This window comes from Pteronotus mesoamericanus, unplaced genomic scaffold, assembly GCF_021234165.1.
Source record: "Pteronotus mesoamericanus isolate MK-2021 breed Mesoamerican mustached bat unplaced genomic scaffold, CSHL_Meso_final contig_100, whole genome shotgun sequence".
Lineage (NCBI taxonomy): Eukaryota > Metazoa > Chordata > Mammalia > Chiroptera > Mormoopidae > Pteronotus > Pteronotus mesoamericanus.
In genome coordinates this window covers 1,959,877-2,020,824 of record NW_026554999.1, presented here as the reverse complement: position 1 = coordinate 2,020,824, position 60,948 = coordinate 1,959,877, and the positions used below count along the sequence as shown (strand labels likewise).

Sequence of the window (60,948 nt, the reverse complement as noted above, 5' to 3'; positions counted from 1 at the left end):
TTTTCCGTTTTCTTTAAATTACAACATAATTTTGGGCTGAGATTGCTGAACACACAGGTAAGCCAACAATAACAGTACAATTTAGTTTCACAGTGGTTTTAACACAAAGTTCATTTTAAGTGTCTTTGCAAAGCGTTTCACATTAAACGTAAGTTTCTAAGTGACTTCCTTTAGAGCCTTCTTGTTCAGATATTTTCCACCCTCTTGTCTTTGTATGTTTGGCATGTGTGTTGTTTTATTAGGATGCAAAATGGGAGACTGGCTTGTTTTAGCTGTTTTTTGAATCCTCTGCTGTAGAAAGAAAATGTCCTTCATGAGACGTGGAAGCCTTCACTGCACACACAGAACTTATGGCAAGTACAGGTCCAGGAGCCTGAGCAGCCCACCACCAAACAGAGACAAAGATGTTGCCAGAAAGTCACCTTTGCAAAGAGAAAGAAAAAATAGAGAGGGCTAGGGGAGGGGGTATCCCATGGAATGAAAACACAAATGCACCATCCAGAGTCCATATTTACAAACTAATAAGAAATATAAACATTATCATATTTGGAACCAAGTCAAAACACCAGGAGAAGCTAAATTCAGATATTGCTTGTGTTATACATATATTCTCCAACAAAATAGGTCACCTCTTAAAAATAAACAAAGGATCACTCAAACAAATCAGTTATTGATTGGTTTCCTAATGATGAATTAAGAGTTATTGGGTCACCTTATTTGATTAGAGGGTGTAGCATAACTTTTTTCTATATGTATTTTCCTTTATTGATTTTGCAAAATCTCAACAATTGCACGTTTCAAAAGTTTAGGTTGATTTAGAATAAATATACACATGTGGTTTTACCAAAGACTAGTTTAAAAAGTTCCTTAAGCCCTTTGAGGGGTGCAGGTTTCTTCACTACATTAAAACAGTGTGTGGGCAGCACAAATGTCTCATTCAGTCCTTAATATTGCTTTTGTTTTTAAATCCTAACGTCCTGTCAGGTTTTCTGTGAGAGAAGTTTGGCAAGAAATAATTAAGTGTCATCAGCACAAAGGATGTGAGTCCATAAAGCCAGCTCTCCAGGCGAAAGGGTTGGAGGGCGGGAGGGGGAGGGGTGCGGGGGGGGGCTGGGTGAGGCTGTTGCAGACGGAATGTCCCATCAGAGTGCGGAAGCTGTGACAGAGTGACTACCTTCTCTGGCTGCCTGCATTCCCTTGAACGCCAGCGATGCGGGAATGTCACAGTTGTGGGGGGAAAGTGGGGTGCCACTGGCATGTTGCCATCCGTGTCCAGCAACATAACCAGAAGGAGCAGCGCTGTAGGTCATGTAAGGTGACACTTGGGCTGGGGTAGGATAAGGAGCCATGGTGGACGCTGACACAAAACTGCTCACAGCTGGGAGACCATTTGGTGCCTAAGAGGAGTAGGAAAAGAGAAGAGGTGAAAATAATCACATTACAGCAGTTGACATTTCACAGGTTCCTAGAAGCAGACTGTGATTTTTGAGTAGTAGTAGCTAACAATATTCTGACTCTACTTTCTGATTTTTTTTTTCTTTTTAGATTTGGCCTTACGTATATTCTAAATGCATTCACAGCCTTGCCACTTAAACAAACACGAAGACAAAAGATGAGATTTTATTCTTTCCACAAAGGTTTTGAGGAGGCTATGACCAGAAAATTCACAGTATTTGCTTTGCTATTCAGAATTATAGGAAGGCAATGCAGGGTGAGGAAAGAATTAGTAGTGATTAAACAGTCTCAGAATCTGTTCTGCTATCCATATGCCTTTCTCAACCTTCCCCATACTTCGGTTTTGTTTGGCTCTTTTGCTGAGACATTTGTGTAGGGCCTGGTTGGTATAGCTTTCATTTCCAGTAAAAAAGGGCACAGAGCATGGGCTGTCAGTTTAGAAGCTCAAAATGAGCACAACCTTTGTTATATAAAACAAGTTTAGCATTTTAAAATGTCATTTGGTAAATGCTTGTTGGACAAAGGACATGCAACATCAGGCTGTTTGTCTTTTAAGGGTTTTTAAATGAAGATTGGGGGTGGGGTTTTTTTTTTTCCAAACTATTCTATCAAAAAGGAAACTGGCTGTTCAACTATAAAAGAACTACATATGTGTGGTTTTGAAATTGGAAAATTTGTTTGCAAAGTTTTGGGGCCCTGTGATGTGAATTTTTAAAAGCCACATGGATAAATCTCTTGAAATTAATTTAAATGTAAAATCTCAGCTTGCAAACAAAATGCAGCAGCTTTTGCAGACATGGCTGCCTAGAAACCAGTACTCTCTTGGCATCCAATTATTGTTGGTATCGTTACTATTAACAACACTAAAAACACCCTTATGTCTAATCTGATTCTGGCATGAACACTCAGCATCCTTCTTCAAGTAACTTAATTTTTTTCCCCTCAATTTCTGCATTATTTAAAAATAAAGAGTAAATTCTTTTTCCTGGTAGTGATTTGAGTGAATTAACATAGCAACATATTTCCTAGTGAAAGTTAAAAATGCAAATAATAGATTTATCATTAGCAAAACTGATTTAATCCTTAGAGGTAAGTAAAGCAGGCATATGTTAATTAAATGCTTTTTCCAATTCATTGCAACATAAACATGTTTTCCAATTTAATTCATTTGGATTTTATTTTCATTCCCACATCTCTAATAATGCAGTGATAGGGCCTCAAAATTATTTTCTCAATTTAGAGTAATACTTGGAGTAGAATATATATATATGGGTATGACTTAACACTGCTCCTGAATTTATGACAAAATAAGAATTAACGTAGAAGGGTTAACCCTTGTGTCCTTGGTCTGTAAGAGCATGTTCCTCATGCTCTATTTGCCAAAGTGCCTGTTCTTTGAAAAATGGGGAAGGGGAAAGCATGTCCTGGCACCAAGAAATATCATATTTCGTCGAATAATGAGGACTGTGTTGTACTATTGAGTTTATAATAATTATAAGATAATGAGTACAACACAATGTTGAAGTAAAATTAAAATGTATTACAAGGGTCCCAAAGGGCTATACTGTATTTTTAAAGAAACAAACCATTATGCATCATTATTTAACAAATGAAATCTTATTCTCTTTTTATATGTAATACTATAGATTGAGGAATTTAGCCATTTGCCCTAGTGCAATTGGCAAGCCAGTGCCCATGTGTTAAAAGAAGTTATCACCCTGGTCTGATGCAGGATCTTCTGTGGCAAATATTCCTCTGCTTTTGCTAGACAATTAAAAGATAGATGCCATTTAATCTCAAACTGGAGCATCTTTTGAGATAACATCTGATAAAAGATTCTTTCTTCTTCTAGATTGTCATTGCTATATCCTCACTTTGTTTCTTAAATTCTAAAAAAAAATCTTTTTCCCTTCTTTCTGAAAATGGCTCTGTAAAGAATGGCTCAAAGGATGCACTTTAAGGCCCTCGGCAGATGAGTATGAAGATAGTGAGCTATCACATTGCAGGAGAAATCTAGCATTGCATGAAGATTATAGGTCTGATCATGTTTATTTAGGATTTTCCTAATAACCTATGAGAAACTAGTTTGGAAAGGAATCATTCCGGTTCAGTTATGGAAAGTTGTTTGCCTCTGCATTTGGCCTCTTCCATTCCAGCATTAATTAATATTTTATATTACTGATACTAATGTACACAAAGAATCATAAAATAAGAATGTTAAGATTAAAGTTACTTTTAAAATAATGAAAACCTTTGCTCAACATTTTATAAATACATAAGGTTAGACTATTTAATATTATACATGAAAGAAACAAAATTCTAGTTAGCAGGAAAAAAAATGTCGGTGAGTTCTCTTTGTCATTATAGCTAACTTTTTCTACCCATTCTTTCAATCTTTGCATTTTTCCATTATCCAAATGACAGTTCTCTCTGAAATACTTGCTTTGTTATCTTCCCTTTGCTCCCCTTACACCCTTCTTTTGGAACAACTGCTCCTGGATATGCTGCCCTTTATTTGGCGCTCCTCAACTGTTTCGCTGCAATGTTTACAATCCGCTTTCATGCATCCACTTTTTTTATGCCCAGAATCGTTCCCTCTGAGAAAGCAGGCTAAATTACAGTCTCATCTTAGATAGCTTCCTTGGGATTCGGGCGGAGGTAGAACACTGGATTTAGGCCTGTGTTATTTACCTTCAGGTGCCTTACTTATTCTATGACCACATTTGTTTGTCAAGACTAAAAACACTACTCATTTTTCCATATTTGCCCAATTTCTCACACTGAACACACCCAAATTGCTTTTATATTATTATTCTTATTAAAATGTATATTTCAAAGTTCTCTAAAATCTGCAATATAATTTTAGTGATCTAGGCTCCTCTGTATTGCAGAAATAAAGGGTAAGAAGAGAAGCTAGGAGAAGTTTGACATCCACAAAAAGGCAAGGGGAGGCTAAAATGTTGGCTAAAAAAAAATCTTTAAACTTAAACAGTATAAAAATAGCTCTGAACTTTCCCTCAGGTTACATTATGACCTAGATTTGGAATGAAAAGTTTTTATCTTAATTTTTCTTTATACTTTTAAAGTTCAGACTTAGAAATTTAGGGGGAAAATGGCATTAAGCAAGAAGAGATAATAAACATGCTTTAAAATGTACCTGCCACCTTCACTATTCATTCTAGTAACTCAGTAAATACAACAATTTTCTCACTATTAATTTTGAAACATGACATTAGTAAAAGATATAAATCTCTACTGGATAAAGTAATTGTTACTTATGAAGCAATCACTGAAAGAGTAAAATGTTCCACCTCAAATGAAAACAACTACAGGTAGCATCGATGTTTGTTTGTTCTTTCGAGTAAAAGAGTACATGACTTAAACTCCCCAAATCTGTTTAATGTTTTCAGTGAGGGGCATGTGATTAATCTGAAAAGCTAGTTAGGCTGAGTAGAGACTACCAAATGTACACCATAAATATAGAGGGAGCAAACATGCTAAATTACTCTATTTAATTGGATTGTAAATATGATTTATAAATCAACCAACATATGGAATCCCTGGGGAAGAGTAAACAAATTTTCCAAATGAAACCCCAGCAATGAGCATGTAATGGAAATCTCATATTTGAAAATGACTTTACCTAAAGATTCCATAAATAAGACTTCAATCCATCAACTCCTTTTCATATGCAGATCTTCCTTGAAAGCAATGAGAGAATCCTTTCCTTCAAAGAATTGTACAAGGGTCCTCCCTGAAGCAAACTATTTACTATCTAATTTTGAGAATGAGGTTTACTAATACAAAGTAAAAAAGGCCAAACTATGTGTCCTGGAAAAAGTAAGTCACTTACTTTGTTGAATATTTTCAGGAAAAGACAGATTTTATCCAACTGACATTAAAGGAAATTGTCCAGAAAAAAATATGTAAGATGCAATGTAGTTTAGTTAAGGTTATCACAAGAATGAATGAAAAGTATGAGTTTTCACTTTATTTTTTCTGAAAGGTCAGAAATATAGATTCTCCAGTTTTGAGAATATGTTTTTAAATGAATATGTTGAGAAGCTGTATTGGCAGAGAGATAGATTATATACAGTTTGAGGACAGGGACTTGCCTTAATCATCTCATATCCTCACAAAACAGGACACATTATAGGTGTTTCATAATCATTTGTATACTTAAGTTAGAGCAGTCTTTTGAAAGCAAAATATGTGATACTCTTGCTTTAAAAAAAAAAAAGTAGGCATCCTTTATCGCAGAATGAGTATTACACTTTAAGTAAGCAAAATGAATAAAGCTGTTGAAAAAAAGTAAATAAAACTTCTAACCTAGCCATTTCATTATTTGATTGATGGTTGGTCCATTTATTCCCACCCCTGAGAAAATGGAAATGCATTAGTACCCTAACAATAATGACCACCAAAACAAAACAAAACAAAAAAAAACTGGTATGACAACTGTCTGGCAATTAGAGGTTATATACTATTATTCTTCAAATTCTGGGAATTGTCTACTCAACATTTTCTCTCTTGAAGAAAATACAAATAGCAGTGCCAAATTCTCTACCCACAATCTTTCATCCACTCATCAGTTAGTTATACCTGGTCCTCCCCTTATGGTAAAATGAGTTTACCTTGGCTTTATAATGAAGTAGATTTAGCCACAAATAGAGATGTGCTTCACCTAGAATTTCAACCTCAATATATATCATAAGCAAGAAAGTGGTTCAGTTCTGAACATAAACAAGATTTTCTCTCATTTTATGGTGAAATCATTTTTATGGCTGTCATTCTAAACTTCTTAATTCATTATGCAATGACTTAGCAAAGCGAACCAGATAAAATGAAATGACAGTTGTAAATATGGTTTCAACATTCATTCAAAAGAATCTTAATTATGCTTAGTTATCCCATTGCAGATCTAAATGTCTCTATGCAGTGCAAAGCTGCTATTTAAGGGTTTTTCCGAAGTTTTATGTTTCCAAATGTTATTAAAACTGATGTAGCCTAAAATTTTTTAAAAAGTTTTTATATTCTATATGACATTTTACTGATACATAATCATTATTTTGTTTTAAAACACTAATAGTTAAAAACTAAGATCAAACAATGTTTTACATAATAGATACCATTATGAATTTCAAAGACTCTCTATTGGCATTTGCCTAAAATTGGAGTCTCACTACAAAGTACTAAATTATTTAACACAAAATTAACTAAATTATTTAACTTTATTTGATACTAAGAAAAACCCAGTGCAAATTAACTTGTATTTCCACAAGAACAGTATGTCTACAAGGATCACCAGTTTTTAAAATAATGCACTAAAAAATTATGTTCAATAATCTAAACTACTATCATTATTTCAGAATAATTTATGTCTCTGAATTCAACTATTTTCACACCTCTGAACTTTTTCTTAAGTTCAAGTATTTATAGGCTCTTCCTCATTTCTGATATCCCAACTTGTAACTAATATTATAGTTAACTTGCTGTCTGAGTTAAATATATATTGCCCCAAAATGAAGACACTCAAAGCTTATAAATCTACCATTCAGATACTTTAATTAAAGTACCAGATATGCAATGTATTTTTCTGAGAAAGTATGCCCAGTTGTAGAATATTTCTTTAAAAGCTATGAAACTGTTTATAAACTGTTTAAATAAAATGAGGCATTGATTCACTGAATATCATATAATAACTATATTCCAACGCCTTAGTCTCCGTTTTGTTTTTGTTTGTTTGCCATTCAATAGAGGTTTTATGATTTCAACAGAAGAAAACCAGCCACTAAGAATCAGAGAACATTGTTACCATTCAGAATAACATGAGATTAAAGAGTTCTAACCTAATATATAATGCGGGTGAAAAAAACAAACATAGATAAATGCTATTTTTCTCCTGACCACAGAGGTAGACAATATAAATTGCAGTGTAATATTAATGTAAGGCAAATTTCAATATTCTAAGCTAATATTTTAAAAACAAAAGATAGGTGTGTGTGTAACAAATGTGCATAAGGTTCTAATTACTAGCAATCGGGCATCTTTCTTTGCAGTTTAAACTGAAAATGGAAACTGGATTACCTACAATCAGTTGTCGATTCAGCCTCTTTGGTAATTTTTCAGGTGTCTTCTGGGAATAGATTATGTTCTAAATCCTATAATTCTGAATTCTCAATTTCCTCCTTTTTAAACTAAAATAAAACTGGGATCACATAATAATATTGCACTATTTAATAACAACTGTAAATGCCCTGAAAGTATTATGGCAAAAATTTTGAGAATATTTTTTACTATAGACTTTCAAATTTTGTTCAAAAGGATATATATACATAAGTATAACATATATATGTGTATATATATATAAAACACCCCTTCCCTCTTTGCATGTTTATGAGCATATATTAAGGTATAGTTTTACCCTCAAGAATATCAATGTCTAAATTCCAAAATTGCTAGGTATGCCTGTATTGAGGATATTTGAATTCCAGTGAATTACTTAATTGTAGTTAGGTGTGCTTCTTTAACTTGTGCTTTAAACTGTGCTATTTTTCAAAATGTATAATATATTAGTATTAAAATAAAATAATAAATTCCAAAATTGCTCACAAAAATGACCATCTAAATTTATGTGCCTACTTAGCCCACCTTCAGCATCAAGCACTATTTTGATAATTATAAGAAAGTAACCACTGACTTAATTGTCCATTGAAACTTCTCAGGTTTTGAAATTTCACATCGTTTGAATTATCTTACTACAAGGCAATGCAGAAGATTAGTATATTACTATATTTCAATTAAGATTTTTCCAAATGTAAGTTTGATATAAATATCTCTTTCTTCTGGAAAAAAATTTAATTTGTTCTCTTATAACAATATTTAGAACAATGTTATTTGACCACTTATTTCTTTCAGTTACTTGCTTTTATAAATATAATAATTTAGTAATTTAATATTCAATGTATTAAGTGTAATCACTTTTCAATGTTCAGAATTACAGAGCAGATCATTTGAAAGTGTTCTGTTTTTCTTTTTTTAATGTAAGTTTAGTTTAAACTGTATGTATAAATTAACCATTTCTAAACAAGTTTAAATACTATCTCTGTAATTCATAGTAGAAATAACCATAAGGATTTTTGGATTATGGAAATAACCATAAAGGTTTTTGGATAATCAAATATGTGTGGGACTTAGAGACTATTTTTTTAAGCTCTATTCTTCACAATGTTATTCTAAGAAATTATGACCTAATAAAAATTACTGAGCACCTGTTAAATGATTTCTACTATGCTGGGTGCTTTATATGCGCTCCTATTGTTTGTAACAAAATACCTTGTCACTTTTTGACTATGAATCCTCTGAACAAAGTATATTCTGATTTTTTTTTAAAAAACTGCTTGTTTTTAAGAGTCAATCTCTAACCACAGGTAATAGTTAATGAATGCTTTCTATGTGCCATCTGTTTGCATTGTCTCACTGAATCTTCACAGCATCTCTTGAGGTTGTAAATATTATTTCCCCATTTTAATGATGAAGAAATGAAGGCTCTAAAAGGTTAAGTAACTTGCATAAGTGGCGGTGGTACCAGAAGATCAGGGTTCCTAACCATTATACATACTGCCTCTTCTTTACAAATGAAGGGCCCTTTTGTACAAGAAAATGATAAACTTTCTTATAATTTCTCACTGGCATTCTTTACAGTAGGAACAGACTTAGGAATAGGACTCTCCTTGCTGCTATTTTCTGTGGTATTTATCATGAGAGAGCTATTAATAGGTGTCTGACTCTTTTAACAAAATAAGGGAGAGAAGAGGAAGTGAAATGGGTTTGTTAGAGAAAATAACAACTAAGATATTTTTTGTCCAGTAAATAAAAGTGACAGGTTCCATTTTACCTAAAAAGCTGGGTTTTACAGATAAGAAAGCATGGGAAGTTTTAAGGCTTCAAAAGAGTGGAATGAAAACTGGATGTTTTGAGGCTTTGGAATTGGTGTTTGATATAAAGGAATTGCAAACCTGCCCAGCTCTGTTCATCTGCTCAAAGATACCTTATGTTGCTTTCAAGTTGTGTTTGTGTGGTGGGGTTTGTTTGTTTGTTTGTTTGTTTGAGAGGGGGAGAGAGAGAGAGAGTGAGTTTGGGCTTTGAACTCCTGATTCTAGCGTGGTGATGAATTTAGACTAGGAACTCTGGGGCTTTTATTGTTGTGGTTGCTTGATCTTTCTCAGAAAAAAAAAGAAGAAAAGAAACACGGGTGGCTTAATTTTTCTTTAGTAGAGTCGGGGGAGGGACAGAGGGAAAAAAATTAAACGGTCCACAGCCAGTCCGTATAATTTGAGGTTTTCTCACTAAGCTCCCTTGGGAGATTCCGACGTGACCTTTAATCGGGAACTGGTAACTTTATTAAGTTTATCTGGTTGCCCTCTTCTCACTACCACAGGCCGAGCCACGCTCGTCTGTCCTCCGGGAGGCGCGGCGTGTGCGGCGCCGGAGCGTGAGGCCCCTCGGGCTCCGAGCAGGGCCGGCCGCGTGCGCTCCACGGGCGGGCGTGGGGACGCTCGCGGCAGCCCCTAGGAAGCGGCCCCCTCGCCCTCCTTGGGTAACCCTGGCCCCGAGGGGACCGGCGGAAAGGGCTCCCAAACAGGCCTGGAGGCGCTTCCAGGCCCCCGGGACCCTGGCGGGGGTGGAGGCCTCAACCGCGCCCTCGCAGGTCGGGGAGCCGGTCCCGCCCCCGGAGACCCGGGGCCGGGCTCGTGCGGCGGCCTGCGGACGGCCCGGGCTTCCCCTGCGCCGAGGTCAGGCAGGGACCGGGGTCCTCCGTCCCCAAACCCAGCCGCCCCTCGCCTCCTCACCTGACCGTACTTGGCTTCTTGCTCCAAGGCTCCCTTCTCCAGCCCGTTTACCGCGTGCGGGGCGGCCGCCGGGAAGTTGTTGCGGCCCAGACTGCTCCACTCCTCCACCTTGGGGCTGTGGTAGGGGGAGCTGTCGCTCACTCCTGGGGAGGAGAAGACCTCAGGCTGGTGGCCCGAAACACGTGCCCCCTCCTGGAACGCGACCCGAACCCGCGACCCGCGACCAGCGAGCACGAGGGCTCCGACCTCCATCGGGCCCCTGCCCTCGGCCTCCCAGGGGTGCCCGGCCCAGGCGCGGCCTCGCCGGCTTGCAGCCCAGGGCCGGGCGAAGTTGGCTGCCTCTGCGTAGGCCTCTCCCAGATCTCTCACCCACGCCTTCGGGAAGGGTTTTTTTCCTGTCTTTTCAACCGGTCTTTGATTTCCTCCTGGCTCCCCCAGAGAGACCAGTGGAAGGAACCTGACAGTTTTGCCAAAATTATCCCAACTCGGAGGAAGAACTCGTGAAGGGAGCGGTACCGTCCTCCCCAATCCTAACCCGGAGTGGACCGGGGGCTGACAAAAATCTGGGCATGGAGGGGACCGAAAAGAGAGAGAGGAGCATCCTGGCCTAACCGCCTCTGCGCTGGGGCTCAGAGACATCCAGGTAAGTGCTCTCTAGGCTGTATGCAGTACGGGCCTGGTAGTTCTGTCAACAGATGGAACAAAAGGCCTGCAAAGTTCTTTGCAAACACAACCAAATGCTGCCTACAATACACATGCAAAATATATGCGCATAGGTTTTTGCCTTGTGTATGACCAACCTTGATGCCCTTTCTCTATACATGAAATACGAGGGTTATGTTCCTATGACTTAAAAAATAAACACTGCAATTACCATTGTAAATGCCATGGGTGTCATTTTTATGGTGACTTTTTATGATATAAAAGGTTAAGAAAAATGAAAGTAGAATTAAATGTTTTTTAAAGGAATAAAGTCATCTGTTAACCTTGATGTTCTTAATAGAAATGCAAAGTGAATGATGTGGTGTAAACTGATTACCACAATACCGAAGGGTGTGCATATTGAATCGCTGGCATCTTTAAGTGACCCAGTGCGATTTTAAACAGAAGATGTTTGAAGACTATGAGTAGTGTGTTTTGTCTTTGGGACCGACGGATGGAGGACCAAAGTTTGACAAAGCCACTGCAACTTCGTTTTAAATACTTCCATCTGACACAGTGCTTGGAAATTTTGTAGAAATGGTCATTTTTAGAAGCAATCTTTTTACATTCACAGGTTTGTCAGAAAAGGGTTGTTTATAGCTGGCATCCAGAATCAACAACATCTAGACTGAAGAGTTACTACTCTCAACAATCCAATACTTTTCCAGCTGACATTCGGTCCGATTGTAGAATCCCCTGGAGAAGAAAAATTTTCTTTTCAACTCTGTCCGTCTTCTTTCACTGTCCCTCCCCCTCTCCAAAGAATTAGATTGTGTTCCAATTTGCTCCAGGAAACTGTATTTTGGCCCAGAACTGCCAGTCTCTCTTTGCCTTCCCAGACAAAAGGCAATCGGTGGGCACAAGCCCGAAGTTATCTTAAGAAATTGAGATCCCCCAGTGAGCCCCCATTTCTGCTGATCTCACACTTTCCCATGAACAGGGGCTTCCTTTAAATGTCAGTGAGGTCAGTTTATCCTATAAATCAAGGGCAAACTCTCTCCAACTAAAGCTCCAAACCAGCTCTGAATAGGACTAAACCGAACTCCTTAGAAGGATCTTGTAAACTCACAGTCAGAGAACAAGAAGATGAGAAATTGGGGCTCTGCTTCAATTATTTAAAAGATAATTGTGCCAATGTGGTGGTAAATAAGAAAGGCAGGAAATAATTAGAGGAACTACTTCCACCACCACCCTTTCCGATTTAATTTTTCCTCTGCACATTTTAAACTTTTGGCTGAAAAATTAAGACCGTAGGTTCTTCAATCTCTGCAATATTTAAATTCTGCGTCCAGGGTATTTTGACTTTCTTTTCTCCCTACCGAGAAAGAAATTTATGCCGTTTGTTTTGTTTTGTTTTGTTTTAACAGCGCAGTAAAAGAAAACAAACCCGGGGCTCTGGAGGAAGCCCGGGGGAACAGGAGGGCTCCGGGAGTCGTTCTTATCAAGCAGAAAAGACACTGAGAGCACTGCAAGGTCAAGGGTGAGAAAGGAAAGAAACTGTGGGGTGGCACCGCTGAAAACGTTCAGGGACTAGATGTCCACTCGCATTTCCGGGGACCGAGGGACCCTAAAAGGAGGCGGCAGGAGGGGAGAAAACAGAAAAGGAGAGAGGACAGCAGGGTACGGCCGTGCATCTCGCCTCCATCACGGCGGTGGTTGGTGGCACTTTCTAAGATACATACAGTGTGACGTCTGTTAAGCTAAGAGAGAAAGTGAGAGAGAGAAAGAAATATAGCAGAATATTAGTCCCAGAATGAGCAATGCAGTAACATGCGAGTTGCTAGTAGTAACTTTCGGACCTCCGTTTCCGAGGAAAATGAAGTGAAGCATAAGAATGAAACCAATTAGGTGACATTTGAACTTCCTGCCTGAGCAAATTTGGCCTGATTGCTAGAATCCTCAAGAAGAATACTGCAATTTCCACAGGGTGCCCCACTCCTCGCGGCCGCATCTGATCCCCACACAGGCTGCCTGCAGCGGTGGCTGCCGCCGGCAGCCCACCGCCGGCTGTGATCTCCGGGGCTGCGCCCCAAGTCCGGCCCCGGCCGTGCTCCCCAAGTGAGTGAGCAGGTCTGAGGCTGCGGCGGCGGGAGAGGCGGGGGAGGGTGGAAAATGCGAACCATGTGTTGGGGATGGGGGGAAGTTATGGGTCTGGTAGTTTGAGATGAGGCAGGAGACTGTGTGTGGCAAGGAAACCAAGGGCATGAATTTCAAGTTAATGAGATCAGGACACCCCCTGGGAAGACTCCTTACGTTTCCAAAGGAAAAAGCCCCAGGTGGTGGGATAGACGCTGGCGGAGGCCGCTAATGCTGAGACCTCAGGGAGGGTGCCGAGGAAGGCTCTGCACGTCCTCACAGCGGCACTTGAGCCCTTACCTTGGTCTGTGATGGAGCGAATGCCCAGGATATCGGTGACGGAGTGGGAGGAGGGCCAGGTGCGCGGCATGGCCACCGAACCGGGGATGGCGGGCACCCCGGGCGGCGTGGGCACCTTTGCGGCGGCTGCCGTGATGGGGCTGGGGTAGGAGTAGATGTGGTTATAGGGCAGCGCCGGCTGCGGTGCAGGCTGGTGCTGCTTGTATGAATCGTAATGGCCCTGTTGGGCCAAGTTGCCGATCTTGTTACGCAGGATGCGGCTGATGGAGCTCACCGAGGGCACGTTGTACTTGTCACACACGCCGTCCGCCAGGAGGCGGTCCCGGATCTCCCAGGCGAAGATGCCGGGGTCCCTCTGCTTGTAGGTCCGGATGTGCTTCACCACAGTGGGGGTAGTGACCCGAGGCTTGCTGCCCCCGATGGCTCCAGGCAAGATCGAGCCTGTCTCGTTGTAGCGCGCCAGGATTTTGCTGACGCAGCCATGAGAGACCCGTAGCTGGCGGCTGATGTCACACGGTCTGATGCCCAGTTGGGCCAGTTCCACGATGCGAAGCCGGATGGCGTTGGGCAGCGGCCTCCCGTTCACGAATACTCCTCCCAGCTGGTTCACCTCCCCAAAGGCTGGCTCTGCAAAACAAACACAGGGCGCGCAGGGACGCGCACCCGCAGTTTGGGACAGTCGCCTGCCACTCGGCCTCCGCTCGCGTCAGGGGGCAAGGCGGATCCACCCGCCCCGGACTAAGGACCCAGGTTTTCTTCAAACCCTACGGTCCCCAAGCTCTGCGGAACGGCCCCAAACCGCCGCGGTCGAGTCAGACCCCCTCCCTCACTCCCGTGGTGCCTGCGGCCGCTAGAAACAAATGAAGTGGTGAGACGCAGGGCCTCTCCGAGTGTTCAAAAGTCGCGGAATCAGGCGGGGAAATCGGTCTTGACGCCTGCAACCGGCTCCTACTCGTCTACTGGGCGCTAAACTCCTTGGGCTGCTCCCCCTTGATCCTCAGCGCCCCGCCTTGGGGACCTGCGCAATTAGACAAGGTCTAGGGGAAGCTCAGGGTTTGGGTTTTGTTTTTTTTTTTTCCCCTGTTTTGTTTGAGTGTGTGCATGTATGTGAAACAAAACTTGGTCTGCCACTGGGGCTGTGGGGCTTGCTGATGCCACCGTTCCCTTCTCTTAAAATCAGAAAATGGCATCAACAGCAACCCAGTAGCCAGCGTTTAAACTGAACTGCTGTGTGCCTCTGACCCTTAGCGTGTTCCTACAAGTTGTACAGCAAAGTCAATAAGGAGAGTGTGAGCGCTCAGAGGTGCGCGCCCTCGCGTTCTCTCTCCCTCCCTCCCTTGCTTGCTCCCTCCCTCTCCGGCTCTGACAGCGTCCCCCGCAGCCACTCACCCATTGCTCCGAGCAGCACACCAAACGGGCCCCAGTTCCGAGCTCCCAGAAAGAAACTTTTCGCACGGCCTCAGTGGCCCAGCCTGTCGCTGCCCCAGGCCGTGGGTGCCTCCTCTTCTTCCCGGGAGGAGGCGGCGAGAGTGCAAAAGGAAGGAGTAAAAGGAAGTCTGTGCCCCGTAGAAAGTGGCTTGAGTTCTGCATTTCAATCTAAGCAGCAACGTGGGCTGGGCTGAGCAGGGCGGGCGGCTCTGTCTATCACTCACTATGGACACGCCCCCCAGGGAGGAGGGCCCGAGGGCAAGCTGCGTGGTGATTGGTGCGGGCCGGTGAGCGACAGCGCGGTCCGGGAAAGTCCTTCCGCTGTCTCTTCATGCTTGCTCCGCACCTGGTGACTCAATACAACGAAAACTGGTGTTTGACACCTTCCGAGGAGCAACGCAAATAGACAGCAAAAACAGGCCGATAAAAATGCTGAATAAACAAATTAAAGCGTTTGGTCCCAATATGAGAGATTCGAAGAGAGACGGGGCTAAGGAGACCTCTTAGGGCGGGGGGTGCTTACGGAGGTCTTAGAATTATTACCAGTCGACACTACCTCACCCCAGGAGGCGAAAGCGAAGGTGTGGGAAGGTAGGCCCTTCGGAGAGACAAGGAGGTTTAGGGGACACCAAGTCAGAGGAGGAGGCCGCACTTACCACCAGACAGAAACCCCTCCTTGCCCCCACCACCCCCGCACCTAGCTCCACAGGACAGTCTCTAGGGGAGGGTTCGCTCAGGAGCGCGGGGCCAAACTGCAGCCGCGCAGTCTCCAGAGAGAGGCCGCACCGGGTGCAGAGAACGTAACCACTTGCGGCGAAAGCCAGCGCGCAGCCCCCGCTGACTGAGGTCGCCTGTGCGTGGTGCACACTCAGCGGAGGCCGGAGCGACGGGGCGCTCAACCAGGGTGCTGGTCCGCTGGTGCTCGGTGCAAACATTGGCCGATTCCCTCCCCCCCACCCTCACGAAACCACTGCAAAGGGGTTTTGTTTAAATGTGAGAGAGCCTTAGTCCCAGGAAGGTGAACACCCAGCTTGCCCGCATCTTCCGTTTACCTACCAGAGTGGCCCATGGGTTCAGCCCACCTCCGAGTTTCCACTTCGTTCACCCTAAATCTAACCTAAAGTGTACGGTACTCTTTAGGGTGATCATAATTATTCGCATTTTGAGCGTGGGTTATGGAGATTGCTAATCAAAATTTTAAAACAATACGGGGACCATTGTTTTAAAATGAATTTTGCAGTTGTACTGCTTCGGGCCTATGACATGCATATTGTTTACTACCTGACAGTCATTATGACAGTCGTTACGCTCCTTCCAAGATTCGGGCTGATCCTCTTCCAATCCCAGGGGATGTGTGTTACTCTGGTCTACAAACAGAGAAGCTGACTGGGCCCAGATTCCAGGGAAGTAAGTGGCAAGAACCCAGGAGAAACTAATGATCAGCTGTGCTTTTTGAACCGAACAGCAGTCTCCACGTCCTTTCTCTTCTATGGTGCGCATTCTATGTTCAAATTTCCAGGTATGAAGGATTTAAAAGATAAAGGAAAGATGAATTCGAATACACTTAATTCTTTACAGTCAGGTTCCCACGACTAGGAATACAGTACTTGAACTTATCTGCCTTCCCCCTCCCCAATTGTTTAAAATCTCGAAGTTTGACTTGATGGGGATTTCACCGGTTCTGACCCGCCATACCTGTTGAGTCGCATGGGCAGGGACTTAACAATGCAAAGGTCTTTTGGGAATCCAAGCTTTTAGAAGCAGCAGCAGCTCCTTCTTTGGAGCTGGGGTACAAATTAGTTGAGACTGCGGTATCTGAGGAGAAGTTACGATTTTTCCTCAGGCTTGTTGGCGGGAATAAACATGCTGGACATCTTGATCAGGAATCCCCCGACATCTACCCCCGCAGAAACACACAGTGGGTAGCAACCTACTGGGGGCGGACTCTGCCTAGCTCCTGTGCGCCTAGTGAAGCTTCGCAGACTCTGAGGGGCTGCGGTGTCAGTTAAAAGCTGTTCTGCCTTGGGGCTGGCAAGACCCAGTGCCCCATGTAAGCTATAAGCTCTGCGAGGGCTATAGCGGGATCTACAGCACTAGCCCAGAATGACCCAGAGATTCTTGTTGTATGGAGTTCTGTCCAGGTGGACCTAACACAGAGCTCCCTCCCACTCCCTCATCTCTCTTGCAACTGCCTCATCTCCCGCGCTCTTGAATGGACAGGTCCGCAGCTATCTATCTATTCCACCTGCTGGACTTGGTCTTGGCCTCGCACGTGGTCTTAGCTGCGTGGACTCCCTGCTCCGTTTTAGCCGGACAAAGCCTCATCATGCCTGGAGTGGGTGGGTCGGGGGACAACGAGGGTGTACAGCGCTCTCAGCTCAGCGCATTCCCGACAGCGCACGTAGAATCTCTAGTGTTTTGGACGCTCAACTATCGGGTAAGCCGAGGCCTGGATTCCTGGGGCAAGAGGAATGGAAACTTCAGGGAATCCTAGAGGAAGGGGATGATGCTGAGCCCTCCCAGGGAAGCACACTGAGAGCTGTGGCTAGGTAGCCGCGACGTGATGGACGATGGACGAGGGACAAATGACCTAAAAGAGGGACAGAGACAGAGGAAGGGAGGAGGGAAGGGAGGGAGGGAAGGAGAGACTAAGGAACAGTAACCCTAGGCGGTGGGAATAGGGATGCAGGACTTCGGGAAAAAGTTAGGGTCAGCTGGGGTCAGTGTCCCCCTGGTTACTGCCCACTCTGGACCCGGGAGATTGCACAGAGATCGGAAGAATTTCGACTAAAAGAAATTTCAGACCAAAATCAAAACACAACTAGTACGGCCTGCAGCTGATACAGGCTGGGGAGAAGCCAAAAGCCCTTTCCAGGGAGCTGTCGAGGCCTCCTCTGAGAAGAGACCCACTCTCTGGGTAAATATTTACTCAGTGGGAGACTAGAAACTGGCCGGGCGGGAGAGTGTGAAGCAGGGAGTTTACAGGGGGTGGAGAGAATCCCTCTGCTCAGCGCTGAAGGGAACAAACGTGTACTTCGGCCCGAGGGGAACCAGGGCCCGGGACTCCAGAGGCGGTCCAGCCTGGGCACGCGGCTGGGAGAACTTCAGTCTGCAGCGCGCCTTTCTGGATGGACTCTTGCCCTGCACCTGCGGGCCCTGGCCAGATGCTTTAAAGTCTTCATAAATCTGTCAGCGGTCCCAGTGCCGCGGGAGGTCATCTGCGGCGACCCCCTCCTGGCCTAGTGGTGTCTGAGGAGTTGTGTGGACAACGGACTAGAATCTAGCTCCTTCCGAGGCCGCCCCAGCGGGGGCCTGACAGGAGCCGCCGGGAGGATGCCGAGGTCGGACCCGGGTGCAACAGCCTTCGCTGGGAGCAGAGAGCCCTCGCTCGCGTCTGCCACCTCAACTGACGCCCTGGGCTGTTCTACCAGGTGCCCGCATCCCGAGGTCTGCGTGTCAGCGGCGATTGCCGGGTGGCGGGGGAGGGGGCAGGGGAGCTGCGGGTATAGCTAGAGAGCGCTGTGTGTTTGCGTTGGAAAGGGGTCCTGTTGTTCCCAGTTGCACTTACGAAGAGCGGAGTTGGCAGAGGAGAATATGAAGCAGCAGAATCGTCCAACCCGCCCGATTGCCAGAATCAAATAGGACCCCGGGTGAGGCCCGAGCGACGCTGCTCGTCGCTTGCCCCGCGGGGAAGTTGCGAAGATTTGGTTCAGACAGAATCTGAGCTCCCGGACGGGGTTTCGAAGCACCGTGAACACGCACAGTTCTTTCAGCCGTCTGAGGGAGGCGTGCGGTAGAGGCAAGATCTCGCGGTCGGTTCCCCGCCCCGAGCACCTCCTCGAGGGTAAGTAAAGGATTGCGCGCGGCGTGGAGAGAAAACGAGGCCGGATTTCTCCGATCCCCGCCAACGGGTTTCAACGCCGATCGGCCCACGGCTGGGTCCTGGTCTCGCAGGGTCAGCGGCCGCTCCTCAGCCCCTTCGACCTCCTAGCGACCGCTGCCGCAAGTGGCAGCGGGCAACGCACGCGCTGCCAACGGAGAGGGAGGGTCCACCCCGAACTGAAGCCAGAGGATCGGGCGCTTGGAAGGCTGGGGGCGGCTGGGGGCGGCAGGGGCCGCAGCTAAAGGGAAAGGCCAAGCAGTGAAGGAGAGAGCCATCTGTGGCCCTCAGCCCCGGCCGGGCAGGAGGCGGGGGTGGGAATTGGGTGTGCAGGGTGCCGGCACACTGACCTGCTGGCTTGGGCTTCGGCGGGCTGCTGTCACGACCGGACGCGCCCGCCCAAGAAGAGGCCACAGGGGCCCCCGAGAGAAGCCCGGAAGATTCTCCCAGAGTTGCCAAGGCCTCCCCGCGGCCTCTCCGCATTCCTGCCGACGGTGCTCACGATACGACACCCTTTCCCCAAAAGACAGTAACCCACCAGGTCGGTCCAAAGCGCAGAGGTCCTGCTGCTGGCCGCGGACCGGCCCCCAGGGCAGCGAGCGCTCTTCACCCGCTTTCTCCTACCGAGGGCAGGGGAGGGGCCTGTTGCCGCCTGAAACTCGCTTTTAATTCTCCGCCTGCCTGTTTCCGATCACTCGGGGTTGGTTTTTCTGTTTGCTCACTCCTTCTGTTACAATAAAAACAATCGACATTTCTTTTCAGTTTCCCCATATTAGCGTCACTCAGTAATTGTTCTCCACACCCCCCCGCCCGCGTTGAAGGCGAGCGGGATTGCTGGTACCCTTGCGTTGGAAGGTTTCCGAGTATATAAGCAAATCTTCCCTAAAGACTTTAAGTAAAAATAAATAACGGCCCGGGAAATTGCCGTGACCCTAGCATCACTTTCTGAACGCAAATTACACCCATTTTTCAGTTTTCAACAGCGGAATTGCTTTCAGAAGGACGGCGCGGGGCCCCTTATGATATGGTTGCATTTGTTTATTAAGTCCGCAAATGAAAGAGAACACGTTTTTGTGCAAGGGGCAGAACTCGTGGCTGCGGGCCGGGGCGTGTAGTCTAGGAAAGGATGCTGGCTAGCGAAAGAGGCGAGGATCCCTGCGGGGACACGGAGCTCAGCGTCTCGCCAGGGGGAGGAGGGACTCCAGTCTGCCTGGGTCGCAGCATCTGTAGAAGCCACACAGCTCAGTGACAAGGGAGGGCACCGTCTGCAGTCCCTCTACAGCCCTGAGCTGCTGACGGCTCAGGAGAGCTGCGTGTGGGAAAAGCAGGGTTTCGGGGTTTTTTAAGACCCTGCCCACAGGGTCTCTGAGAGAGCAGTTGAGCTGCCTCCTTTCGAAGACCCGATTGGCCTAAAGGCTGTCTGGAAAAGATAAACGCGAACCAGGCCGCGCCTCTACGCCTCGGTTTCGGCTCTCCAGCAAGTGCAAAGCCCCTCAGGCAACCCCCCCGCCCCCCGCCCCCAACACACACACACACCGCGGTCCGGGGTCCCTTGACTGCAGCTTTATTACGAGGTTGGGCTTGCCCGCAGGCTTCTAGAGCCGGAACCAACCTGCGGGCCGGCCGGCGTCTCGGTGCTAAGCACGGGCATTCCTCCTGTGTTCAGTGCTACGCGGAGCCCGAGCTCTCCCACTTCGGCGTCTCCTCGGGTGGCGGGTGGCGCGCTGGGACCAGGAATCGCGCTGCGCGCCGCGACGCCCGGCGAGTCCTCGAGCCCAGGCCACGGGCGTAGCGGTGGGACTGCCCGGCGCGCTGCTCTCGAGGCTCACGATTTCCAACCTGTCGCCCTCTCCGAGCTAATGCCACCACCCGTCAGCCCCGCGCTGACCCCAAGAGCGGAGACTCCTGCTGCCCTGTCCTCGCTTTCCCTCCGGAAACAGGAAGCGGGGGCTGGGAGCTGAGAATCAGGGTCCGAGTCCTGGAAAATGTCCCGCGGTCTTCGAGTCCCCGGTTACCTCTCTCCAGGCCGAGTCACCTCGTCATAGCGCCATCTACAGGTGGCAGGTTTGAAGTGATTTTTGCTAAGGCTGGGAAAGGCCTTTGAAAATCCCCAGAACTTCGATAGCCCGAAGTGCTCAGTTCCCCATTCCAATCCCCCCCCCCGCCCCCCGCCGCCCTCAGCTTTCCTCTGGGCTCCAAATCGCGGCACCTTCCTCCACCGTGTTCCAAGGCAAACCCCAGCACCATTCTTTTCATGATTCACCGAAAGCACATCTTCCACAGCATGACAGGCTGGATCTTCTCGCGGTCCCCAGAGGCTCCTGGGGACCGCGGGCTGTGAGTTCTTCCCGGGCTGTGAGCTGTTCTGCTCTGCGGCTGGAAAGCCGGGAACTGCGGCGGCTCGGCGCCGGGAAAGGGAGTAATGGGCCCACCCTCCCCCAAGCTCATCCTACCGTCTGCTGAGGGCTCGCGAGGTCCAAGCACTCGCAATAATCGTCCAAAGGAGGTACTATCATCTTCCCGTTTCACAACAGATAAAAGAGACTTAGATTAATTAAGAACACACGAGACACTAGGATTAAATGAGATGACCGGGCTAAGCAGATGGCGGTGTGAGCCCCACCGTGCCCTGAGTGTCCTTGCTCTCCCCGTGTCTCCGTTCTGCACGACGCCCCAAGAGGAGCCTCCTTACCGCAGGTGTCTGCCCGGAAAGTGGACATTCCCACTCCCCACCACCACTTAGAGAAACCTGCCTGAGGCAGTACCGAGAGCCTGGAGAGCCTGCGGCGAAGGCAAAGGGGGACCGCGCCCCACCTTCCTCACCTGGGTACAGACTCTAGGCGACCCGGGAGGTCGGACAGAAGGGGTGAGGGAGGGAGGCCTGGATGGGGCTCCAGTTGTAGGCGCTGTCGCCTCCTGGCCGGACTAACCAGAGCCCGGAAGTGCGGGCCACAGGGACTGGGGAGACACATAGGGTCCCCCCGGAGCGCCGGGGCTGAGTGGCTTGGAGAGGAGCTGGGCGGAGGCCGCGAAGAATCGGGAATGAGCTGTGCTTCGCTGAGATTTGTTTCCCTACTGACTCGACCTGCCCGCCCGGTGCGCTCTCCTACCCACCCGCAGGTAGAGAAACCCACGTTTGCCTTTCTTGGGAATTCATTCTGGTGTGTACCTGTGGGTGTTTCTTTTTAAGACCACTGGAGTGGCGACAAAACAGAAGAAGCCGAGGTGCAATAAAATTAGAACCCTTAATTAACACAGCTAGCTGGACCTAAGTGGCCCTAGAGCACACGTGGTATCTAGCCACACTCCCTCCCCGGGTTGTCGTTCCTCTGGGGTGCATCGTGGATTCCGGCTCAACTCTTTTCGTTATCCTAGATACAGCGGAGAAACAAATAATTTCCTTTAAAACATCGTAATGATAAAAAAGATTTCAGCGCACCGTGAGAGATGTGGTAACCAGGAAAAGAGAAAGCCACCAGGTTTTTAGGGGCTAGGGTTTTACCGGCCTGGGAAAATGTTCTCTAGCTGTGGCTTGAGCGGAATCTGCTCCATTGCTGGGGGGGGGGGGGGGCGGCGGGGGGCGGGGGAGGTAGAGGAGGGAGTCTTCTTCCAGTTTGGACCCAGGAGCTGGACTGCGAAATCCCAAGCTGGTGTTTTCAGATTTAGGACAGAAACTGCGTTCCATACCACAAGATCTCATCACCCATGTCTTGACTGGAATCACCAGAGTTTCCCAGGCCTGGAGGAGACTGCCTATTGCTGCAGCAAGGGCCCCTATTCCAGCAATCTACAGCTGGGGAGCGGGGGCCCACAAGACTTCGTGCTGTCTGGGCTGGCTCTCCTGAGACTGGATAGGCTCAGGTAGGCCCCTCTGCTCCAGGGCCCCAAGAGGCCCACTGGAAGTGTCCAGACTGCACTTTCTCTGCTTCCTCTGAGAGTCTTGTCAGTCTGAAAACTCTACCCACACACTACTAGCAAAAAAGCTGGCCTCCTGCCTCCTCCGCAATGGCAGTGGCATTTGTATATAAGAGCCAGAGGAAACACAAAGTGTAACCACCTCTCCCCGGACATAGCTGGAGAATAGTTCTGGGGAAATTGCTGAAGGACCCAACGATGTGATTTTCAGTGGGTACATAGTAGCTAAGGAAGAGAAATAGAATAGAATGAATGAATGAATGCATACATACATGCAACTTCTTAAAAGTATCTCTTTTCTGAGACAAGAGAGAGAAAACATGGTACATCTTTGCAGAGTAAACTAATTTCAATCCCCCTCGTCCCCGTGGAGAGAGAGGGGAAAAATTATTGCCTTTATGATTCACTTTCTTTTTCATCCAAATGAAACATTTTAAAATTAATGTGAATTAGTCCAAAATTACTTTTCAGGAAAACTCAAGTAAATGCTCTTTGTTTTGTTCAGTACATGCATGCCCTTTGTGCAGGTGTGAAAAAAAAAGTTGAGGTTTGTTTAAGCTGTAAAGGAATTTTCACATCTAAAAGCTACTCACACATTTAAGAAAAGGTGTACCTAGATGTTTAAGGGCATATCTTAATTACATAGATCTATTTTGACAGTGAACTTAATAAAAGTCATTTTTATCCAGCATTGAGAATAAAAATCATTATAAGTAGTAATGAGGAGCATCGTGAAACCAAAGAAAAAACTTCCTGAGGGAAGAATTAGTAAGATAAGGAAGGATTTTTTTAGACAATACTAACATTTTGTATTTGATCCTAACTCCTACAGTTCTGTGTTATTTCAGCTCTTACATATTAAGACATTATGATTTTGGTTCTGTTGTTGAATTATATCCAGCCTTTAGGTGTAATGGCTGCAGGGGGGAGAGAGAGGATTGGAACAACCTGAGATTAGCACCAGAAATGCTGGGCCAAGTTCTTATGTGTGACGTGAAGACTGCAACAGTGTGGCAGTCATTCTTAAGATTCCCAGGGAACAGAGGATTGGGAGAACAGGCTGGTTCCATTTCCTGCAGGATCAAGATGCTAACCCGTGACAGTGGCTGGCCTGGGAGCCACTTCTTAGAAGAACAGAGAGCCAAGGTCATGACCACAGGGGACCTTTAAACTCCCCTAGCACCTTCTTGCAGGACCGGAGGTGTGAATCTGATGTTCTGGCGAGCTGACAACACAAATTCCCAAAGCAGTTTTTATTGCCTAAGCGATTCCTATACTATTCCCTTTGGGATTGCATTCTGCCTAGCCACATGGTTCTGTTCTTGAGACACCCCTTTCAGTGGGGGAAGAAATAATGATCCCATTACCCAATGTAAAAAACTTTCCATAATGCCAGTTTAGGCTAAAATTTTTAACCCCTGAAAGTCAGGGAATAGAAAAGTTAAAATTCTTACTTGGGTTAAATCCCCCTGCCTTCCCCGGGCTGTATAAAACATGGTCTATTTACAAGCCTCCCTAGAGAGGCCATTCCAGCAACCAGGCACTGCTGCTGCTGTGTTTAAAGGGAGGGTACTGTAGTGCCACTTGACTGGGTAGATTTTCCATTTGTAGTTTGAGTGTTTCGTGCCAATGGATCTCAGTGGTTACTGGCTTGGTGAAAGCACTGCACTGCAGGCATTGGTAAACAGGGTTAAATATTAAAGAAAGCAAATTAACTTGTAGGTAACAGTCAACTCAAAACAAGACAGAGGCATGATGTAAATGTTTACATACCTCCCAGATCTTCCAGACACTAAACCCAGAGGGTTTTATCATTCAAAACCAGCTCCGTACGTTTCTTCAACTCTGACATAGAATGACAGTTGACATAAGTAGTGAATAAGGCGTATTGTCCTTAATTTTAATTTTAGAACTAAATGTGTGTATGTGTCCATAGTTTTCCCAAGAGAAGAATATATACTAGAAAGATGTGTTAAGTTCCATGCTTGAAAATTTCAGACATTGCTAAGTTACATATAAATTATGACTTCCAGGGTCTCCTCCAAATCCTCTTACAGTGGAAGGGTAGTCAAAAAGTGTGCATGAGTTTTCCTTTGGAATCAAACTTGTCTATATTTTAGCTGTGAAACAAACTTACCGTAATACTTTTTGTTTCTCAAGGGCTCCCTGTGACAAAAAAAAAAAAAAAGAAAAAGAAAAGAAAAAGAAAAAAGGTAGAGAAACTAGAGGGTTAACATTGTAGAGTTCTGTGTAAGATGAACCACAGTTTCTGGCCACACATGCACATGATCTGTGTGTTTCATCATTGAGCTGCTAAGTCACATGAGGGTTTGGGGGGATAAAGGTATTAGTGCAGTGGAGGCATTATTAGTCCTATCAGAGCAAATTAGTGTCATTGGGGAAAATATGCCCTTGGGGTAAAATATATATTGAGTTATATAGAAGGAATGACTAACAGACACTTGGATGATACTACATAAAAGCTGCATTCTTTTTTCCCCTCATAAGGGAAAATTTCTTGTGTCAATAGAAATAATGAGGGCAAAGCTATGCAGTCTGTACATGTCATCTGTACAAAACTCAAGGTATAATTTGGGATTTCACAATTCTATCAGCCAGCTGCCCAAAAAACTTCAAACAAATATAGTTGTAAGTCCCCCCAAAGACATACTTCTCATCATATAGTTAAGCCTTAATGAACCAGATCACCCAGGAAAGAAAGTGTGGAGGAAATCTGAAGGAGCACATAGTGTATTGGGCATTTTTTTTTAATGACTTGCATGTCTCTAAACAGAAGAGAATATAAGGAAAAGAAGTGTGTGTATGAGAGGCTGTCCTTCTACAATTTTTTGACATTGAAAGCATTTTTTTAATCCACTTAGGTAATTTCCATGCCTTTCCCAGAATATTGTTATAAGGGAGAGCTCAGAAGGATGAATCCAAATAAATGCTTCTTTATCAATCAAGCCTTCCTGGTAAACATACTTAATAGAGCCAAATGTGAATGTGAAGATAGTGAGCATCAGGATACAATCTAAATGACCTTATTTGGAGAGGGGGAGGGTTATTTTAAGAAGAAAGATAGAAGAAGAGTGAAATATTTTTGTCAATAATTAAAATGAAGATACTTTTCTCCTTTATATCATCCCCTTAAAGCATGTAGGAAAAGCAGAATGAATGATGGGATTAATAGCAGAGGGATACAAACATTGTAAATTAAATTCACTGCTGTTGTTGCTACAACACATATTGCCTGTACATTTGTGTATGTATGTCTGTGCATCTCAATAAATAAACTTAATGAGCTCAATTATAAGAACAATTTGCCAACTTATCTCTGAATAACTTACCCCTTAAAACTGTATTAGCTTTTCGGAAATGTCCTAAACTCAAAGGGCTGCATTTAGATCCCATATTTGGTTCTAAATATGATTTTAAAATACTGTGTTCAGTCTATGGACTATTTTGTAGGTCCACAAGCCCTTTCCTCACTATCCTTCCTAGAAGTCAGGGCTAAACTGAAGAAACAGAATCTGCCTTTTGATTCATGACATCACTATCCCCACAAACATGGGGAGATGAAATGATAATTGAAAGTACTGTAAGTTGTACCCACAAACTAGAGGAAGCTATGAACACCAGACGAGGTTGCCCTTTAATTAGGACTGTATTCTACACTTTTCTCTTCCTCTAGCTTTATCTCTATCCCTTTCTCTGATACACTAATTTCTCTCTCTCTAACATGTAAAAACATGTATGTGTATGCACACACACATACATACCCTTATCTTATACACTCCCTGGAAGAAAGCAGTGTTTTATATAAGATTTTGATTTTAAAAATGTTCTTTTCTAGTTTAAATTCCATGAAATCCCTGAAATATCTTAAAGCATACCAGGAAACTAAGCATAACATTACTAAGATGAGTTCCAGTGAGGTCATAAAGCAGTTAGCTTTCTTCACATTAGATGCTTAAACCACCATAAATGCATATATGCCTGGATCTATCTTGAAGCTTATATTTTAAACAAGCCGTGGAAAGTATATCCAGGCCTTTACATGTTTAGGAGAAATTAGAATGAACTTAACACAAGGTCAACCTTTGCCATCTGCACTTGCTCACAAATCCCTTTGCCTTAAAACCGGGCAGAATGACCTTAGTTATACAGCATTAGGGGAATATGGGCTTTAGTCAATCCAAAGAAGAGTTTGAGGAGAGGAGAAGCTACTCAAAATTAGCAGTGTTCTGTGACTGGTGATCAATGGTTTAAGTCCACATTTACAGTTGTGTCAGAAACAATGATTTCGACAAAGCTCCGGCTAGTTATCTCCTGGAGCTTTCTCGGAACATCAGTGTGGGTTCTTTTCTGCATCACAGTTCTAAGTGCTGATCTCATTTTGGGTTGCTGCATTCCTTCAAGGTCATTTTTGGAAGCGAGGAGGGGATGGATATTTATCTGACCTCTCGTAGCTTTAAATACCAGCTGAATATTTTAGACAATTCACTCCTCAGGTCAGTTGCCAAATGAAGCGTGGCTATTTGCTGCTTAGACTTCTTACGCATAGCTTATGGAACAAATACAACTGTCCCGTAGGTACCTCACAAGACCTTCCGAAAAGGAACAAGTCTCCAAACCTGAACCCAGGATATGTATGTGCTAAAAATGTATGGTTGGACCAAAAACATTGCTGTTATTATGAGCTTTTCTGTAATAATATTTCCAGAAAACAATAATACGGATTTCACTGTTTATTTGCAGGGATGAAGGTCAGATTGTCAAATTGCAGATCTTGGGTCTTCAATAATGGGGCACTGTGTCTAACCTCAACTCCTTTTCCCCACTTAGAGGGAGGAACAAAATAAAATGTTTTGTGGAAGTTTATATTGAAATGAGGTCAGGTAAACTAATGACTGCTTGGTATTTTATGACAAGTTTTATAACCTTGGAGTTGCCATAACTTTCAAACGATCATCAATAAAGTTTTATTGCGAAAGGGTCGCCATGTGTCTGAATGCTTTTGCACATAGTAAAGGCCTGCTGCCCCATTGGCTTAGCTCCGCAGCCCTTTTTCACCCCAGTCATAAAGTCCTCCTCTTTTTATTGAAGGTTGAAAAGTCCTCAAGACTGTTCTCCTTCATCAGGTCGGCAATTCCCAGAGACTACGTGAAAATTATTTATTCACGATTAAATGATGTATATGACTACATTGCTAGAATATGTATTAAGACTCTAAAATTAGCTTTTAAACGCACTCAAGTAAACTAAATGACAGCTTTTGGTGAGGGTGGCGGTCTGAGGGTATTTTACTCCAGAAACAGTGAATGCTAGGCTCTGTATATCTGTATACGCCCAGAGGGCGGTCATTAAATAATTAGGCTCTTAGGGGTGGATAATAGTCTTCTCAAAGACAAAGCAACAAGTTTCTTAAGGCTCCTGTAACCCACCGGAGAATCTTAACTATTTAGGAGACCTAGCACTTTGTCCTACCCTAAATTGTCCTAAAGAAGGGAAGGAGGATTGGACCAGAGCTTTTGTTTGCCCGACTGTCCCCAAACACATTCTCAGAAACGCTCCCCAGGGTCAACCCAAGAACTCCAAGGGTCTAGTTCGCAGCGTCAGCTCTCATGTTTAGGTTCAAGTCCGCGTACTCCAGCCCTCCCTTGTCTGCTGTCAAGCTCCGTGTGGAAGTGAAGCCGAGAAGACTGTCCTGAGATTTGGATGAAGAGAGCTGTAACGAAAAATGATACAAAAACCGAAGCCTCTGCTATATGCATTCTTCAGACAGCTACTCCCTTTAGGGCGAGGGTTGTGACAGGGAAAGTGGCAGGAGCGCTCTTAGAGCGGCGGGAGCAGGAGAGGCAAGCAGGCACTTGGCCCGTCTCCGGCTTGAGTTCAAGGACTTGGGGGGGCAGCCCAGGCGGGGCAGTTCCGTTGGTTAGTGCACCGTCCCCATACTCCAAGGTTGGGGATTGATCCCCGGTCAGGGCACACAGAAGAATAAACCAATGAATGCATAAACAAGTGGAACAACAAACAAATCTCTCTCTCCCTCCCCCTCTCCTTCTCCCTGGTGGGAACTCCATGGTCTCCTTACTGTTTCGGACGGACCTGGGCAGATTCCCACCCCTAACCATTCTCTATTTACACTGTTGCTCTGGGGAAAGTTACCGGTGAATATCACCCGCCCCCGAATCACCCTCCACTTCCCCGGCTCGGCGTCCCGCTCTCGGCGGACGGTACGGGACTTTCAGCTCAACGCGAAGGTGCCGGCCGCGTGTCCTTTTCCCCTGGGCCGAAGCCTCCAGAGCCCCATGTCGGAGCCCCATATTCGGTTCCTGAGCCGGACCTGCCGAGCGCAGCGGGCCGGAGCCCCTTCCCGCCCCGGCGCTGGGCGGCAGGAGAGAGCAGCCGCGCCGGCGGGACGGGCCTCCCGGGGCAGCGCGCTCTGGCCCGTGCGCCGCCGTGCGCCGCAGGCCGGAAACCAAGCAGCCCCTCGCAGTACTCGAGAACTGCCCTCGCAGAATCCCTGAAGAGCTGGCACCCGAGGATCTCTTTATGACGTTTGGTGGCACCTTGAGCCGGCTTGAGGTCCCCACGGCGAAGGGAGTGTCGTGGGGGAAATGGCTCCCAAATCACCCTTCATCTCCTACCTAGGCCCTGTCCTGGGCGCTCCCATGAGGCACCAAGAGCAGCCACGGCCCAACAAATGGCGCCCGGGTCACTGCGGCGGGAGCGGACTCAGAGCGGCTTCCGAGGCCGGCGCCAGACACCCGCATCGCCACGCGTTGCTCGTCAGAGCTTCCTGGAAGCACTGCTTGATGGTGTCCTGGCCGCGGCGCAGGCGGGGGACAGCGACTCGCTCCACCTGGTGTTTGCACTGGCCGAGTTCCGCTGGGGAAAGGCGAGACGGGACGCGGCGGCGCAGCGACGGGCTGTGGCGCCCTCTCCCGAGGAAACCTCGCAGGAAGTGCGGCTCCCCGGGTGGGCTGCGCCGCCGCTACTTCGGGGTAGCGATAGTGCCCCACTCCGCGCTATTTTCCCTAGTAACGCCCGGAAACACGTGTGGTAACGGCTACTAAGCCGTTGGTTGGTGTCCTCACCAAGAGATCAAAGGAAGATCCTAGCTCCCGGGGTGATTTACAGACGAGCACACAGCCGAGTTCACGTGCCCCCGCCTGGGGGAGGCGCAGAAGCACGCGACGGCCTTGATCAGCTACCAAGGCTTCTCGGGCCCCTAGATTACAGCTAGAAGCGGTAGGAGGAGGTATGACTCAAGCTGAGGGGTGTTTGTGGCCCCCAAGGTAGGCCTCAGGTTGAGTGGAGTCAAGCCTTTCGGAAGGGATCCGCACTTAGGCAAAGCCAGCCTTCCCCAGGAGGCACTCAGCGGCTGTCTGCACCACGACGGAGAAGAAAGCTTTTCCTCTCTGTTTCTAACAGTAAGCTTAGAAAATGGTGAAAGCAACCTTTAAAAAAAAAAAAAAAAAAATTAAGTCAAGGTGGGAACAACACATTCAGAAATACAGAAAGAACTGTTTTCAGAGTTAGGTTTCTGGTGTTAATTGCAGTCGACCTCTCCCCATCCCCCTTTCAGGGGGGCACCAATCCTGAGTTCCTTTCTCTGGCTTTATTCTTGCCTTGTTTTGAAAACTTAGCCTTTTCTGTTAGTGAACACTGTTCACTTGAGTGCAACAATAGCAACGTTAATTGCAACTTTAAGCATGCTTTACGAAAATCAGCCAAGGATGGCTGTGAAGGGAGACCCTCAAGGTGGAATCCTCCCCTCCCAGTTATTTCTGGTGAATAGCTCTGGGTTATGTTCTTGCTGTAATTGTCTTGCTCTCTGACAGTCCTGGGGTGGTGTTGCTGTGCTTTTAGAGCTCTGACCAGAGGGCCTATAGGTAACTATCCTCCTTAGTCTAGAATGGCACATTCGTATATTCATACTTATTGAGCACCTGCTATGTGTCAGGCACTGTGCCAGGTGTGGGGATACAATGACAAAGAAAAAAGATATGGCTTAGCTGGACCATTTGGATGATAAAATACTGCTCTCAGTTGGGGCTTCTTGATAGAGCCAGCTATTTCTCCCTGGCAAAAGGCAAATTTTTGTTTCCATCCTCAAGTGTCCTCCAATGCAATTATTCTCTTTGTAAGTTAAGGGGAGGGAGGCCACAAGACAAGCAGATTTTACAGCAAGCTGAACCTAGCTTTCAAATTTCTGAATCCAGGTGTCTGTGTATCTACCTGTTGTTTTGGGTGATTCACCCCACATGGTATGGTCTTACTTTATAGCTTCAATAAGACAACAATATTGCCCAGTGAAATCCCCAGACAGAAACAGAGAATCTTATGAACAGTGGCAGGCAGCTGGTTCCTCTCCAGGATATCCTGTTGTAATAGAGCAAACACTGCACATGCTGGCACCCAGTTGGCAGGGCAGGGGTACCTCCCTGCTTATCTCCCAGCTTTTCTTCCTTTCTTTTTTCCTAGGGCCAAGTGCAATTCCCCCATTCACATAGTGTAAATTTTGATAGCCTACTAAAGATCCCCAGGTCCACCCAAACAAAGGTCTGCAGCAATCCTATCTGGGCCCTTCAACATGGACACTGGGAAGTTCCCAAAGATCAGGCCAGAGGGAAGGCTCTGGATGGAAGGCATCAGCCCTCCCTCAGAGCTCCGCTCCACAGGGAGCCAGAGGGGTTGTGGTGGATATGGTTCCAGGCTTCACCCTTGAACCTTTCCTTGCCACTCTTTTCAGAGGCCTAACTTCCTGCCCCTAATTGAAAGCCACAAACCACAAGCTCTTGCAAGGTCAATAAACATAATTTCCTTTTTTGATAAGGCTGCTAGAATGAGAGAATGCTTACTTCTTACTTTTGCACATTTTGTAAAGCACGTGTACAGATATTATTTTACCTATTAATTTAGAGAAGCTTTGATAGTCTACATATGGGTAATATGAGGCATAAAAAATAGTGACTTTTATTCAGAATGGAGGGAAAATGGAAGGTAGCAGAGTTAGTACAGCTATAGATTTGTACTTCAATAAGGCATTTGAAAATTCTTTATGTCAACCTTAGAGCTAAGATTAAGAAATGTAGCCTGAGTGATATAATTGGTTGAATGGCTCATTCACTCATACATTCTTCAAAATAAAGTTTTTCTTTTAAGCATTTGCTATGTGTTTTAAACATTTACTATGAGGGACCCAAGGCATGGTCTTCAGGCCAGCAAGAGTCTGTTGGCATGCTTTTGTAGTTGTGACAAACATGATAGAAAAGATTAATAAATATGGAAGAGGACACCATCAGTGTACAAAAATACCTTAAGGAGATGGGATAATTGATCATGAATAACACTAATCAATATATGGTAAGTCTAAACTTCTACATTAAGATACAAAATAACTGCACAGATATATGGCCTGTCAGAGATGGCAGCATAGGTGAACTCAGGGCCTCCGGTTGATTGCAAGCTCAACATGAGCCTAGTGTGTTAATGTTCTTAGCTCGTGCTCAAGTAGAGTATCCAATGTAAGGGTGATTATTCTGCCCCACAGGAATTGAAGCAGGTCTCACACATTCTGGTCTTCACATATTTAAGAGAAAGTTTGGCAATGGGAGTGTATGTGCAAAGTGATGCTACCAGAATGGTGAAAGACCTTAAACCAAATCTAGTAATGGCTGATGGAACTGGGATTGTTAATAGAAACCAGAAGACTCAGAAAGGGTGGCATAGCTGTCTTCAAATATGTGAAAGCAATAGGAAACACGTAGAACTTATTCTGTCAAAGGAACACAGTCCAGGTTTTCCCAGTTTGTAATCTAGAGATTGATGGGGCAAGCCATCCTCTACAAGCTTGACTGTCCTTTCCTTATAGATGCTCTATGAATGTAGGGGACACATCTGTCTTGTTTGTTCAGTAACCCCGATACCTTGCTCACAGAAATTCTGTGAGCAGCCAATGAAATTCTGTTGCAGGAGCAAATAAACGAATTATTGCACATGGCTCCAAAGGATAGAACTGTGACTCAAGGGCAAAAGTATAAAGTTGGATGATAAATGAAGTCAATTAATTTGACTATTAATTAGGATCATTGATGTAAGTAAAGATGTATAACTCAGATTTTTTATTTCAATCATCACTCACCTGTTTTGCAAAGAACTTTTCTATCCTTATTTTTTCTTCCTCCCTAAGAAATATTATTTAAGGAAGAGGTAAATGGGTCTTACTGGACCTTGGTTGTCCTTTTAGCTCCTTGATAACTGGAGGACTCACCAATACATAGGTTCTTCTTGAGAATGAGAGGAACATTAGGAGGGAGGGCCAAAATAGGATCTTATTTGATGTTAGATGCATTTTAGACCTGTAAAAGGCAGTCACAAGAGTGTCTAAGTCATTTAGGGGAAAGGCTGTTCAGGTTTGGCTGTGTTCTTCCTTAGCTCAGTAGGTTTCAAAATTTTTCAAGGGACAATTTGCATGTTGTGTGAAAAATGATAGAGATATTTTAATTATGTTGATTCTTTCAATTGATGAACATGGAATATCTTTGTATTTCTTTGTGTCTTTTTCAATCTTTTTAAAATTAATTCTTTGTAGTTTTCAGTGTATATGTCCTTCACATCCTTTGGTAAGTTTATTCCTAGGTACTTTATTTTCCTGGTTGTAATTGCAAAAGTAATTGTTTTTTCATTTCTTCTTCTGAAATATTATTGTTAGTATATAGGAACACAATGGATTTTTGTACACTGATTTTTTTTATCTTGCAACTTTACTGTATTTGTTTGTTGTTTCCAATAGTTTTTTGGTGAAATTTTTATGACTCTGTATAAAGATTTTACATAAACATCATGTCATCTGCAAAAAGTGACACTTTCACTTCTTCTTTCCCAATTTGGATGCCTTTTATTTCTTTCTCTTGTCTGACCCGTGGCTAGGACTTTCAGTACTGTGTTGAATAGAATGGTGAGAACGCACATCTTTGCTTGTTTCTGATCTTAGAGGAAAAACTGAAAGCTTTTCAGTTTTCCTTCACTGAGTAAGACGTTAGCTGAGGCTTTGCCACATATGTTTTTATTATGTTGAGGTACTTTTCTTCTATACCCATTTTTATTAATCTTCATTGTGTGTTTTTCTAGTATCATTTAGTACCCTAATGCCCGCTTCCCCCAGCAATCAGCACACTGCTGTCCGTGCCCATGAGTCCTTTTTCCTTTCTGCTCAGCCTCTCCGTCCCCCCCACCCCCCGCCCTCTCCCACCCCCGCCACCCCAGCTGTCACCCTGCCTCCATCTCTGAGTCTGCTCCCATTTCCTTGTTAGTTCAGTTTGTTCATTAGATTCCACGTACGAATGAAATCATATGGTATTTGTCTTACTGTGATTGGTTTATTACTTAGCATAATATACTCTAGCTCTGTCCATGCTGTGGCAAATGATAAAATTTTCTTCTTTTTTATTGCTGAGTATTCCTTTTCTATTGTGTATATATCCCTTAATTGTTTTATCCACTCATCTACTGATGGGCATTTGGGCTGATTATATATCTTGGTGATTGTAAATGACACTGCAATGAACATAGGAGTGCTTATGTTCTTTTGAATTAGTGTTTTGGGTTCCTTTGGATATATCCCCAGAAGTGGGATCTCTGAGTTGAAAGGCAGATCCATTTTTACTTTTTGGAGGTAACCCCATACTGCTTTCCACAGTGGCTGCACTAGTCTGCATTCCCACCAGCAGTGCCTGAGGGTTCCCCTTTCTCCACATCCTCACCAACACTTGTTTTTTGTTGATTTATTCATGATAGTCATTCTGACAGGTGTGAGATGGTATCTCACTGTGGTTTTAATTTGCATTTCTCTGATGATTGGAGATGTTGGGCATCTTTAGATATGTCTATTGACCACTTGTATGTTCTTTTTGGAGAAGTGTCTATTCAGGTCTTTTGCTCACTCTTTAATTAGGTGGTTTGTTTTTCTGGTGTTGAGTGTTGTAAGCTCTTAATAAATTTTGGATATTAACTCCTTATCATATGTATTGGCAAATATGTTCTCCATTCTATGGGTTATCTTTTAATTTTGTGGATGATTTCCTTTGCTGTGCAAAAACTTTTTAGTTTGATGTAGTCCCACTTGTTTATTTTTTTCTTTTGTTTCCTTTGCTTGGGGAGATATATCCGACAAAATATTGCTACAAGGTATGTTCGAAATTTTGCTGCCTATGTTTTCTTCTAGGATTTTTATTTTTTGGGGTCTAACATTTAAGTATTTGATCCATTTTTAATTTATTCCTTTGATGTGGTGTAAGAAGGTGGTCTTCTTATGTGCATTTTTCTGCACATATCTGTCTAATTTCCCCAACACCACTTATTGAATAAGCTTTCTTTAGCCCATTGTATGTACTTGCTTCTTCTGTTGAATATTAATTGACAGTACAGGTGTGGGTTTATTTCTGGCCTCTCTATTCTGTTCTATTAATCTTTGTTTCTGTTTTTTGCCTGTACATTGCTGTTTTTATTACTATGACCTTATAGTATAGTTTGATATTAGGCAATGTGATTCCTCCAACTTTGTTCTTCTTTCTCAGGGTTGCAGTTGCTATGTGGGGCCTTCTGTGATTCCACATAAATTTTTGAAAAGTAGTTGTTCTAGTTCTGTGAAATATGTCAATGGAATGATGTTAGGAATTTCATTGACTCTATAGATTGCTTTGGGCAGTATGGACATTTTAATGATGTTGATTCTTCTTATCCATGAACATGCTATGTGCTTCCACTTATTTGTATAGTTTCAGTTTCTTTCTTCAGTGTCATAAGATCCTTGGTTAGGTTTATTCATAGGTATTTTATTCTTTTGTAACAACTGTGAATGGGACTGTTTTCTTAATTTCCCTTTCCGTTAGTCATTATTGGCATATAAAATGCATCTGATTTCTGGATATTAATTTTGTATCCTCCTACTCTGTTGAATTCGTTTATCAGTTCTAGAAGTTTCTTGGTGGAATCTTTGGGGTTCTCCATGTACAGTATCATGTCATCTGTAAATCATGACAGTTTTACTTCTTCTTTTCCAATTTGGGTGACTTTTATTTCTTCTTCTTGTCTGATTGCTGTGGCTGGGACTTCCAGTACCATGTTTATTAAGAGAGGTGAAAGTAGACATCCCTGTCTTGTTCCCAGTCTTAAGGGGAATGCTTATAGTTTTTGCCCATTGAGGATGGTGCTGGCAGTGGATTTGTCATATATGGCCTTTATTATGTATAGGTGTATTTCCTCTAACCCCACTTTGCTGAGAGTTTTTATCATAAATAGGTGCTGGATTTTATCAAATGCTTTTTTTTGCATCTATTGATATAATCATGTGTTTTTTATCCTTCATTTTGTTAATGCAGTGAATCATATTTAATGATTTGTGAACATTGTACCAACCTTGCATTCCCAGAACAAATCCTACTTGATCATGGTGTATGATCTTTTTGATGCACTGCTGTAGTTGGTTTGCTAATATTTTGCTGAAGATTTTAGCGTCTATTTTCATCAGGGATATTGGCCTATAATTTTCTTTCTTTGTAGTGTCTTTATCTGGTTTTTGAATTAGGATAATGCTGATCTCAGAAAATGAGTTTAGGAGACTTCCTTCCTCTTGGATTTTATGAAATAATTTGAGAAGGAGAGATGTTAGCTCTTCTTGGAATGTTTGGTAAAATTCACCTGTGAAGCCAGCCAGTCCAGGGCTTTTGTTTGTTGGGAGTTTTGTTGTGTTTTTTTTTTTTTTAAATTACTGCTTCAATTTCACTAGCAGCAATCTGTCTATTCAGATTTCTGATTCTTCCTGCCTTAGTTTTGCAGAGTTGTATGTTTCTAGGAATTTTTCCATTTCATTCACATTGTCCAGTTTTTTGGCATATAGTTGTTCATGATATTTTCTTACAATCCTTTGTATTTTTTGGTGTCTGTTGTTATTTCTCCTCTTTCATTTGTTATTTTACTTATTTAAGTCCTTTTCTCTTGTTTTCTTGATGAGACTGGTTAAAGGTTTGTCAACCTTGTTTATCTTTCCAGAGAATCAGTTCTTGGATTCATTGATTGTTTGTATCATTTTTTTGGTTTCTATTGCATTTATTTATGCTTTGATCTTTATTATTTCCTTCCTTATACTCACTTTGGACTTTGTTTCTTGTTCTTTCTCAAGATTGTTTATTTGAGCTTTTTTTTTGTGGGGTTTGTTTTTTCTTTTTGAGGACCTGTAATGCTATGAATTTCCCTCTCAGGATTGCTTTCCCAGTGTCCCACAGATTCTGGATAGTTGTGTCCTCATTTTCATTTGTTTCAAGGTATCTTTTGATTTCTTCCATGATCTTGTTGTTGACCCATTCATTGTTTAATAAGATGTTGTTTAGCTTCCATGTATTTGTGTGTTTTTCAGCGTTCTTCTCGTGGATTTCTAGTTTCATAGCATTGTGGTCAGAGAAGATGCTTTATATGATTTCAATCTTCTTAAATTTGTTGAGACTTGCTTTATGTCCTAACATCTGGTCTATCCTAGAATATGTTCCATGTGCACTCGAAAAGTATGTATATTCTGCTGCCTTGGGATGAAATGCTCTGAAGATATCAGTTAAATCCATTTGATCTAGTGTGCCATTTAAAGCAACTATCTCCTTGCAGATTTTCTGTTTTGAAGTTCTATCCATTGAAGTCAATGGGGTGTTAAAATTCCTGACTATGTCTGTATTTCTGTCAATCTCTCCTTTATGTCCATCAAGATTTGCTTCACATATTTAAGTGATCCTATGTTGGGTGCATAAAAGTTTACTGTGGTTATATCCTCCTGTTGGATTGTTCCCTTTATCATTATGTAGAGTCCTTCTTTGTCTCTTACTATAGCATTGGTTTTAAAGTCTATTTCATCAGATGTAGGTATTGCTACCCCAGCTCTTTTTTCCTTTGCATTTGCATGAAATATCTCCTTCCATCCCTTTACTTTTAGCCTGTGTGTATCTTTTGATACCCTATGTCTCTTGCGTGGAGCATTTAAACCATTTACATTTAAGGCGATTATTGATAGATACATATTTAGTGCCATTTTATCCTTAGACTATTTTCCTGTTTTCTTTCTCCTCTTTTCTCTTTCTCCTTCTCCTCCTCCTCCTTCTTCCTTCCTTCCTTTCTTCTTCTTCTTCTTCTCATTCTCCTTCTCCTCCTTCTAGCAAGCCATTGAACAATTATTGCAGTAGTAGTTTGTTGTTAACAAACTCCTTTAGCTTTTTCTTGTCTGGGAAGCTCCTTTTTTTACCTTTGATTTTAAATGATAGCTTTGCTGGCTAAAGCAGCCTTGGTTGTAGGTCCTTGCTTTTCATCACCTTGAATATCTCATGCCACTCCCTTCTGGCCTGAAATGTTTATTTTGAGAAATCAGATGACAGTCTAATTGGTGCTCCCTTATATGTAACTACCTGCTTTTCTCTTGCAACTTTTAGGATCCTCTCTTTTTCTTTAAGCGTTTCTATTTTAATTTATGTTGTTTCTCTATGTAGGTCTCTTTGGGTTGAACTTGTTTGGAATTCTCTGAGCTTCCTGGACTTGTGAGTCTTTTTCCTTCACCAGATTAGGGAAGTTGTTGGTCTTTATTTTTTCAAATGGATTCTTGATCCCTTGCTCACTCTCTTTTCCTTCTGGTAATCCCATGATGTGGATTTGTTATGCCTCATGTTGCCCACAGTATTTCTTAAGTTTTCCTCATTTATTAAAAATTCTTTTTGCTTTTTGCTGTTCTGCCTGGTTTTTTCCCCTATTTTGTCTTCCAAAACACTTATTCAACCCTCTGCTTCATCTAACCTACTGTTTATTCCTTCCAATGTATCATTTATTTCAGATATTACATTCTTTATTTCTGACTGATCCCCTTTTATGATTACTATGTCTTTTACATGCTGTTGAGTATCCTTATAATCATTACTCTAAACTCTCTGATAAATTTCTTGCCTCCATTTCATCTAGTTCTTCCTCTGGAGAATTCACTTGTTCTTTTAATTTGGGGTCTGTTTCTTTGTTTTCACATTTTGGCTGTTCCTTTGTATTTTCCACCTTAGTTGTTAAACTACTAAATGATATAGCTTCAAGCTATAATCAACAGCCTGGCTTAAGCACCACAGCATGTGAAAGAATAATTCCTGTGAGTGGCACTATTGCTGCCCCTCAGGCCAATGTCATTTGGAAGAGAGTGCTCTGCCTGAGAGAGATGGCTTCTGAAGTATGGGGAATGACAGTACAAGGATCCTGGTGGCTGTTCCTTTAGTTCTTTCCCCAGAGCCACCAAACCCAGGCTCTCCTCAAGTGTCTCTAGTCCACACTGCCCCCTCTCTGCCAGAGCCCAGGGTAAGTGGCTACAAATTAAATTTTGTGTGTTGGCCCATTAAGAACCTTTCTGTGTATCTCTAGCTGTCTCTCCTCGGCAGACAGAAATCTGCTTTTCACAGCTGGATGTTATCTGGGTTCCTTTCCCTGTTCTGGTGCTATAGGTTGGAGAGCCCAACTTGGGAGTTAGACCCCAAGCTTCTCAGGGAGAACACCCCAGCCACTGAAACATCCCTCTGGAACTTTAGCCGCCATCTGTAGGAGCCCAGCCAGCCCTCTCATGCTGCCTGTACACTACCTAGCAGTCTTGTTGTGGTGAAATGGTTTCTTCTCTTGGCCCATGGTTATAAGGCTTCTCTCCAGGTAGTGTTCAGTTGGTTATTCAGGATGATTCCTCTACAATTTAGTTGTAATTCCTGATTGGTCCTGGGAGGAAGTTAGTTTAGCTTCCACTTACTACTCTGCCATCTTGGATCAGCCTCCTATACCCATTTTTATTGAGTGTTTTAATCATTTTACCTAAAGCAATATACAAGTTTAATGCAATCCCCATCAAAATCCCAATGACATTTATTATAGAAATAGAACAAAAAAATCAGACTTGTATGGAACAGCAAAAGGCCCCAAATATCCAAAGTAACCCTGAGGAAAAAGAACACCACCAGCAGTATCCTACAAAACAACAATAATCAAAACAGCATGGTATTGGCAGGAAAAAAAACAACCCATAATGACCAATGAAACAGAATTGAGAGTCCACAAATAATCTCACATGCATAAGGGCAAAAATTTTTGGCAAAGGAGCTAAAATCATATAATAAAGACAAGAAAGACTTCAATAAATGGTGCTGGGAAAATTGGAAAGCCAAATGCAAAATAATGAAACTACACTATTTGTCCCCACAAAGAAAAATGAATTCAAAATGTATTAATGATCTAATTATAAGACCTGAAACAATAAATTATACAGAAGAAAACATAGGTCCTGAAATTATGAACTTTGGTCTTAGAGAGATGTTATGAATTTGACCCCAAAGGCAAGGGAAACAAAAATAAATGCATAGGACTATATCAAACTAAAAAGTTTCTGCCCAGCAAAAGAATGCCAAAAAGAAAAAAGAAAAGAAAGAAAAAAAAAGACAGTCAAGCAAATGGGTGATATTTTCAAACAGCAGCTCTGACAAGGGGTTTATATCCAAAATAGATAAAGAACTCATACAGCTCAACACCAAACAAACGAACAAACAATCCAATTAAAAAATGGGCAGAGAACCTGAACAGACACTTCTTCCAAGAAGACACAGAAATAACAGATATATGAGAAGATGCTCAACTGCACTAGCTATTAGGGAAATGCAAATCAAAACTACAATGAGATACCTACCACCTCATACCTGTTAAAATGGCCATTCTCAACAAGACAAGTAATAACAAATATTGGAGAGGTTTAAAGAAAAAGGAACCCTCATTTGCTGTTGGTGGGAAGGTAAACTGGTACAGCCACTATGGAAAACAGTATGTAGGTTCCTCAAAAGATTAAGAATAAATTTACCAAATGACCCAGAAACCCCTCTTCTGGATATCTATTTGAAAAATTTGAAAAATTTATTCACAAGGATATATGCAGCCCATATTTATTACAATATTATTCATGGTGGCCAAGACATGGAAACAATGAAAGTGTCCTTTGGTAGATGACTGGGTAAAGATGTGGTACATATATAAATGGAATATTACTCATCCGCAAGAGATGATGAAATACTGCCATTTGTGACAACATGGATGGATCTTGAGAATATCATGCTAAGCAAAATAAGTCAGACAGAAAAAGTCAAGAACCATATGATTTTACTCATATGTGTGATATAAAACTGAAAGCAACAAATGAACAAATAAGAAAAACAAACAAATAAGCAAAACAAACAAAAATCATAAACACAGACAACAGTATGCATTGTGGTTACCAGAGCAAAGGGGAGTAGGGGGGTAGGAAGGGATAAAGGGGGTCAAATATATGGTGACAGAAGATTTTATTTTGGGCGGTGGGCACACAATGTAGTATACAGATGACGTATCATAGAATTGTATACTTGAAACCTGTATAATTTTATTAACCAATGTCACCCCAATAAATTTAATTTAAAATGATAGTGAGCCCTGGCTGGTGTGGCTCAATTAGAGTGTCATCTTGTAAACTGAAATGTCACAGGTTTGATTCCTGGTCAGGGCACATACCTAGGTTGCAGTTTCAGTCCCTGATCAGGGCGCATATGAGAAGCAACCAACTGATGTTTCTCTCTCACATCAATGTTTCTCTCCCTTTCTCCCTCCATTTTCCCTTCTCTAGAATCAACAAGCATGTCCATGGGTGAGGATAAAAAAAAGATACCAATAGCCCCCGGTTGCGGGGCTGTAGAAGGACTGAGTATCCCTGGGGTTCCAGAGGGCTCTTTCTCTAAACCATCGGCCTATTTTTCACCAGATGTAATGGTCACAGTACTGCAGGTCACAGTACTGTGACCAAACTGCAGGGTGAAATTCAATTAGGGTAGAATGATTTTAGCCTTTATTAAAATGTTAATTTTTTAATTCATCAATAAAATTTTGCTTCTTTCTCTCTATTAGTCTTTTTTAAAAAATCTGATGGAGTGGTGTCTGGTGTACAGCTTGGTGGTTAGACAGTCACATACTTTACATTGTGCTCCCCTTGATATTTCCGGTAGCCCAACGGGCACCATACATGGTTATCACAATATTATTGACTATATTTTCTATGCTTTGTTCTTTGTAACTATTTTGTAACTACCAATTTGTGCTTCTTAGTCCCTTCATCTCTTTTACCCAGGGCCCCAACCTCCTCTCCCCTCTGGCAATCAGCAGTTTGTTTATTTTGTTCTTTAGTTCCCACATGTAAGTGAATCATATGATATTTATCTTTCTCTGACTCACTTCTTTCACTGAGCATAACACTCTCTAGGTCCATCCATGCTGTTGCAAGCGGTAAGATTTCATTCTTTTTATGGCTGAGTAATATTCCATTGTGTGTGTGTGTGTGTGTGTGTGTGTGTGTATGCAAAAGTAGGTTTACAGTTGCAACACAAATAATAAAATAATAAACAGTAACACAAGAATAAACTCTGTGTTTTGCATACTCATACCTGTAAAGCTACTTTTGCCAAGTCTGTATGTACCAGTTTCTTTTTTCCTTTTTATTGAATGTATTGGGATGACACTGCTTAACAAAATTATTCAGATTTCAGGCGCACAATTCCACAACACATCATCTGTACCCTGTGTTGTATGTTCACTGCCCCAAGTCAAGTCTCCGTCCATCACCTTTGGTCCCCCACACCCTCCTTCAACCCCCCCTCCCCCTCCCCCTGGCAGTCACCACACTGTTGTCCATGTCCATGAGTTGTTTTTGTTGTTTAAAATTTAAAAAAGTTTTATTTTTGACACTATTACTGGTGTCCCCCATTTCTCCCCTTTTACCCTTCTTTACCAAGCCCCTGACCCCAACTCCCAACCTTCACCACATTATTGTCTGCGTCCATGGACTATGCATATATGCATGTATGTTTTTTGGTTAATCCCTTCCAGTCCCCTTCAAACCCCTTCCCTCTGAGATCTGTCAGTCTGTTCCATGTAGGCATGCCTCTGATTTTGTTGGTCAGTATGTTTAGTTCATTATATTCCTCTTAGAAATGATATCATATGGTAATTGTCTTTCACTGACTGGCTTATTTTGCTTAGCATAATATTCTCCAGGTCCATCACTGCTGTCACAAAGGGTAAGAGTTTCTTCTTTTTTATAGCCATGTAGAATTCCATTGTATAAATGTACCGCTTTTTTTTTATCCATTTATCTGCTAATGAGCATTTGGGCTGCTTCCATAGCTTGGCTATTGTAAATAACACTACAGTGAATAGAGATGTGCATATATTCTTTTGAATCAGTGTTTTGGCTTTCTTCAGTTAAATCCCCAGAAGTGGGATCCCTGGGTCATAAGGCAGATCCATTTTTAATTTTTTTCCATAGTGGTTGCGTTAATTTGCATTTCTACCAACAGTGCATAAGGGTTCTCTTTCCTTCACATCCTTACCAACACTTGTCATTTGTGGATGTATCGATTATTCTCTCTACTGGCATTTATTCAGAATTTTAACAAGTAACATCTCCCTCAAATTATATATGTTGCAGTTGGTCAGCAGATTTTGAGGCTCACTAGTTCGTACAGCTCATGAAGATAGATAAGAGGTCGCTCCAGCTGGTGTGGCTCAGTGGATTGAGTGCCGCTCTGTGAACAAAAGGGTTGTCTGTTCGAATCCCAGTCAGGGCACATGCCTGGCTTGCCAGCCAGGTCACCAGAATGTGAAATAGTGTGTCCACATTCACATTAAAGAAATATCGTCACTTTGGGGTAGACCCAGGTGTGGGCTGCAGGCTTAGGAAAGTCGGTGCACGAGAGGCAACCACACATTGATATTTCTCTCCCTCTCTTTCTCCATCCCTTCCCCTCTGTCTAAAAATAAATAAATAAAATCCTTTAAAAAAAAGACAAATGAGAGGTGAATGTTGCCAAAGGATGCTAAACCCTGGCCTTCAAAAAGCTCACTTGATTTCTCCATCGTATCAAGTTCAAGAAAGGTGTGAGACATCAGTTCTTCCAGTATCTGTGCCCTAAAGCAATAACACTTTTTTTCTATGGAGTATCTCAAAACTACTCATGGATTAACACTAAAATAGAAGAAGAGAAACAGAAATGTCATTGGCTCTACTTTGCTGAGAAGGAAATCCATTGTTGTCTCTCTTCCATCACCCTCATGAACAGAATTAGCCATTAGAGCACTCCCTTAAATGCTGCCTGTAACTATCTCAGTGAGAAAGCATACAAGTAATAATAATAAAAGCTAATATTTATTAGTGTATCCTCTGTCCCAGGCATGGTGCTAAGCATATAACATCTCTTATTTAATCTTCACAACAATGCCCTGAGGGAGGGCCTGTTATAATCTTCATTTCATAGGTGAGAAAACTCAGATGCAGAAAATTAAGTAATTTGCTTCAGGTCACATAGGTGTTACTGGTGGGCTAATAATTCAGAGAGTTTTCATTGACAGGTGAAGATTTTCTTACTCTTCTCTGATGCTAGCTAGTATCAAGAAGAGATGGAAACTAATATAATGCAACTTGGTTTTTATTTTATTTTGTATTGTTATTCTATTACAGTTGTCCCAATTTTCCCCCTTTGCCCTCCTCGGCCCAGCCCAACCCCCGCTCCCACAGTCCATCCCCACCCTGTTGTCCATGCCCACGGGTCACTCATACCTGTGCTTTGACTGGCCCTTCCCCCCTTCTTCCCACTTCTCTCTTTCCCTCCTCCCCTGTGGTCACTGTCAGACTGTTCTGTGTTTCCATGTCTTTGATTCTACTTTGCTTGTTAGTTTATTTTGTTCATTAGATTCCTCTTATAAGTGAGATCATATGGTATTTGTCTTTCACTGACTGGCTTACTTCACTTAGTTTAATATTTTCCAGTCCCATCCATGCTGTCTCAAAAGGTAGGAGCTCCTTTTCTCTTTCTGCTGCATAGTATTCCATTGTGTCATGCAACTTGGTTTTTAGACATCATTTCATTTATTTATTTAAAGTTTTAATTTATTTTTGGAGAGAGGGGAAGGGAGGGAGAGAGGGGGAGAAACACTGATTGCTTGCCTCTTGCGCACCCCCAACTGGGAACTTGGTCTACAACCCAGGCCTGTGCCCCGACCTGGAATCAAACTAGTGACCTTTGGGTTTGTGGGGTGATGCCCAAACAACTGACCCACACCAGCCAGGGCCATCGTTTTATTTTTATTTTAGAATTTATTATTGTTAAAAGATACTTTTGCATAATAGAGTTCATATTTTATCTCAGTTTGTTTCAATTACACAGATTTCTGGGCTATCCAGCTGCCTTAAGAAGCTGCATTTGTAGTATGTAATTCTGTCTGGAAAGTGTTGGATTTGACCAAGTAATATTCAGGTTAATCACATTCTGTATCTGCTTCCTTTGGTGCTGGTTTTTTCTGAGCCATGGTTATAGTCTGAAAGCTCTTCAGACAGCCAAACTGCCCTTCATCCTCTGAATCCTAGAAATGACACCTTAGGCTTCTTAAAAAGAAAAAGAATAGCAACGATAGATAGCATTTATGCAGTGCTTACTCATGCCAGGCACAGTTCTAGACATAAGACCCCTATGAAGTATGTCTTATTATTAGTCCCATTTTTCATGTAAGGAAACAGAGGCAAGAAAGATCAAATAGTGTGTCCACATTCACATTAAAGACATATTGTCACTTTAGGGTAGACCCAGGTGTGGGCTGCAGGCTTGGGAAAGTCGGCTATTAATTTTTTAGGAATTTAATAAGCCACTTGTGAAACTAGACCATTATTAACAACCACATTATATACATTTACAATTAGATTTTTAACCAAGGTACTAAATATTTAGAACTTATTACTTCTTAATTATATTGTTACATTTTCCTATCATTTGTGCCCTTGAAGTTATTTGTGTCTCCTAGGTACATATGGTAGAAATATCATACAATAACTTATTTAATACAACGGTATGCTAACCATGTGTCTCTTTTCAATTCCATGCCCTATGACATCACAGTGGTAGCTTTAAATTTGCAATGGTAGAGTAATGACACCATAGAAATTAGCAGTCGCTCCAAACAAGGCTTTTTTTCCCTCTCAGAGAGCCAGTTGTTAAATAGCATAGCCCTGCACAGACCTCTAGGCCCAGCCTGTGAGCTTGGGGCCTGAGGCATCTAGTGACAGAGGGGGTGAGAAGGTATTTTTAAAGTGCGCTTGAGCAGCGTGGCTCCGGGAGACAAACTGCTCTAAGTAAGTGAATGCGTTGCCTCGGCATTTTGAGCTTTTACTCTTTCCTAGATCCCAGGCAGAGTAAAAGTCAAATTCAGGTGATTTTAAAAAACATTTTACAATCTGCAAGACAGAAAAAGGCTCTCAGGTCAAGAGGGACTACATCATAGATAGATATTTTTAATGCCAGAAGTTGCAAATCCTTACTAAAGTTTAGTTTCTAAACTTACTGAAGTTACTAAATCTTACTTGTTTTAGGAATATTTAGTGGCAAAACCTTAAGGATCTAAACCGGAATTGTGCATAATATAGTTCCCTGATGACTACAATACATTATCTTACTGAAAGAGAAGGCTGAGACATGTAGATGTGACTGTCTGTTTACTAGTTGATCTGATTCATTCATCCTTTCTCCTAGTTCAGGGCACAGACATGAATTTGGCAGCTGCCTGCGAATCAAGGTCTCACAACACATAGGAAGAAACATCCCTGAGGAACAACTAATTACAAATAACATAACAAGGACCAACATTTTACTCCTCCTTTTAAAATGTATTCTTTAGGATAACGAGAATACAATGATTATATTGAAGAGTTAAACAATATGCTAATTGTTCATGTGAGATGGGCTAGGAAGACGCGATCAATTCTGACAGGCTAAAATAAAGGCCTGTATGCGTTAATCTAAGGATGTCATTGTGGCAGAGTTATGGCTGTTTTTAAGGGACGGGTGGATTTGTATGTGTGTTGCGGGGAGGTGGTTCTTGGGGCTTTTGTTCATTTTTGTTTTGTTTTGCATTGCTTTACTGAGAAGAGGACTAAATTAAGCGCAATGTAAAGTATCCTATCTGTAAGTGATCATGAAGTGTGTGGGGTTCATTGTAAATACCTCTGGAGTGGGCATTCAGAAGAGCGGGATTCAGAAGAGCTCAATTCAGATCTGGTTTTTGTTGCCAATTACTTTGGGAAGCCATTTCCCCTCTCTGGATCAACTGTAAAATTTGAGGCTTAAATAAACAACCCATAAAGACCATTTGAACTCTAATACCCTGAGATTACCTTGGGATAAAGATGGGGAAAAAAAATGAAGATTTGTATTGAGAGATATTTTTGTCTTACAAGGTCCCTAGACTTGAATACTCATGTTGAGAATGGAGGAAAAGATGGAGATGTTGAAGATGCGGATTACTGTCCATGCTGTCCGAGAAATTGTTCTATCAAAACCTTCCTAGGAGTTAATTCCAGTAGCCTGGCCCAGGAAGCACCTGAGTCATGGTAGGGCACATGATGCTATAAAACAATCCCCAGGTTAACTGTATTTTAACTAGGTCTTAATTCTTTGGGAGTGTGTATTACATTTACGGAAGAGGGCTATGGTGTAGGAATTCTCTACATGTGAGGATTTGGAAACCCTGTCGAGTAAGTACTTTTTTCTGTCATTCTTTTTTTCATATGACATGCCTATTTTACTTAGACCTGAATTTTCTTAAAATTCTTTATTCGGCCCTGGCTGGTGTGGCTCAGTGGACTGAGCACACACCTATGAACTGAAAGGTCTCCAGTTTGATTCTGGCGAGGGCACAGGCCTGAGTTTCAGGCCAGGTCCCTGGTTGGGGGCATGGGAGAGGTAAACAACCAGTCGATATATCTCTCACACACTGATGTTTCACTTCCTTTCCTTCTCTAAAAATAAATAAATAATATCTTTTAAAAATTCTTTATTCACTATTATCCTCTGTATCCCTTCCAGCTTTGCCCCCCACCAACCAGCATACATCTCCCAGCACTTGTTATGTGTTGCTGCTTCCAGCTATGTGACTTTATACAAATTCCTAGAAGACCAAACATTTGTATGGATAACATGAAAAGTCACTGTTTAATTTTGTGATTTTTTTTTCCTGGTCTTTTTCTCCCCATGTGGAACTCTCATTGGTTTCAAAGAGTTATAAATACACCTCTGTTCTGTGTGTCTTTTGTGAATACCTGGGAAAGAGCTGTTTCAAAAAAACATACCTTTAACATCCATAGTGTTGGAAATGCTTAGGGGTCAGAGTAAAGTGTGGGTGCACATGTGCAGCTCACATTGTGAGGCAAGAGGGGCCTCTTGCTTAAGTCTCACATGCCATTCAAAACTAGTGTATTTTTTTCCAGCAGAGGAAGCCTTAAGGTTTTAATCAACTATTTGTCAGCAATAGCATAAGAGATGTTAAAGTCCATCTTAACTTGGGCATATTGTTATGACTCAAGGAATGAATGTGCTATGTGTTGACCCTCAGATATTCATGCATCTCCCATGGTGAGGCTAAGAAATTAAAAACACAAGATGTGTACATGAAGTCTGCATCTATGTAGAGCAGGGTGTGAAGTCCAGAATACTTCCACTTGTATGACTCACCAGCCTTAACTACCCAGGTTACTTATCTAAAAAGCCCCTGTATTTCCAAGAGTAAAATACTGATTGAGAAGAGGGAAAATATTGATGGAGAGGAGGACCTGTTCTTTTGTTAGTGAGTTAGCTGTTGATAGAGGAGGAAGGGATCAAAGATCTAAGCAAAGGAAATAGAGACTCGAGTTCATTGAAAAACAGTCTCAGGAGGAATTTTATAGCCCTTTATTATTACAAAAGGAGTATATATGTGACAAATCAGAAAATAAAAAGAAATGTGAATTAAAAACACATATTCCTACTAACAAGAGACAACCACTCTCAATTTTTACTGTGTATTATTTTATATCCTTTTTTGTGTGCGTTTGCTAAATGAGATTACACTGTACTTGCTTTTTTACTTGAGTCTACCTTTCCATGTTAGGATGTATTCAGTTTTCATCCCATAAAATATCTAGATGAACTCCAAATTTCCCAGTGACCCTAGAAAGCAGTACACAGCATCTAACCCAGGACCCCTCTGGCGTCTGCGTTTGTCCCTTAAGCCACAGTTTGAATGTAACACGGCTACCATACCGTACGGACAGATTGAAGAGGCCAAGCCAGACGCCCTACAGGCCGTTACCCTTTCTGGTTGTGTTAGGCTGTTTCCTCCTGATGCTGTTTAGCTTGTTCCTCTTTCTTTTCTGACTTCTCTAAATTGGAAGTTTGACTTTTGCATTGAAGATTTGGAGTGGGAGACAATAAATACCTGAAGATTTTGTGAAGATCAAGAAATAAGAATGATGTGCAAAAAATACATCAAATGCCAAGAAACAGGGGAGAAAAACACAGTAAAAAAGGCCTAGTGGCGGGAGCTGGCAGAATTTACTCTGGTCATGAGAGAGGGATCCTTTAGGGAGTCCCCAGAAATAACAGGGAGACACTAAGTGGGAGCTCAATTCCCAAATAGGCAAATGGAGACTCAGAACCATTACAATTTGGGAATAAGTATAAATGTGATCTCAATTACATCCACAGGCTGGTAACATTTGGGTTACACCTGGAAAGATGTTCAAGATTGTACAACTATAAAGGTAGAGCATGCACATGGTTATGTAAAATAAAAAGTAAATTCTCCCTTTCCCTGATCCTCACTGTCCCCCTGACCCTGCTAATAGTTTCTGGTTCTGCTTTTGTTTTAACAGTTATCGTTGTAATTTGGAAAAACATAAGTATGCTTTTATTTTTTATTTTTATCTAATTCAGGCCTTATACATTGGCCTTTAGGTACAAAATGTGAAGGACTTTGGAACTTGAATGGCTTTCATCTTTCCCTCTGCTTTTTAATTCCTCTTTTCTAAATTGCATTAGTCTGAGCCCCGGCCGGGCAGCTCAGTTGGTTAGACTTGTGCCAGTACGCCAGGGTTGCGTGTTTGATCCCTGGTCAGGGCACATTCAAGAATCAACCAATGAATGTGTAAACAAGCAGAACAACAAATTGATATCTCTCGCTCTCTCTAAAAATCAATAAATAAAAAAATACAATATAATGTAACTGCATTAGTATGTATAGTGATTACAATCTTCTTAAACCATAATAGCTTAGTCTTATGCCCTTGGCAATAAGTTGACTAAAATAACTAAACAGCAATATGGAACACTCAGAAAATAATCACTACATGAATACAAATCTCTCTAGAGAAGAAAATGTAATCTTCAATCTTAAACATTTTGTCACTCAAACAAGAGTTTTCCACACCCCTGTGTAAGGGATTGTCTTTAACTATCTTTTTCACTTCTAAACCTTTCTAGGTCATATCAGATAGCTGCAGCTTTTTTATATCTCATGTTTTCTTCTTTCTTGGCTTATTTTGAGATTTTGCTGGGTTATTTCAGAAGTAATTTTTTTTTTTATTGAGTGTGGTTTGCTAAACTTACTGAATTCTTGTGTGTCTGTGAAAGCCTTTTTTTAATCCTCCCATTTGAAATTTGGGCTCAGAGTAGTTTCCCCTCAGAACTTTGGGGACTGGGCTCCACTGCCGCCTGGAGCTCTGTGTTGTCAATGTGAGTTGGCTGTTGAGCCGGGGCTTCTTGACAACTGTCAAAGGCAGGAGGGCTTTTCTTGGGGGCAGCTCTGCAGAGTTATCCCCTTCTGGTGGCTCTGCCTCTTTTCCCGCGCTGCTGTGGGAGTCCAGATTTGTCCCAAGCTCGGTGTTGCTTTTCTTAGTCCCCAACTTCGTCCCCAATAGACCTTCCAGGCGTATTTCCTAGTTCTCTGGAAGACAAAAACTGCCTCACTCGTCATCCTTTTTACAGAGAGAGAGAAAAGCCCCACTCTTCCCAGATGTTCCAAAGGCGATTCTTTAACATCTCAGACTGATTTGTAAATTCAGACGAAGCATCACCTGAGTGATGCCTCTGCAAATATCCCCTGATAAAGGCCTTTGTCTCTGGAGTTTGGGCTTCTGTGGCCTCTACTGTAACTTCTCCATTTACCAAATGGCTTTTCTTTTCTATTGATTGGAGTTCTTCAAATATGAAGGGAGGCCCCCAAAATGGAATTTATTCATAAAAAATTTTTATTCTCACATGTTTAAACCTCAGTCACCTTCAAACTACTCTCCATTTGGTGCAATACACTTATCGAGATGTTTTTTCCACTGCTCAAAACAGTTTATATTCATCAATTTTGATGCCTTTTAGTGTTTCTGCCGTTTTTTTGTTTCACCTCTTCCACATTGGCAAAATGTTTACCTCAGAGGACATTTTTCATTCAGGGAAACAAAAAAAAGTTGCTCAGGGCAAGACCAGGTGAATAAGGAAGATGGGGCACAGGGGTCATGCTATTTTTGGTCAAAAACTGCTGAACACTCTGCACAGTGTGGGCAGGTGCTCTCATAAATCACCCACCATGAAATGGGTTAACATGTTGAGAGAGTCTTAAAAAAAAAAAATCACTGAAGTTGAATGCAGCCTCTCACAACACCACCAGCAGGTACACACTGGTACAGAAGGATGCCTAGAACACTCACCTACAGGAGGAAGCCTGTACTACAAGGGGCCCACCCTCCAGAAGATGATTCTGATTCTGGGGGGACCCTACTCATATTCTGACCAATTAAAGACTCTTAGTCTTGTTTTGCACTACTCTAATGGTTTGACTTTATAAACTAACCTTTTCTTAATCATCTTAATGGGACCTTGGATACAGTGTGTCTGGGCAGAAGGGCAAGACACACCATTTACTGAAAAGTCCAAAAGAGAGTATACATATACACACATACAGAAAAATATTGGAACTATAGTGAGGCAAAAATGTAACACAGATTATCCTGGGTAGTAGAATGCTTATTTATGGTTACTAAAATTTTTCATGGTTTACTTTTGTAATGATAATAAAAACAAGTGTGTGTGTGTGTGTATAGGAGGGAAATGATGGCTTTGTCGTGTGCAGAGAGAGCTAGAGCATAAACTTACTTAGCAACAGAAGTTTTCAGCTGGACTATAACTGTCTTCCTCTTTCCCTACAATGAAATTCAATGCAAACCATTTACATGCATGCTAACTTTGCATGAGCCCCTCAGCAAAATCAAATCAAGAAGGTGAAATATTTACTGAGCACTTCCTATGGACAATCCTAGGTGGTGCAACCAAAGGAGGCTCTCCAGGTGAGGACGGATCTGAGGAGGGGACAGTGGCAAAAGCCTGGCTCTGAGTTACGTCCATCCAACAAAGTCCAGTCTGCTTTGTACTAGAGGGTCCCCCAAGAGGCTTAGTTCTGGGCCTCCGTCCAGGTGTTCTAATTTCTGAGACTATAAATGTCATGTTACCATTTAATCAGATTCCAAAGGGCTTCTTGGCAGAAAAATATGGGAACTACTGTGGCAGATCGACTACAAAGACAAACCAGTTTATTGGTTCAGGCTTTAGAAGAAACACTAGATGAAAATAAAATTTGCTGTAAGAAAAATGTGATAAATCTAGTATTACTTAAAAGCTTCTAAAGCGATGGTGGATAATGATAATAAGTTGCATACCTCTTCCACGTGCACAGCCTCTGCCCTGTGACTTCAAAGAAAGCTCTTCAAGTCCAGGAGGAGATGCACAACTCTGCGGAGGAGATATTTATGGGGCTGTTATGGCACCTAGGATGTTCTTATTATACTCACCCTTCGAACCTCCAGGTTTCCAGGACTACAGAAAACAAAAGACTTGAGGCATTTTTAAAGGGGGGTGTGCCTTTTCCTACAACAAAAATGATCAGCTTTGCATTACTATTTTTCAGTTTTGAACTCTTGGCATTAATTCCCCTTATAGCATGCTTCACCCATTTTATTACAGAGAAACGGAACTGGAAATGTTCTTCAAGCAGCCATAAATGGAGTCGACTGCTGGTGGCAATATTTAACAAATGTCATCTGACAAAAAATAACATGTTGAGCTTGCACAGTGGATCTCAGCAGAGTAAGTGACTCTGATAACCTGCTTTGGTGCAGAGAGGGCCATCCCTTTTGCACGTGAAGACGGAGCGATTACAACAGCCACAGTTGTTGGCTAACGGTCAGGTGTTGCTGAGGGGAAATCCCCAGGGGGGGTGGTGGTGGAAGGAGAAAGTGGTAATGGTAGCAGAGCCAGTGTCGAGTGTCGAAGTGGGAGGATCGTTGCTGCAGCCCCTTATCCTTGCAGGCTCTTAGTCTGTGCTAATGCAGAAAAGAATTCATAAGAAACACAATATTGACCACTGGGGAGCATGAGTCATTAGGAAAGGTTGAATAAGTCAAGATCAGAATATTTTAAGAACACTTCTGGGGAAATTCCAAATTTCAAAGAGACAAAGCATTGTGCGCTATTGGTGTTGCTATTTTGTTCTTTCACACTCTCGGGGGACTCAGTGATTTCCAACATGCAAAGCAAGGAAGACACCTGGGTGGAAGTAACGAACACCAAGGTGTTCAGAGAGCCATCACACTGTCTGACCATAAATGGCAGCTATGTCTACAGCTAGTGGCAGCTGCTTTGGGGAAATTGTACATGTAAGGTAAACTCTTTCACTATGTGACTATTCCAAGGCCAAGTGGTGTTTTGAAATTCTTGTGGTGCAAGTTGCTTTGTTTTTCCTGACAGTTACACAAATAATAATGTTATGGTTCTTTGTAGTGCTCCTTTTTGATGATTATCTAAGCCTTAGATTCTCAACAGTTAATGACCATGTAAGTCAACTGGGAATCTTGTTAAAATGTAGATTCTGATTCAGTAATTCTGGGGTGGGGTCCGACCTACTGCATCTCAAACAAGCTTCCAGGAGATGCCAGTTTTTTTGGTCTGAGGATTACACTTTGAGCACTGGAGGATTTAGGACACTACAAATTGCACATGACTCTATCTCAGCAGCCAGTTCGCCCTAGCTAGGCAGAGACTTAGGCCTAGCATTAATGTTTAAACTCAAAGAAGTGCCTTGCTGATTTAGATTTATTGAGTCAGAAGGAATCAAATAATTTATGAAAGAATTTGATTACCTTTACCCTCATTACCCATTTAGCCTCCCTCTTTCCAACCACACAAAAGTCAGGCACAGTACCCAAGTTTCTCAATCACTTAGTTCCAGTCTAGAATCCATAAATTTAATGAAAACTTATCATAGAGAAATAAGTTTGGAAACTTCTTTTCCATGTTCTTTTCCCAAAATGAACTCAAGTAATTAGGAAAATTATTTCCATGTCAAAGAGTTTTGCTACCTATTTTGTGTGTCAGAGGAGAGGAAAAAAAAATGGGTGAGTGATGCTGGCTTTAAGATTTGACTGTGAAGTGTGTCTGTATATGCACATGTTTGATGAAAACTTCTATTTCTTTTCTTTTTTATGTACTCATCTTTTTGTTTATTCAATATTTTACTGTATAGCAGTCTAGATGTTAAGTCATTTCATTGTTATATGTGCTAAATATTATGGGACATTTCTTATAAACTCATATTTTTATTATCATATCTAGCAAAAATTATCGGTATTTCCTTGGTATCATTCAAAACTCAGGTAACATTCAAATTTCCATGATTTTCTAAAAAAAAGTCTGTTATAGATGGTTGTTTAATCCAAAGCCAATATATTATTTGGTTGTTATATCTCTCAATCATCTTTTAGTATTCTTTCCTTTTTTTTTTTCTTTTTCATGTCTTTGGCTGTTGAGAAATCAGATCAATTGCCCAGTAGTCTATCTTGTAGTTGTTTTAAAATCTATCAGATTTACAATAAGGGTACCTACATACTTCAGAGAAATACTTTGAGGCACATGGAACTTGTACTAGCCCAGTTTTAAGATGGGAAAACAGGGCCACAAAGACTCTGAGTGATGTGCCAAGAGGATCTGAAACTGATCTTCATCTTCTAATTTTTTATTGTGTTATGTTTCTAATAAATTTAGTTGACTCTGTGGTTTTGTTAAAGTGTAAGTGTGGTGAAATATAGTGAAATATGTGATTTCAAAAAGTAGGCTTACCTATTTCATTTTGCAAGTAATTTAATAAACTTGACTAAGTTCCATGAGGACAGGGTCAGATCTGTCTTATAGACCATAGAATTCTTAAGGTGTGACAGAACCTGGCATAGTTTAATGCCTAAAGAATGTTTGTTAAGTAAATGAATGAATCAATGAGCATGTGTTGTGTTTCACCAAAGTGTGACAATGGCTTAAGTTTGTATAGTGCCTCACCCTTTACAAATCTCTCATGTGCATAGTCTCACATTTGATCATGCAACAACCAAGTGAGACAACTGTTGCAATCCTTGTTTGACAGATAAAGAAATAAGATGGAAAGCATTACTCAGACATGTGTTAGGCATAAATAAAAGTGAGGCTAGGTTCCAGGATGTTTTCATTTCATCAGCTGTCTAACTCTTTATATAATTTTATCCACTCTGATGAGGCAGATGTGCATGATACTTCACAACTTGCAAAGCCTCTTAGTTCCCTTCGTCTATTCAGCAACTGACCAAGGTAGGAGTGATTATATTAACTTTATGGATGAGAAAGCTATGCCAAAATCACATTACTAAGAGGAAAAGCCTAACTTGACCTCAGGTTTTTTGTTTTTGTTTTTTTACTTCAAATTCAGTTTGTTTTCTACTATAAAACTGGTTACACCTCCTCTCCTGTCTGTCCCCTGCCTTATTGCACTGTCAGACTCAAGTCCCTCACCTGTCCTACCTCCCTGAGTACCGTACTATTCATACCACTCTGGGAAGCTATCGCGTGTAATGGACATGTTCATATTTTATATCTTCCTTCCATTTATATCGTGCCAACCAGTTTCATATCATTGCCTTATTACCTCATTTGAAGCAGAAGCAGAGTTTTCTTCTTCATATACCTAAGTCTGTCCTCTGAAGTAGACAAGGTCCAATAGGTAATATTGACTAATGGGTCATCTAACCTTTCAGTATTTTGGATCTCTCTTGTTTCTAACAGGAACCCAGAAATGAATGAATTTTGCTACTTGGCATAAATTATTATACATCTAAGGAGAGTAGCTATTTAAGAGGCTGATATAAAATAATTTGTATTTCCAAAACCAAATAGGAAAGTAAAAACAGCATTAACAAATGGTTGGAGAAGCAACAGGGGCTTAGGTGTTAACAAGATGATGAAAATCTGGCCATTTAGAAAATACATTCATTATTTTGGGGGCAAATATTCATACATACACACCCCTTTTATTATTTTAATAGTAAAACTAACTGCTCACCAGCCATTTAAATTTTTTTTCTGGGTTATTTTTAAGAGATTCTTTTTAAAGGGGTTGGATACTTCTACTTCTTCAATTTGATCTTGAACTCAGGTCTCAGTAATGTGAGAATATAGGATTTTGGGTATCTACCCCCACTACACCTTTGGAAAATTACTTTGAAACATTTGGAAGGTTTGCATTGGAGGGAGGATTGGGGGGTAGAAGCAGTTTTATTATGCACGTTCTTTTATGGGTTGTGGCCAGATATTTTCAATGTGCTATTATCCTAGTTTTATGGAGTTCTTGGACCCTGTGGATATAAACATCTGGGAATAAATGGTTGACTGCGAGCTATATGCTATTCTGCCTGGGAAGAAATACATTTGTGTTGCATTTAAAATTTAATGAATTATTCACAAGGGAAGTAATAACTTAATAGGTATACTAACTATATATAAGCAAAATAGGAGATTTTTTAAAGCCCTTTTACTGGCTATATAGAAATGTTTCATTTGTGTTCTATCTACGTCCGTATGATCAAATCCTACAGACCCCTGTCTTCACAAATGGCCACATCTCCCACTGGAGCATTGGGGAGGCACACTAAAAAGCCAAGGAGAGAAAGATTCTGCCACTTACGTTCGTTCAGGGATTGAGCTGAGATGGAACATGAAATTGGATTTCATGGCACTCACTTTTTGAGGGGAGAAAATTAACATGTCCATGAGGAGTTCATCTTATGAAAGCCTTTTTGATTCTATAATTTCTCAGATTTTAGTACTATAATAAAATAACTCTAAAAATGTTCTTGCAGTACTCAGTCTTTTTCCTCGTTTTGTCTCACTTTCTCCTTCTCTCCTCCATCTTCTTTCCTGCTTTCTTTTCTCAGACTCTGTGGGGGAAGCTCTGACACTTCTCAGCGTGTCGGGATCTGAAACCTAATCCCCCATGTCACTGCTGAGCCCCATGTATTTGGCCAGTGTGAGTCCCAGCTCTGATGGCCAGTCTCACTTCTGTGCCAGTTGTGGGCTGTGTATGGGTAGTGATCCCTTTTCTGCAGGCAGGATAGTCCCCCTGGCCACAACTTTACCAAATGCTGGAGAACAGTCTTTGCATTTGCACTTTGCCTGGGCCAGGCTTTCTGAGAATCTTTGTGGATGGAGCTGGAAGAGAGGGCTACTCCTCTGTCTCTGGTGGCTGCTGCTCTGACAGGGAGCTATCATCATCTGATAGATCCCAGGGTAACAGCAGCTTGGGCACTTATGGCAGAATTGAGCCTGGGTTATAGCCAGCTTTGATTTTGCTTTTCAGATTAAAATTGATCCAGGTTGAGGAAAGCAAGGAATGAGAGAGAAGGAAATAAGAGGGAGAGAGAGGAGAGAAAGAAAAGGAGGACGAGAACACATGTGCGTGTTCAAAACCCTAATAGGATTGGGTGAGAGCCATTGAATACCTGGTCCACTGCAATTGTAAAGTCTGCTTTCACCATCAGGAGTGGGGTCCGGCATCTGGAAGTGATTTCATTCTGTGATTACCTTTGGACTGCAGTGCTTGTTGGTTCTTTACTAACAAGCAAGCACAGACCCAGAGCAAGCCTTTCATGCTAACAAGCAAACAAGCCATCAGGCTGCAGATTTCAAAACCAGAGGCAGGAGGCGGATGTGAAGTGGGTCAGAATTCTGTGGCTTCTCAGGGAAAAAAAAAAAGAAAAAGAAGTTAAGAGAGAAAGGAAAAAATGTGCCTTTGTCTTTCTTAGTCCTTCTCAAAGCACATGGAAAAGTCAACAATTATTTCATAGCTCATATGTCCTCCCATGTATTTCTAAACTTTTGGAATGCAACTAACATAGCCTAAGGCAAGCAGTAAAAGACACTCTAATCTGCTCAACTCCAGAGTACAAATTTGGTGAGCAAAATGTCTGTGGGCCATCTTTCTCAAACACTTGGGGCCTCATATCTGCCAGCAAGAAGATCTGAGAGCATATTCTCTTTCTCTGCCTGGATCCCCCCAGAAAGCACCCATTCAAACAGACAAAGATTAAAGAAGTGCAATGTGTAAGACCAACTTTGCTTCTTCCAATGTATAGTGCTATGTTCTCTGCAAACTTATGTGATGGTCTCTTCTAACGTTAAGATGCTTTATTCTGATTGAAGCCAAATACTAGCATCAGAACTCCAAAAGCTATGATTATAAATTAGGCACATTGGTGCCATAAAGAACTGTCCATGAGTTTTTAGCATTGACCAGTTTTTATTAATCATAAAGGGAGGCAAACCAGGCTTTAAGAGCAGACAGTTTGAAAGAAAAACATTAGATTAAAAACTAGAGGTGGAATAATAATGATAATGATAGGTGCCAAGATTTCTTTAATTCCTATAATGTACCAGGCACTATATTCTTATTTGCAATTATTTTTATTTATTCCCACCCAAAACCCAGTGACATGAATCCTATCATTAACCCCAGTGTATGGATGAGGAAGTGGAGCTTTTGAGAAGATCCTTACCCGGAGTCACAAAGCTAGTAAAGGGCAGAACAGAACTCAACCCAGGGGTCACGGGAGAATGTGGAGAAAATTCGCTGGATTTATGTTTTAGGCTCACTCTCCTTAACAAACTGAAATATAACTCAACTTTCCCCAAGATACGTATGTGGTTCATGTCCATGGTGCATGCGTATAATTACATCAGTGCTTGGCTTTTGTAGGAAGATGGTTGATATGGATAATTATGTGAATTCCCCCAGTTATTCAAAGAGATGAGCCAGAGTTATGTCCAGAGGGACATGGCTATTACATCACGACTCATGCTCTTTGTTGACCCTGAAAAACAAGGCTGGATTAAAACTTTCAAGGATCCTTACCCCGTGACATTGTAGCCCTGTGGATTCCCTCCCCCTTCAGTGTGCAATGAACCTAGTGACTTGCTTCTAATAAATAAAACAGAGCAACATTGATTGGATGTCAGTATTGATATTAGATTACAAAAAGGCTCACTCTCCCACTGGGTCCCTCTGAGGGAAGCCTGCTGGCCGTGCTGCCGTGAGCTGCCTCATGGAGAGACGCACTCGACCTCCCAGCCCACAGCCAGTGAGGCCCCGAGGCCTGCCGACCGCCAGGAAGGGCAGCTTGGAAGTGGCCCCTCAGAGCTGAGCACTGAGATGTCTGCAGCCCCTGCCAACAGGTTGACTGCTGCCTTGTTAGAAACCGTAAGTCCGGGCACCCAGCGGAGGTGCTCTTGGATTCCTAACAGTCAGAAAGCAAGATAATAGCTGTTGTTTTAGGTCACTAAAATTGAGAGTGCAGCAGTCCTTCCTCACCCGCAGCTTCACTTTCCGTAGCTTCAGTTACCCACAGTCAACCATGCTCTGAAAGTATTAAATGGAAAATTCCAAAAATAAGCAATTTGTGAGTTCTAAATTGCACACTGCTTAGAGTAGCATAAGCAGTCTCTCACCATCTTGCTCCGTCCTGCCCCAGGCGCTAATCACCCCTTTGTGCAGTGTATCCTCATGTACACGCTCCCCACCTGGTAGTCACTTAGTAGCCGTCTGGGTTATCAGACCCACTGTCACGGTGTGGTAGTGCTTGTGTTCAAATCACCCTTGGTTTACTTAATGGTGACCCCAAAGCCCAAGAGCAGTGATGCTGGCAATTTGGATATGCCAAAGAGAAGCTGTCAAGTGCTTCCTTTAAGGGAAAAGGTAAGTTCAGTACAATAAGATACTTTGAGAGACAGAGACCACATTCACATAATTTTTATAGCTTATTGTTATAATTGTTCTATTTTATTATTAGGTATTGTTCTAATCTCTTATTGTGTCTAATTTATAAATTAAACTTTATTGCGGGTGTTATGCACAGGATGAAACAGTGTATTTGGAGTTTGGCACTATCCCTGGTTTCAGATTATCAGTGGAGGCCTTGGAAAATAGGCCCTGCAGCCGGCAGCGACTACTGCAGTTTTTACGCAGCACAGACAAGTAATACAGACGGGCAAAGGCAGGAGAGTAAAGCATCTCCTCTGTGACTACCGCTGGTTCAAGCAGAGGCAAGTATGCCTTCTCCAGGCTATTTCCTGTCCTTGGAACACCAGCCTCGCTGGCGTCAGGTTGCAGAGTTAGAAGCAGTCCACTCCGTCTTCGTGAGTCGGGATTTTTTCAGCTTTCTCCCACTTTATTCGTTATATCATGATGGGTTATGTTGAATGGCTGGGAAAAATGAAAGAGAATTTAAACTAAATTTTTACGTCTTGAATAAAGAAGCAGCACTCAGGCAGAGGCATTCACTCAATGAACAGTGAGAAGAAAATAGCCCTCATCCTGCCCTCAGGTGGCTCACAGTGCAAGGGGCACAGCCCATAATACCTGAGTGTCAACCATCTTTAGCGACAGCCTGCAGCCACACCACTCTGCATGACTAGGGCTCAACTCAGAACCACACAGTCTGTCAATCAAAGAATGATGGAAAGAATTAAAATCTTTATTTAATCTCTTGAGGTAACATCCAAGTGAGGAGTCCACTACTAATGGATAGCAAAACACCTTTAAATTCACCTATCTCAATTTCAGCCACTCTCAAAATCCTCCTCACTATTGGTAACTTCTCCTCCTAATTCCCTCTCAACTCCCGGTCTAGGACTCTTTTAAAACTAGCTTGTCACCCTGCTGTCCCCCGGCCTTGTTTCCGTTTCTTTCTGACGGGCATCGTTGTGCCCAGGAGTCACATACTGGCCAGCAAGGGCCACACAGGCCTGTAGGTTGTTTTGTCTGGCTTCTACAACAATCAAGCAATTTTGTACAGAAATCCAAATTTTGGACTTGAAGCATGGTTCGAAGGGGACTGCATTCTGGTCTGGGTGTTCCCAGCTGGCTGAGCTGACTCCAGAGCTTCACCTCCTTTTGCTTTCTGGGACCCCACTCTCGGTCACTTCTACACTGCTCCTGTTACCTGCTGCGTCTCTGCCTTGTCCCTTCAAGCGTTTCACTTTATGACTCCTGTCCTAGCTTCATGCCACCTCCCAA

At 42.6% G+C, this 60,948-nt stretch overlaps 1 protein-coding gene across 1 annotated transcript; it reads right to left on the bottom strand.

Moving 5' to 3' along the window:
- Nucleotides 1-1,107: 1,107 nt before the first annotated feature.
- On the bottom strand, nucleotides 1,108-15,077 carry PAX9 (paired box 9). The gene is made up of 4 exons (XM_054588716.1): nucleotides 14,775-15,077; nucleotides 13,386-14,012; nucleotides 10,308-10,450; nucleotides 1,108-1,397 (listed from the first exon to the last, which is right to left on the bottom strand). Exons 1-4 carry the CDS (start codon nucleotides 14,776-14,778, stop codon nucleotides 1,143-1,145), a joined length of 1,029 nt encoding a protein of 342 aa, XP_054444691.1. The 5' UTR covers nucleotides 14,779-15,077; the 3' UTR covers nucleotides 1,108-1,142.
- Between the last annotated feature and the right edge of the window lie 45,871 nt (nucleotides 15,078-60,948).

Bases quoted from the DNA above. Each gene is read 5' to 3' on its own strand.
- PAX9 (XM_054588716.1), bottom strand. The intron at 10,451-13,385 runs GTAAGGGCTCAA...TCTCCTCCCCAG, and splicing joins TCGCTCCATCACAGACCAAG to GAGTGAGCGACAGCTCCCCC. The intron at 1,398-10,307 runs GTGAGGAGGCGA...TACTCCTCTTAG, and splicing joins AAGAAGCCAAGTACGGTCAG to GCACCAAATGGTCTCCCAGC.